This window comes from Benincasa hispida, chromosome 6, assembly GCF_009727055.1.
Source record: "Benincasa hispida cultivar B227 chromosome 6, ASM972705v1, whole genome shotgun sequence".
Taxonomy (NCBI): Eukaryota; Viridiplantae; Streptophyta; class Magnoliopsida; order Cucurbitales; family Cucurbitaceae; genus Benincasa; species Benincasa hispida.
The window spans coordinates 13,248,629-13,320,717 of NC_052354.1; the positions used below are offsets into that span (position 1 = coordinate 13,248,629).

The following is a 72,089-nucleotide window of genomic DNA, read 5'->3' on the forward strand; positions in this document are numbered from 1 at the left end:
TTAAGTTCAAAAATTCTAAAAATGTCCTTAATTAATAAAATTACTGAAATTACATAAATTATAAAAATTGGGGGTGTTACATTCTTCAGAACTTTCGTCCTCGAAAGTTCATTCCTGAAAAAGCTCTGGATACTAGGACCTCATCTCATCCTCTCATTCCCAAGTGGCCTCCTTGAATTGGTGATTCTGCCACGAAATCTTTACAACTGTTATTTCCCTATTGCATAAAATCTTCACCTCTCTGGCTTCATAACTTAAGTTGCCATTCAACCACAATGGCTCAAAGTCAACTACATGGGATGGATCTGTTGCATACTTTCTCAGCATCGAAACATGGAAGACATTATGAACTGAAGAAAGTGATGGAGGAAATGCCAATCGATAAGCTACGAGACCAATTCGCTCCAAGACCTCGAAAGGTCCAATGAATCTCAGGCTCAGCTTTTCTTTCCTTCCATACCTCAAAACACCCTTTATAGGTGTCACCTTTAAGAACACTTTATCACCAATCTTAAATTCTAGGTCCTTACGTCTTACGTTGATGTAGCTTTTCTGTCTACTCTGAGTTGTTTGCATACGAACCTTGATCTTCTGTATTTTCCCATTCATGGCTTGCACTAGCTTAAGTCCTAGCAATTTCCTCACTACTACCTCATCTCAACACACAGGATACCTGCAGCTCTTCCCATAGAGGGCTTCAAATAACGACATGCCAATGGTAGCCGGATAACTGTTATTATGCTAATTCCATCAAATGCAAGTGAGAGACTCAACTCCCTGAAAACTCTAACGCACAAGTGCACAACATATTCTCCAATGTCTGGTTCAAATGTTCTTTCTGACCATCATGGGTGAAAAGTTGTATTACAATCCAATTGAGTGCCCAATGCTAACCCGTGAATTTTATGAGATTTTAGTTATTAATCATGTGTTGTAGACAAATTTACGTATTTTTAATTAAAAAGAAAAAATAAGTTAAAATTTGAGAACCCCCTCCAACCCAAATTTAAAGAGTTGGGTTGTGTTAGAGATTTTATTTGGGTCTTTTGAATTACCAATCCAACCAATTGTCCCAAAAACACCTTAATCCCAATTCAATCCAACCTATGTACACCTCTACCAGACACATTCGATGAATATTTTTGAGAAATAATCCATTTAAGTTGAAATTTCCTGCCAAAATTAAATATCTAAAATAATTATTTTAACTTATCACGATAAAAAGACGATCTTGCCCCTCTTCCACTATAAATTTGTAGCTCCGACCGCCCTAATCTACTTTACTTTAAAATCTACTCCCTAAGTTGAAATGTAACTCTCCTTTCTTTTTGTTCTATATCCAATAATAATAATAGATAGGGATTGACAAAATTCAACTCCCATTCCAATCAACAATGGTATATAAAGTCATGCTTAATAACCTACCTAGTTAGGGACACATATTAATACTAATTCCTATCATCAACAATTTTTTTTTTCTTAAAAAAAAAAATCCCATTTAACATAAACATTAAATTCATATAGTTTTAAACCAGGTTTAAATACTACTTTAGTCCTCATATTTTTTACTTTTGTTCATTTTGATCCTTATACTTTTAAAATATTCATTTTGATTCCTATAAAATGTTCAAATATTTTAAAAGTATAAAAATAAAAATAAACTAAAGTTGAAAGTATATACATTAAAATGAATATTTTAAAAATATAAAAATCAAAATGATAGTTATTTGAAGCTTTCAACAATAATTGAGCATAACCATATTGATATGAACATGAATAATCCAACAAAATTTATTTATACATCAAGAAATGCACGTGAATTTACTTTTGCAAGCAAAATCCCAACCTTCCAGTTGCCAAAATCATTAATGCCCTAATCAGTCTCTCTCTTTCTTTTTAAATGCTCTCTCAACTCTGCTTCCTTCTCAACAAACTTCACAAATCCGCCATGGCGGACCTCGAAACCGCACCGGCAGCCAAATTCCGGTACCGGAGATTGAGCTACAGCGAGGAATTTGAGGAGGCGTTTGGTAGATACAGAGGAGGAGAACGGATTTTGAAGAGATCGAAGCGGTGGTTCAGAATCAGAAAGGCTTCGTCGATTGGAAGGAGATTGAAGAAACTGAGAATCCCTAGCTTGAGAAAGCTTTTGAGGAGGAAATCGCAGCTGGTGAATGCGATGAGAGGGTCGATTTCGAAGATTTTGAAGAGATTTAGAGATGGAGAAGCGTATTTGGGAGATCTTTTTGCTGGAAATTACTTGTTTCTTCAGGTTAATCCAAGCTCCATGAAATGCTTGAAGAATCATCATCGATTTCCTCTTCAAAATTTCCCTCAAACTTATTCCCTCCCAAGCTTTACCTAATTACTCTAATGTTTTTTTCTCTCCTAAATTGTTCTGTTTTATGAGATTTCTCTGCTTTTGAATGCTGATAATCAACAACTGACCACATATCTTCACTGATATTATCTAAAAATTTATAAATATCTTCTTCCTTTTGGCCTTTGATCCTATTGTTTTAGTTTGTTGCCCAAATTATGTGTATAAGCTCAACCTGACTTAAAGAGTTATTTGAGTATTATTTTTTGTCTTTGTATTTTAATTCAAGAAAAAAAAAAAAAAAAAAAGAGTATTCTTATCATTATTTTTCATTTTCATTGTTTCATGTAAAACACGTGACTTGATTTATTTAAACATTTGTTAATGACCAAAATGTCAAAAATCGGAAAATACTTTTTTTTCTTTTAATAAATTTTTTAGGATTAGAGTGATATTTAAGTAAAATGGAAATATTAATGGTAGAAAACATAAAAATTTAAAAGAATCAAATATATTAAAAAATGATTAGGTGTAATTTAGACGACAATTAATTTTATACCTTTCTTTTTTATACATAGTAAAAATAAAAAATAATAATTCTTTTTCCACATGACATTTTTATTGAGTGTCATTAGGACGGTACAAAATATGAGTATATCTCAAATTACACCCATTTTTTTTCCAATATAATCTACTTAAAACATAAACATAAATAAATATAAGAGTTTGGCCATAAATTAGATAGGATTGAAATAGGAGTTCTTTGTTGGGTCCATGGAGTTGGAAAGAAATAAATATGTGTTTTTTTTTTCTTGTAATAAATCTGAATTAATTAGATATTGGTTGATAACTATTCTGTTTTTTGTTTTTTATTTTTGTTTTTAAAAATTAAGTCTATGAATACTATTTTTACCTTCAAATTTCTTATTTGTTATCTACTTTTTCATCAATAATTTAAAACATCAAACCAAATTTCGAAAACTAAAAAAAGTAACTTTCAAACTGTTATTTTTGTTTTAGAATTTGACTAATAATTCAACTATTGTACTTAAAAATATGCAAATTATTATAAGAAATGTAAATAAGTTTAATTTTCAAAAACAAAAATAAAAAACTAAGGCCCCGTTTGTTAACTATTTGGCTTTTTGTTTTTGTTTTTGAAAATTAAGCTTATTTTATTCACATTACAATGATTTGCATTCTTCTTTAGTATAATGGTCGAATTGTTAGTCAAATTTCAAAAACAAAACACAACTTTTGAAAGCTACTGTTTTTAGTTTTCAAAATTTGCCTTGGTTTTTTAAATCATTGGTGAAAAGTAGATAACAAATAAAGAAATTTGAAGGTAAAAGTGATATCAATAGGCTTAATTTTTAAAAATAAAATAATTATCAAACGAGACTTAAATAATTATAAGGTTGATGATGAAGAAGAAATTGGTTTTTGTGAACTCAAATTTCTCATGCATGTGATAATGTTTCAATTTGTGTAGGGCCATTTATATAAAATCAAATCAAATGTAACTTTCAGGTTATATTAATAATCTTTTGACTTTTTCTGAAAAAAGAAAAATCAAAAGTATAATCTTTTAGCGGGTTTTTAAATATAAAAAATATTTAAACTAAATTTTTGGTATAAAATATAAATATTTTTAGAAATTTTCTATTTATAAGAATATTCCTGCCAAGGTTATGTATATGGGGAAAACATTTAATACATGTAAAAGAACTTTGTTTCACAATACAATTTCCATATATTAAAATAGTAACATCTTTTTGCTATAATAATGTATTTTCTTTTATTTATAACTTACAAAAGTGATTTTTTAGAAAAATATTTTGACAGTAAATAATTGTGGGATGAAGTTTTCAATCTCAAGGATAGAATACGTGTCAATATTTCATCAACTAAGTTCACTTTAATTATAAAATTGAGTTTTTTTTTCATTATATAGTATGGTGTATTATTATTATTGAAATTCATCCACGAAAAGATAATTAAAATGTTAAGACCTTATTGATTAAATTCTTTAGTAATCAATTACATGAATGAGAGATTAAACCTCAAATTACCATTAAGTTAACCTTACTTTGACGCCTTATTAATTAAGTTTGAAATATTCTTTGAATTTAATTTAATGAATCAAACTAGTCTAATCAAAATTCTCGGATATACAACATATAAATTCACTAAGGACAGTTCGAAATGACGTAAAAGAAAAAAAAAAAATAACTCCATAGCTTTTCAATTTTATCTTTCTATATCACTAATCAAATGCATCTTTAGGATTTTGATTATATGATTATTATTTTGGAGTTTTAAATGGTAGATTCACATCAAAATTTACGAGTATAAATTGAATTTTTTTTTTTCGAAAAAAGAAAAACTATGGCTATAAGAGAGAGAAAATATTAAAAATAATTGAACAAACATACAGCTTTCTGGTGGAAGTTGTGGACTTTAATTTGTGTTGCCTATGACTCAACCATCCTATTAATGCAAAATAAGACACCCTATTAAATAAAGAGTAGCTTGGTGAATTTATGGCACCCATTTGCTGTCCACAAATAAATTTAGTCCTAAAGTTTGGATTATTATTATTATTATTATTATTATTATTATTATTTTTTTGTCTAATTTGATAATCATTTAATTTTTCATTTTTATTTTTATTTTTGAAAATTAAGTCTATATTATCTATATTTTTTACGATGATTTACATGTTTCTTAAGTATAATGATTGAATTCTTAGTCAAATTCTAATAACAAAAACAATATTTTGAAAGCTATTTTTTTTTTAATTCTAAAAATTTGGCGGAAGTAGTGTCCATAAATTTAATTTTAAAAAATAAAAATAAAAATAAAAAACAAATGGTTACCAAATGGATCTTAGTTTTTTGTTTTTGGTTTTTGGAAATTAAGCATATTTCCTCTCATTTCATATAATGATTTGCATACAATGATTAAATTCTTAGACAATTCCAAAAACAAAAACAAATTTCTAAAAGCTATTTTTTTTCCAAATTTGACTTAGCTTTTTTAAACTATTGGTAAAAAATAGATAATAAAAAAAGAAATTTAGAGATGAAAGTAGTATCGATAGACTTAATTTTCAAAAACAAAAAATCAAATAATTACCAAACGGGGCTTGAGTTTTCAAATTTTCTAAAATTCACCGATTTAAAGTATAAAATTAAAAGTAGAGTTTCATTAGACATTAAATTTAAATCTATATCTAATAGCTTAAATAATTTTCTTTTTTTTTTTAAATTGTAAATTTATTGGGAATCTGTGAGGCGCAAAATTAAAAATCTATGGACTCATTGAACAATGGATTCAAATTCACTGTAATCTTACCTAACTTTTAAAGCAAAATATTTATGTGATTTATATTTTAATTTCGAAGGCTTTTGACACATTTTTTTTAAAAAGAATAGACTTACTTTTTGAAAAGACATTACTGAACTTCCAAGAATCATGAGTGGTATCCACCCACTAAAAGTGAATTGAAACTTTGGTTTGTTCCAAATTCAAAATTATTAAATAAATAAATATTCGAATGAAATATGCTAACATGAACATATCTTAATGGGATGAATTTATCCTATCAATTTCAAAGTCTGAATCTCACAAATAATTAAAAAAGAAAATTAAACTATAAATAACGAGGTAAATCAAAATAATGGATTAATGAAACTCTACTTTAAATAGTTCATATACTTTGTAGGTTATATTAAAATGATGTTGTATTGCACAAATAATAGATGATAGATGGTCTATATTTAGTGATGATTTTATTACTTTTATCCCACCTAAAGCTTTAGGTAGCTTTAATAAAAGTATAGAACCTTATATCATTAGCACATATCAAGAGATGGGAAAGAATCAGTCTACCTAATGCCAGTTTTTGGAATAAAAATGGCAGTAGGGTTATTTGTAAGAATGGATTAAGAAACACTATACATGCAGCATTTAATTTGCATAGGCATCCTAAAGTTTCTATTTTTATTTGTATGCAAGCATTCAATGCATTTTGAAAAAAAAAATTATTGACTACAGTGGAGCTAAACAATTTTTTAGTGGAAAGAGCTAAATATTAGCTTCTAACGTTATAGTTAAGGAATGATAAATTGGTGAGGGAATTTCCAAGTTTTCTTTTGCATCTGTTGATGTTCGGATCTCATCCGCATTCGTTGTCTTTATAATCGACCTTCGACTCACTTCTCTCGATCTGGTTTTGCTTTTTGAGCTAACCTACATAAGAGAACTGAGTCTACCACATTCTGATGTCTAAGTTAGTATAAGAGTGTATAATTCAACTAAGCACACAAGAAGTCAAATCAATACTCTTATTTAGAGATTACTTACTCTTTTCTTTTGGGGTCGTCAAATGGAACTATTTATAGGCTCATTCTCTGATATTTGCTTCTAGTTTAAGTGTAACATCGATGATGTTCGGGTTGTTTCCTACGTTCGAGATTGCAGGGTACCAGAACAGGCCAACTAAGTTATTTCCAGATTGATATATATTTACCTAATCGACTAGTCGGTCCAAATCATAAGGCACTAACTTTTCTCTTTTGGGATATACGTTTCTCTACCCAGCATTCTACGGGCTTAAATATGGGACTTTGAGGCTTGTCTAAACCAACACTCAAAATATTTGATATAAAATTTTAACCTTCTTTGTTTTGAACCTGATTAGAAATATGTCAATGGGCTTTATTCCTCCAAAATGACATAAACAATGACTTCTTTTATCTCGAGGTCTACGTACATATGTACACAAACATACACACATATACATTCATATTTAAACCATAAAGATTGAAACTTATCTAAATTTCTATCTGCTAAGTACTAACCAAAGTTTTGATGTCGACCAAAACATCGATATCTTAATTTTACAAAAATTTTGATGAATCTAAAAAAATTATAAAAACAAAAATTCAAAAAAATAAATTTAAATTAATAAATAAATATTTTATAATTTTTAAACAAGTTCATATGTATATTATTTATATTATATTTATATCAATGGTATTTTGATGATTATTTCTTGTTTCGTGAATTTTTATACGATACAATTTCACCACTAATGTCAATGTCAAATCCCTAGAAATGTAAAAATATCAATAAAAATATCGATATTTCGACAAAAATTTTATACTTTTAATTGACAAACTCTAATTAATTTCTTTAAGATTATTCATTTGGTGTTGAAATTCCAACACCCTTGGTTGTACCTTTGTTAAAATTAATTTAAATACAAGAAAAGATCAAAATTTTCTCTTGCCTCATGATTCATCACTTGGCTATGCTTCCTACCAAAATTATCAAATACAAATATCAAAGCTACAACTATTCCTTCTCCACCTTCTCTGTTGGGTAATGAGATACGTCAAATATTGCTCGGCTCTGCCTACAAAAAACCATGTCTCTAGATAGTAAATCCAGCGGTTGGAAAATAGACGACTAGGAACTTCCAAACACCTGCAGAAAAGGGAATGAAAGGCAAGACCTTGTCATAAAATGTATAAATAATAAGTCATGAGCAATAATCTAATCAGATTCAATGAACAAAGATTTATTGCAGATCGCCAACGTTATCATATAGTGAGTTTGAAATGATGCTTTTAGATAAAATACTTTTGAACAAAGAACTAAATATATAGTCTATGCGAGGAGTACTTGAAAAAATATCTTGGAAACATTAGTAGAAGCGTCTCTCTCTCAAAAAAAAAAAAGAAAAAAAAAAGTTAGAAGTGCTTTGGTCAAATAAGGGAAGTTGGGGACATTGGAGGTAGGAATGGTCTTGGGTATTGTCCAATATGAAATATGAAACTTTGGGAGAGATATAGCCCTCTTGAAAGCTAATTGGTGTCGTAATTTTTGTTGATATTGCAATATAGATCTATCAGTGGTGTTTTCCTGGAAGAATCTGTCAAGCCACCAATACAAAAGGTTTATTCCAGGAGGGAAGAAGGGTATTTCGCCCTAGACAATTGCTAAGGCAGGCAAGCGGTACTGTACAGATGGAAGGGAATGCTGTTATATGTTTTGGTTTAGAGTAGAGGTCGTTGTCTTGGTTTTTGTGTTAGATCTTGTAGGTTCTTTAGGGGAGAGAAGCCAGCCCTCTCGAATGTGCTGGGGACGATCTTGTTCCTTTGTTTCTTATTCTTGTGCTGTTTGGCTAGATTATATTTTGGACTGTTTCGGGTAATCATGAATTCTGAATATCAAGCATAGTAAGGACTATCCTTACCTAATCTCCTAAGGCACTATTTGCTAAAATTTTCAAAATCACACTTTTAACCATCCAAAGCTAAAATTATTTTTTACCGTTTTAAAAATCATACCGAACTCAACCTAAGGATAAACTCTGATAACTTCACTGAGTGAGGGTAAATCATGAGATGAAGTTTGGCGGTAAATGATACGTTATTACTTACCCCAGCCAGAACATTTGTAGACAGTCTCTGCTTGTTTTGTACTGTAGAATCTGCAACTGGTTGTGTTTGTGGGAAGCTGCGTATCAACTTTGGAAGTTTCTGGCTATCAGCAAGTGTAGATTTCATTTCTGAATCTTCTCGCAACTTCTGCTTCTGTAGGCCATATAAAAAAAAGGTAAAATTTGTATTTCCGAAACATGGACAACACATATACAAATACAACACTACAACGAACAAACTCAACCACAGTTAAATTTCCGAATCAAATCCCAATTTGATGAATCCCCAAAACGTCCAAATGCATACTGAGATAGTGAAGTGATGTATTCCAGTAAGGCTTTTTGATGTACCTTCTTTAGCCGTTCTTCAATGGAATTCAATGCACGTGATTTATCAACTTTCGCAAGATAGAAATCCCTTTCCCTCTTGGCAGCAGAAATTTCTAAAGCCAGTTTCTGCTCCCGAATGGCATGCTTGTAAGCTGCAAAATGTTCGATATCAGTAATAGTATTGTAATTTATAAGCAAAAATAGGCAGGACCAAGTTTTTGAGGTGTGTACCAGTTTCTTCAGTGAGATCATCCCACTTGAATTTACTCAAATATTTGATGTTCCAGAGATCATAGTAGAAAGATGACCTCTTCCTTCCTCCTAAACACATGCACAACAGGTAGAGAAACACAACTAATGAGCATAAGAAACTTCAGAATTCCTTAGAGTGGGACAAGATAATTGGTACACCACATAACCCGATGAAATTGATTATGGAGCACATAATGCATGCCACAGAGGAAAATTTTCCTTGTGCTGAATAAGGATTAAAACAACAAAAATACAAAAACACAAGGGGAAAAAAAGGAATACAAGAGCATACAAAAACCAAACACATAAAAAAGGGAGATCGGGACTCCAACTATGCAAAATAGTGCTTATAGAATAATTACAAAAGGTCTTGAAAATCAAAGTCTAGATAGAAACATCCTCACTAGGGTTCCTTTCCACCCCTCTAAACATCCTACTATTCCACTCTCCCCACATAACCCATAAGATCACACACACCCCAACAAGCCATAAAAAGTGACCCTTTTCCTTAAGAGACGGATGGAGGAGGAACTACCCAATCATATCATTAGTGTCCTCGTGCCACGCATGCAAAAAACCAAATGTTTGGATAAAATATTCCCAAATGAAACTTGCAAACTCACAATGCCAGAGAATATGACCCAAATCTTCGTCCGACTTCTAACAAAGAATACATCAAAATGAACCAACGGGTGAGGACGACTTCTTCACAAGCCGATCCATCGTATTAGCGTGGCCACATAAAACTTGCCAAGTAAAAAACCTCATTTTCCTAGAGATCTTAATCCTCCAAAACACTAAAAGGACTGACTCATCCAAGGAGAAGGGTCACTTTGACTACGGAAAAGCAACTTACAAGAGAATCCCACCAAAGTATTGGGACTCCAAACTCTCACATCCTTTCTCCCACACCTAAGGCGGTGGCCCTCGAGTAAAGAAAAAGAAAAGAGGCCACGTCCACTGCTTCCCTATTGGACAAAGAACAATGAAACCCAAAAGACCAGCTCAATGCAAATGACTTCCACCATCCCCAAAGGAGAGAGTAGAAATCATGTATTGAGCCCGGATGTCAGATACAAAACATGTATATTTAAATAAAAGTTTACCTATCTGTTCACCATTCAATATATTAGCCACCTTCTTGGCAACTCTTTTATCAGTAAATTCAACCCATCTGCATAGCACGTATACGGACAATACAGAATCAGTCATTTAAATCAAGTCATTTCACGAGCCAAGCACTGTTATTTTATTATGTTGTTATCATTATTATTATTTGTTACTTGAAGGGTGCAACACGAACTACTGAATTGAAAATAAAAAATAAAAAAGTTAGTCAGGATGTGAGTTTACCCTTCTGAGAAAAACTGTCCTCGAAACCCTCCGGAACGCTTTCGTTGAACTTGACTTGCAGCATCTGAACACGAAAGCATAAATTACCTTGAATAAAAAAACTAGAATAAAATCCATTCTAAACTAAATGACAGCAGCGGAACAAAAGACAAATATGCAATTAAAATTTTGAAGCAACAGGAAAACTAATAAAACAAATAAATATTATGCGTAATTATTCATTACCCTCGGGTGCAAGATAAATTCTTTGTATTTCCCCATACTGTGAGAGGATCTGACGAAGTTTCAAAGGATCCATGTGTGGAGGAACGCGGCTCAAGTAACAAATACCACGCATATCTGCATTTGTTGTTTCCTTTAAGAGCCGTTTCTTCCTCTTAATATTTCTTTGATCTGCTTTTCCATTGTTCGACTCTAGAATCTTCTCTCCAGAGTTTTCTCTGACTATGCTGCTAGACCTTTCATTCTCAGCATCTTCCAATGCAATTTTCCTCTTTTCAAAAAATTTCTCACTTCCACCATTAGAGAAAGTACTACCCTCTTTCATAAAAGTCTCTGCTCTATTTTCATATTCTCCTGCCTCATCCTTGACAGAGCTCTCCTCTACACATTGTTGAGGACTCTTCTTTCTCTTTTTCTTCTTTTTTACTTTGTCACTATCAAAGTTTATGTTGCTTTCCCCCAGCTGAACAGATCCTACTTCTTTCATTTCCATGATATCTGCATCTTCCATCAATAACTGCTTATTTTTGTTTTTTCTTCTTTTTGCTCTTTTCTTACTAGATTTGGGGCTGCAGTCAGTTGTTAAATCAACTTCAAAGCTCTCCTCCTTGGACATTTTACTACAAGATAAAATTTACAACTTCAAATGACAATCAATAATAACAAATAAAAAATGTGGCTAGTGTTTTTAAATACCCAAGGCGCACTAAGGCGCAATGGCCCTCTGGAGCCTAGTTGCAAGGCGCACAAAAAGGCATGGACTTTTTTTTTTGTGAGGCACACTGTATATAAAAATATTACATTACAAGGAGATAGCACAGCTGAAGTGGAAATATGGAGCCAAAAAAAAGACCCCAAACAAAAAGAATTTTGCATTTAGATTTGGTAAACTTGATTCTTTTCGTTAATAAAGAAGAAAAATCCTTAATCGCTACTATTTTTTAAAAATAATGAAAAAGCCCCAAGGCCCAAGATTTTGAGCATTGGGGCTTCACAAAAGGCGTGCGCCTGAGGTGATCGCTGTGAGCAGCAGCAGACTTGCAGCCTGAACCTAGGCACACGCCCAAGAGATATTTTTAAAACACTGAATGCTGCTAAAAGAAAAATAAGACACCAGAGCTCTATTGTTGTAAACATGAATTACGTACACAACACAAACAATATTCATTATATCACTTCTGAATTCTTAATCCAACAAATTCTCTAAGATGATCAGTAAAGAGTCAATTCTATGACCGAATTTGTTTAATGCGCATAAGCCTAGCAAAAGAGGAATAGATAGAGCCTTCGAAACCTAGAGAAAGAGATTCAATCCAATAATTTTGTGAAATCGCAAACTGAAAGCTGGATGTGATGGAACAATATTAAAAAAATATAGTAGCTAAAAAGCTACCTAAAAAATTGTCTACACCCACCCTAAACCACCTAAAACACCCATAAAAATGAGTTCAATATGAGTGTTACGAGTTTGAAACTTGTTGCGAGATAAAAAAACAATAGCTAAAAGACTGCCTAAAATTGTCCATACCACCATAAATCACCTATAAAAATGAGTTCCAATTGGGTATTTTGAGTTTGGAAGTGTTTGCGAGGTGGTGCAAGGTGTTGCGAGATAAAAAAAAAAAAAAAAAACAGTACGTGAAAAGCTAGCCAAAACACAACCACACCCATTCTAATTAACCTAAAATACGAACCTAATTGTGCCACATTGAGTTAAGAGCAGAGGCCAGCGAGATACTCGTAAGATCAAAAACATGTTTTTGCAACATAAACCCAATCAAAAATAGTTTTTGCAAGAAACAAACCAAAATAAACCTAACCAACGACAATTTTCGCAAGTGACATCAATGGAAAATAAACCCAACCAACAACAAATTTCACAAGTGATGTCAATAGAGAATAAACCCAACCAACACCTACAGATCAGAAAACTCAATAAACCCAACCAACCGTTTGAAGCTGCTGCCGCCGCTGAAGTCGCCGCCGTCGATGGTGCCGGGGCCGAAGGATTTTGACGAAAGAATCGCCGTCACGTGCGAACCAACCTTCACTCACCCAAATGTGTCGCCGATCCTCTGAAGCTGCTGCCGCCGCCGAAGGATTTTGCCGGAAGAATCGCCGTCGAAGGTGTTCTCGCGCGAGAGGAGTGGGTAGGGCTGCTCTTTTCAATAATTTTAGGGTTTTAGGCCTTTTTAACTAAAAGGGCAATTTGGAAATTTCATATCAAATTTGTCCTAAAAGTCTTCCATTTTTAAAAGTGATCCCAAAATTCTATAACAACCTCAAATGTCCGGTTGTTTCAAATATAATAAAATGAACAAAAATCTATTAGTGTCTAACATTTATATTATATTGGACTATATTTAAAAATATTTTCAACGTAAAATAATTCCTCTAAGTGTATCTTATTTTTGGTAATTTCTCTATTTTTCAAAAATTTAAGAAAACGCAAATATTTTTTTGTATGAATATTAAATATAAGAAATATAAATATTTTGGAAACTTTAGAAAAATAATAGTTGGAGAAAGATTTATGGAATTTTTTTGAATGGATGGCCTAAATTTCTAATGATATAATATTGTTTGTCCCAATTTTTTTTTAATAACATTCATTATCAGAGTGCACTAACAACACTGTGTTAATAATTCATATCACTTCTTACATCATTAATAAGGGTTTAGAACAATGGCACTGAGAAGGAGGAGAAACGTGACCGCGAGAGAGGGAAGAAGGAAGAGCTCCAATATGTGAGACCACTATTGTACATATAACCTAAATCAGTATGGATAATTAATATACTCTTGTACGTTCTAATAGTGACACATGCTTATACTTCATTATTTCTAAAATTTGACACAGACAACAATACAATCGCAAAATTAAGATCATATATAAAAAAGAAAAGAAAAACCAAAACATGTCCCAAGAAAAAAAGACAACGGAAAGAAAATATGATTTTCTTTCTAAGTAGTTACTCACAATTTCAATTGGAAAAATTACGATGGATGTCAAAACTAATTAGGGGAATTATAAATATAGTTTGAGTTTTTAGATTTGGCAGGAATAGCAAATAATTCAATTTTCATTTTATTTTTTTTCGTATTCCTATTTTACCCTCAAACTTTTTTCCTCTCACGACTCTCTTTACATGCAGGCCCCTTCCCAGCCGTTTCCTCACTCTCAAGTTCCAGTCTCCAAGCCATCAAGCCAACCCAGTCGTCGCTCGTCTGTCGTTCCTCACGCACTTCCTACCGTCGCTCGTCCGTCGATTGCCAACCACGTCGCTCACCGGTGACCGATTGCCGTTGTTGGTAAGCTCTTTTTGTGAAGCTCTCTCTCTCCTTTCTCTTTCTAAACTTTTTTTCAGTTTCTGTTCTAGTTTCAGTTATTGCTTCTGACCACCGTCATTGTCGTTCGTCTTCCATCGATGTATTCCTTCCTATTTCCTTAGTTTTCCTCTTATTTCAGTTTCTTTTTTCAATTTCTATTTCTGTTACAGCTTTAGCCCTAACAAGTTCTTCATATTTTTCTTCTTTAATTTGATTTTGATTTTAAGAAATTAAAAATAGGTTGTAGAAGCCAAATCATATAAGCTCTTCTTCTACCTGTTTTCTTTTTCAATTGGAGTTAGGATCGAAGAAGAGAGCTCGTTGAATTAATTGCTGGAATCGAGAAACATCTTTAGTGGATTTTGAATGCAAGTTTAAGAAGTCATTCTTTTAAAAACCTGGTGATGAGAAAATACAATAGACCATCAAAATTCAACAATTTGCAAAGAAGATTATGAACAATTTTTTCCAAGTTTATTATTAAACTTGCAGAGAAGAAATTATTAAGAAATTTTCAACTTCTATAGATTTGTTCCCGTCCTTTATCTAGGACCAATGACTATTAAAAATTGATGTAACATTGATAAATCAGGTTGTGAGTTAATAGAAATTGAAGTTGAAATTGTACTTAGCTTAGTAGTTTGTGATTTTTATCTGCTACGTAATTTCTATTTGATTACCATAGGAGAAATTGGAGAAAGAGAGCTATAGATAAACGACTCTAGGGATTAACATATTTCTATTTCATACTTGGATTTACCTTTTCATTAATTACTATCATATTGATATTTGATTTCTATTTGATTGTCATGTGATTGATATTTGATTACTATCTGATTGTCATGTGATTTTCATTAGATATTAAGTACTTTATAATTTCTATTTGATTTGTCTTGTGATTGTTATGGTCGGTAAAATTTGTAGTTTTGTACCTTTTAATTTCATAGTTGGTATTATGATCTTCCCTCATAAACTACTTAGTATCAATATGATCGGTGTTAAGTAATACTTAGTAACTGATTACTAATAATACATCCAATATGTTATACAAGGTGTGGAAATTAAAATGGAAATTAGAAGCGCGAGTGGATAATTTAAGCATAGAGAATCAAATATGGCTATATGATTGATATTTGATTTTTGTCTATTTATGTTTGATGGTCATATGATTGTGATTTTCATTAGATATTAAGTACTTTGTGATTTCTATTTGATTAACACGTGATTTTTATTAGTACATTATCATTAAAAATATATATATGTGTTAACATGAAAATCTAATTTAAAGCATACAACAACATTGTTCAATATGTTATCAATCAAAACTATATAATCTAACATCAAAATCTACAAATTTCCAAAAAGAAAAGCATCTCATTTCAGTTATGAAATCTTCAATTCAAAACTAGATGTTTTAATAATATTATATATCTTTCGTGTCATTTTTTGAGATTTGTGTTCTTTTGTCATTTCAAACCCGTAGCTTTAGGTGTGGGTTTCAAATTTTTTTTTTTTTTTTTTTTTTCCGTTTTTCATTCTCCACTTCAGGCTTTTATTCTCAACAACCTAAGAAATAAAGAATGAATTAGAAATAAGTATAAAGTAGTAATCAAATAGCAATCAGATTATAATCATATGGTAATCAAATAGCAATCAAATGACAATATTAGAAACTAAATTAGAAGCTATGATTTATGGGACAAAAAATTAAGATAATTAGGTGTCAATCAAATAATAATATAAGAAACGGCTAAATATGAGAAAAAAAAGAAAGAAAGAAAGAAAGAAAGAAGGTAATTGGATGACAATTAATGAAATATTCACAAACAACAACCACTACATAATCAGAATTAGTTATCTGCTATCCTTCAAGACCATCAATAAAATTGCACCATTTCATAATTGCAAACTTTCAAACTCAAATCAGATTTCAACAAGATCACTAAGCACTAAAATAAATTCTTATACACATTTTAGAAAAAATAAATAAATAAAACAATAGAATAAGTTTTCATCTCAAATGCCAAATGAGAATTTGATAACAATCTAGAACATAAAGGTTGTTATACTTATACAAAACTATTACTCCACTTCGTTATCCACTGTAACTATGTGATATAAAATAGAGGTAATCAAATGAAAAATAGAATATAATCAAATAACAGTCCATAGAAGGTAATAGTAAATTGCATTTTTCAACAAAAAAAAAAAATTAAACAATGGGAAAAAATGAAAAAAAAAATGAAGGACGCATTAGAAAAATGGAGTGAGATGAAAAGGGAAGAAGAGGAAAATGATTTATGCAAAAAATCTCATTTTATTCTTCTCCCCCAATTAAAGCAAAAACAACAATTCTAATGTATATGCGTCGAGATAAGTATTTCAAAAGTTGGGATTTCATTGGGTGGATCGAAATCAGAAGAGGAAGAAATTTCACAAAATGGGTGGGAGAAGTGAAGAGATTGTCACATAATTGAAGAAGTGAGGAGAAATAAAATCCAAAGTTATGCACAAACTAACTCAAATGTGTAGGAGTATTTTCGACTTTTTCTTTTTATTCTATTAGAGAATTTGGGTTGGACTCAAAGATTTTACTATTTTTGCAAAATCAACAAACATGGTCTACAAGCGTAATTTTTTTTTTTTTTTTTAAAAAAACTAACGAGAGAAATGACAAAACTTAAAGATTCATTTGAAAAAATAGCAAAAAAGTTTCAAAATTTTAAATATAACAAATCGAATTTTATAAATAGAAAATACTAATTAATAAAAGACGAACATACCCATAAACTTAAAATACTAATTAATAAAATACGAAATATTTTAATTAATAAAATACGAAAATATTTATGAAACTCAAAATCGAACTAATCTCAAAATATAAGAACAATAATTAAAAAAAAAATGGTTTACCATAAAGCATATTTGATTTAGTTAACAAAAGATTTGAGAATAGGAAAATAATTTTAAAAAACATATTTAGTTCAGCAAATTTAATTTACCTTCCTACCGAATCTACCAAATAAAAAAAAAATCCATTTTACAATTGAACTCATAGCAAATTCACAAAAAGAAATGCATTGTAATTAAGCATATTTGATTTCCTTTTTCCAAAATCTACCAAATCCACAAAAGTAAATACATTGTGATTAAATAGATTTGATTTCCCTTCACACAAAATCTACCAAATGTAAGAACATCATAATTAAACAAATTTATCCCAATTTAATTTATTTTCGTTATGAATCTATCAAATAAGAAAATACATTGTAAGCTTAAAGAAAAGAACGAAAAAAACTTTACTGAAAAATGTCTAACCTGATAAAAAAAGAACTAATAAGAAAAGAACGAGGTATTTAAGGAGTCACCTTGCGATACGGATAATCCTCAATTTTGTTAATTCAAGATAGTAAAACAAAGATTATGAGATAACTTGAATAAAAAACTCTTTTAATGGGGATGTTCTTTGATTATGTTGGAATAAATGGTAGTGCTCATTTGTATAGAGTTGTATGTTTCATAAACCAACATGTGTTTTCGTAATTAATCAACTTGAAGAAGAGATAGATATGACTATTCAAATGACCATGAATAGTCTATAAATATGTTTGTTCTCCAAATTGTATTTAAGAACTTTTCATAACCATTACTTCCCATAAAAACATTTCTCCCTTGTTGTAAATTGGTTTGAGTTTGGTTTATTTCCACAAAGTATAGTTCGTTGGATCTTATGGACGAAGTGTTGTTTTCATAAAAAAAAATTAATCTGTTCTATCATGATAGACAAATACTCAAGAAACTCAAGCACCAGAGTGAATAAAATTATCTTAAGGATACGTGAAGTCGTTGGACTCAGATTCTCTTTGGTATACCAGGTTCTATATATTTTTTTTAAAAAAATTGGTGATATTATTTTTCCTCCTTTTTTTCTTTTAAATGACTACTTTTGCATTTAATGTCGTTTAGAAAGGAGGAAAAATCATTCATACCTCTCTGTTATTCCATAATCCTTTTAAGCAACAAATTACAATTCTGCTGACATGATTGGAATGTGGAAAGAAATAGCGATTAAACAGACTAAAAAGAATAAGAAAAATGGTTCCTCTTCGTGCGGAGTTTGTTAAGGTGGAGAAGTTTTAAAAAGAAAAATTGCGTCAAATACATTTTAAGATACCAAAGTCATCACTTCAACTTTTTTGTAATGGTAGGTGTGACAATCACATAACAATCAGATAACAATCACATAATGATCACCTAGAAATTAGATAACAATCAAATTGCAAAAAAAGCAAAATCTAGGGACACTGTCCAATTTTCAATTTATTTTTTTTTTATTAAAGTTGTAATTACCCCTTTTAAAAACCAGCTTTCATGAAAGTTGAGAGTTTTCAAGGTATAACAATTGGTAGGAATGGTGCCACAATCCTTATAGAATATTATGGATCTAAACTCTTTCCTCAAACTTTGCCTCCATCTTCCCACGCACGCGCACACGCACACACTTGCAAAGTTGTACCGTTGGTTTGTTAAAAATGTTATTGTTCCTAATTTTTGCTATATATCCAAACGAATCCCAATCTTGTTATATTATCCAACTTTTCTTTAGAAAACCCTTAGACATCTTTGCAAGAAAAAAAAAAAGAAAAAAAAAAAGAGAAACAAACCACATAATTATTGATAGTACAAATTTTATATCAATTGAGTTAGGCCATTTTTTATAAACTCCATTTTTTTTTTTCTTAAAATAAAAAGAAAAGTAGAAAGCAAAATAATCATCAATGCTAAATTGCTAATGCATCCACAAATGTAATATTTGATACATTTTTGTTTTATAAGTTTCATGATTGAAGATTTTGGAAATTCACCATTTTAGTTTTGGTGGTCTAACTTTTTAATGGCTAACAATAGTAGAAAATAGTTGGATTGTATGTTAATTGACTTTTAGCATTACTTGATTTTTTCCGTTCAACAAATATAAGAGTTTGATCCAACCATCAACCTTTAGAACATAATTTAGTGTCTTTTACTCTACCCAATTGTATTATGATTGACACTTGATAATATAAACCATAAACGCAACCTTTTTAGTTCAATAATATGAGGTGAAAGATTTAAACTTATGGACTTTTGGTTAAGAATACATACTTTATACTAGTAAAATTATGCTCATGTTAGCCAAATAATACGCTAGATCAGAAATTCAAACTTCTAACATTTTAGTCAAGAGTATATAGTTTACATCAGTTGAATTATGCTCGTGTTAGAAAAATAATATGCAGGGTGAAATATTCGAACTTTTGACCTTTTGGTAAAAAATACATACTCTATATCAGTTGAGCTATGCTCATATTAGTCAGTAAATAATAATTTGACATATATATTTGCGAATATAGTACACCGTACATGGGTCGAAAGTACATACATGCATGCTTTGTGTGTAAGCTAGTGGACATTCATTTTACATAAGCTTAGAACATATGGTAATTTAATTCACAATAAAGTTCCCTTAATTAATCAGTCCTTGGACATATCTTACAACACAAATATTGTTCACTTTAGGAGCTGCAAGGGCTCAATCTCAAGGACCAAGTCTCTTTTAAACTTAACATATGGGTAAGCTAGTGGACATTCATCTTCTCTTGTCTTCCACCTAAAAACTCACAAATATTAAAACCATGCATATTCTATTAATTGAAATCTATTTTCTAAGAGCATTATTTCTTCTTTTTTTTTTTTTTTTTTTTCTCTTCCAAATAAATAAATAAATAATAATTTTGGATGTAGAACTAACCTATAGTTAAGGACAAAATGATGGAGGAAAAAAGCAATCTCTAGTTTGGCAAGCTCAATCCCTGGACAAAGTCTTGGCCCTCCACCAAATGGTGTCACTTTTTTGCTCATGTCTTTATCATCCTAATGTCAAATACAGCACATACAATGACACATTTGATTAGAAAGAAAGGGTATTGTTCAAGAGAATTTGAATTAATAAAAATGTTTAAAATATCATTTTGACTTTCAAAAGTTTGACTCGATTGTAGTCATCACTAAGAGTGAAGTTTTGATTGGAGAACCCAATCAAAACAAAAACTAAAACGTGCTTATATATATATATATATATACTCTTAAAAATAAACTCTAACTATAGGTCCTTTTTAGTATTTTAATTATTATGATTCATGCATATTTGTTATTTGAGGAAAGATCAATTATTATGGTGCATATGTTTGTTATTTAGAACAATATCAAGAAAAAAAAAAAACAAAAAAGGTTTGATTTCAATCTAAAAAGAAATAGACCAGATTCTAATTTAAAAATAATAAAGAGAACTAGTTCAAAACCAAAGCGAAAAAAAATATTAAAAAAATGCAAAAAATCAAGAACTAAATAGATAATAAACTGAGCCGAATAAAAATGAATCAATTGATTTTTTCTTTATTAGACATCTATTTGGATCTCTTCCTTATAAAACGAATAGACTTGTTTTGGTATTTTGTTGACTCCAAAACTGACCAAGCCCGACTTTCACCCCTACTCACCACCCTGATACTTTTAAATCCCCAAATTTAATGTTGTACTTTTAATTAATTTTAAAATTAACTATTTGATGGAGGGGCATTAATTGAGACTTTTTTTTTGAAAAATTAACCAATTGTAGGTACTTCAAGCACTTCAACTAAATTAGAACATTTGAAAGTATATGAACAAAAACACATAAAGTTCTAAACTACAAGGTCTAAAATGCTATTTTAAGCCATAAAAACTTATGGCGTGCAAAAAAAGTATATATATATATATATGAGTTATTTTTAAATATAGAAAAATAAACTAAAATATTTATAAGATATAACAAAATTTTAAAACTATTAAGGATAGACGTTGATAGACACTGATAGACTTGTATCTATGTTTATCAATGTCATTGATAGACACGAATAGTTTACTGGTGTCTATCATTAATAATTCTAAAATTTTGCTATATCGTGTAAATATTTTCAACAGTTTTACTATTTAAAATAATTTTTCTATATATAATTTAAAATGAAAGGTAAGATTGGAGGTAAATTTATACATACAGTCCATCTCCAAGGGTTAAAATGTTGAGGATTTGGATGAATGGTTGGATCAAGATGAATTGCTGAGAAAACTGGATGAACTTTCCATCCACATGGTATGACAATATCTGCCCCACAAATCAAATCCAAATCAAAGCTATCATTTTTTTTTTTTTAAATTTCTAGAGATTATTAGTGATAGAAAAAGGGAACTTAAATTAGGTTATGAACCTTTGAATTTGACATCTGTAAGAGCTTCCCTATGTAAAAACTTCACCACATTCCCACATCTCATGGCTTCAAATATCACCTATTTAAAATATAATAGATATCAATAGATGATGATGTAAATAACCTAATGGAAGAGTCCAAAAACTATTGGGTTGTTTAAGGTTTATTAATGGAGGTTCATTTATTCATTCTTAGAATTAACACAAAGATAATCTAATTCTGACTTCTTGATCGAGAGTATATGTATATATTTTGTGACAGTTGAATTATACTCATGTTACTAAGAATTTATTGATGGATTGGTTTAAAAGAAATATAAACAAATAGATTTTGAGCATGAGATAATATTTTGAGCTGTTTTTAAATATAGAAAAATAAATCAAAATATTTACAAAATATAGCAAAATGTTAGAACTATCAATGATAGACAATGATAGACTTCTATCAATGTCTATAAATGATATTGATAGACACTGATAGAAGTCTATCAGTGTGGATCAGCGTCTATCATTGATAACTCTAAAATTTTGTTATATCTTGTAAATATTTTCAACAGTTTTATCATTTGAAATAATTTTCCTAATATTTATATATTGGAACTTATAAGTTATTATCTAAAAATAACAAGTTTTGTTATCGTGAATATAGTTCAATTGGGTTAAAATACGTGCTCCCAACTATGAAGTTGGAGACTATAAATTTGAATTCCCAACTCTACATGTTATCGAACTTTTAAAAAAATGAAATGAAGAACTGAATTTATTATTTTTAAGATTTTGAAATAATTTATAAAAATATTTTTCCAAAAATCTGCAAATTGTCCTGTGCAAAAATTCTTGAAAAAGTTTCACAAAGAGAAAAAATGCCAAACTATTTACAGAAATAGACTTCTATATCAACCTCTATCAACGATAGACTCGTATCATTTCTATCACTGATGATGTCAATGATAAACTTCTGTCAGTTTCTATCACTAATAGACACTTATAAACTTCTATCAGCTTCTATCAATGATAAACTTCTATCAGTCTCTATCATTAATAGACAAGTGTAGATTTCTATCAACATCTACTTGTGATCGATGTCTATCATAACTATAATTAAATTTTGATATTTGTGTAAATATTTTTCCGTTATTTTTCTATTTTTGAAAATCCTCCCAAATTCTTTTAAATTTTTGTAGTTTTTTAATTTGTTTGTTAGCAATGTTTTTCCTTTTTTATGATCCATACGTTAAAAAATATTTTTCAAAATTCAAGCTCAAATTTTAAAGCTAAAAACAAGATTATTTCAAAGAGTTCCAAATATAGTCTTGTTTTTTACATTGCATGTGAACTCCATTTGCTTATAATCTTCCAAATTGAGACATTCTCCATTCCTTTTTCCAAATCTTATTGCTTGATGTTCTTCCTGCAACAATTTCGAATAAAGTACAACATTCACATTAATTCTGGTAAATATCACATTCAACTCACAAAACTACGTCAAAAACGTTTTAATAAATAGTGTCAATCTATGACGTTTCAATAAATAGAGAAATAATGTCAACCTAGTTGAGATATTCTAGTGTACATATCGTATCTTTCTCTAGAAAAAATAAATAGAGAAATAATGTCAACCTAGTTGAGATATTCTAGTGTACATATCGTATCTTTCTCTAGAAAAAATAAATAGAGAAATAATGTCAACCTAGTTGAGATATTCTAGTGTACATATCGTATCTTTCTCTAGAAAAAATAAATAGAGAAATAATGTCAACCTAGTTGAGATATTCTAGTGTACATATCGTATCTTTCTCTAGAAAAAATAAATAGAGAAGTAATACACCACATGTTACAATACTAAAGGAAGATAAATTAAAAAAACAAAAAAAAAAGAGAGAGAGAGAGGGAGAAATTGGGAGAAACATTAACCATGATTAATAAGCACACATATACATTAAAAAATACCACTAATTACCAATTGAATTTAACATTTCTCTAAAAAAAAAAAAGTAACATTAATTATTATTCACGTGTTAACTAGTTTGGAGGGTTACGAAAGCGAGCATAGTTTAACTGGCATATAAATGTATTAGGTAATCATAAAGTTTGTGGTTTGAATCACTCTACCGCTAATTGCACTTAAAAAAAAAACTAGTTTGGAGTATTATTTTTGACATACCTTTAGTTTTGCAAGAACATTAGGAGGTGAATGTGAGAGAAAATAGATAATCAATCCCATAAGGGTAGCTGTTGTCTCATAACCTCCAAGCAATATGTCCAATACAACACTCACAATTTCTTCATCACTAAGCTTCCAATTTGACATTATCACTTGTAGAAAATCCTCATCATTCCCTTCCAATAATCCCCTCCTTCTCCTCTCTCTCATCATCTCTTTCACAATGTAAGAAAGTCTCTCTCTAGCCTGAATTAACACCATACAAATCCATTCATAATTTAATTTAACTATATAATATTATACTATTACATGTATGAAACAAAAATTAAAGGAAAAATTACCTTTTTAGTCCCTAAATTTTAAAGAATACGTGTGTTTGGTTTTTGAATTTTAAAAATGTGTCTTTTTAGTCCTCATGTTTATAAGAATAGATCCCTTTGGTCCCTGAATTTTCAAAATTTACCTTTTTAGTCCTTAGAAATAAGTTTTAAAGGTCCTTGAAATATTATTTTATTTCTTTTAAATAATTATATGATATTTAAAATTAAAAATAGTTTTAGAGAGGATATGATTTTTAAAAATTATTCCTCTATTTTAAAATATCATATAATTATTTAAAATAATAGTATAAAATTATTTTAAGGACTTTTTAAACCTATTTTTAAAAACTCAAAGACTAAAAAGATACATTTTAAAAACTCAATGACCAAATGAGTTTATTTTTATGAGTCTGATGACTAAAAAGTAGGGGTGTTCATAGGTTGGGTTGAGTTGAAAAACTTTTTAGACCCAACCTAGACCCAACCTAATTGTTCGGGTTGTAAATTTCTTCTACCCAAATAACCCTTATTAAAAAATGAATCTAACCCAACCTGGGTTGGTTTGGGTAAGTCGGGTCATTTATTTAAAATTTTGTTTTGAAAAGAAGCATAACATAAATATGTAAAAATCTAATTTAATTATTTTCATATATTGTATTAAGATTAACCACTCAATTCTGAAGTGCAAAAAAAAACTATTTTAAGAATTGTTAAAGAATAAATTATTAAAAAAATATTGAAATTAAATAAAATTTAAATCAATATATGTATAAATAATTGTGTTAGAAGTAATACAAAAATATATTTTAAAGCTAATAATAAATTCGGGTTGGTTTGGATTATATTAGGTGAACCCATGAACCAACCGAACACATAAAATTTTAATTTATTTGAACTTAACCAAATCCAAATGAGTTGATAACCCAACATAAACCGTACGGATTGAGTTGGGTTGATCGGTTTTTTCAGGTCATCGAATTTTTTGAACACCCCTATTAAAAATGTATAATTTTAAAATTTAGGAACAAAACACATATTTTTCAAAATTTGAGGATTAAAAGAGTAATAATCATAAAATTAAAAAGAAAGAGAAACGACCTTGACAGCCTTGGAGTAGGGAGTTCCCGGGAGTTTTAAAGGCAAAGAAACAAAGCCTTTCATATACGTTTCAAACTCTTTCAATATCTTTGACCCTATCGACTCCTTTGCTTCGATGCCAAATAGTTCCTTCACCATGACGCTTAAAGCAAACTACAAAATATTGTCATATGTGGTCATTTTAATTTTTTTTTAATTATTTTTTATTTTAATTTCAACGCATATTCCAAATATAGTTAAATAAAATATTTCCATGCGTTAATTTTATTTTATTTTTTAAATTATTTTTATTCTAATTTCTTTTTTGTATGGTGAAGTGAGGAGCATATGAGTTAAGTATAACTTAGACTATATCTAATCATTGCTCATTTAATTATATCGTAATATGTCAACACCAACCCCTCAAATAACTTTTCCATGTTTCATCACTTAACTAAAAAATAAAAATAAAATAAATAAAAAGATATAAAAGTATATTATCTTTTTAATTATATGCAAATTGATGATTATATAGTAATACTAAAAGAAAAACGTAATGATTAGATGCAGGCAACATCTATGTTCATGCATCACTCTTTATAGATAGTAAAAAAGAAATAAAAACACTTCTTTAAAAAATTGAATTTGTCACATGACAATTTGTTTTTAGACATTTGAGTGGAGATGAATGCAGTTCGAGATGCAGTCAAATATTTTTTTGTGTGTATATATATATATAGTTGGTAAATTTTGAAAGATCTGTACCAGTTTCACTTGTTTGCAGAAAAGGAGCTGGGTTTGGGATCTCCAAGAGTCCATTAAAGAGATAGAGAGACTGTGGAGGGAGTGAAGGAAAGTGGGTCTGGATTTGCACCAGCTGGTGAAGCTAACGACGACGTTTCTGAGCTTCCGGTGGGTGTGGCCGGCGGCGATAATCAAAGAATTGCTTCCAAGAATGCCATGCATGGCCTTGGGATAACTTACTTTGAAAAGCTTATCGTCGTTCTGAAGAATGAAGATGTTAAGCTCTCGATCACATGACACTATCGCCGGCCAACCAAATAGATGAGATTTGAAAACCTTCCCATACCTGCAAACCTGACTCAACTTTTAAAAGTTTCATTTTAACATCTTTAAAGTTTAATTTTTTCTCGGAAACAACCTTCGAAAACTTCTGTCGTTAAATTTATGGATGAAAAAATTACCGTCCGTTTATTTATTGTATAAGTGAATAAATCTAAACACATACGGAAAGAAAATTTGAAGATTAGGATGAGCAAAAAAATCCGACTCATGGGGTTGAGAAGAGGAATTAAGATATATCAATAGGTGTGAGGTTCATAGAAAACGTCACATGTCTTTATTTTTTCTATGATGTGTTTAAATAGATACAAATTTTTAGACCTGTTTAAGGGTATATTTGAAACTAACTATTAACATGAAGATTTGAACTAGTGAGCTTATTAAAATTTTTGGGGTAATAGAAATATTATGGCTAGATTTGTGGTGAAAGTTTTACCTGGAGCAATGGTGTTGAAGGAAGGTTCCAATTGAGTTAGAATGGTGAGGCTTGAGGAAGCTGAGAGTTTCTCCAACAAAGGGGAAACCCATGCAACCAGGAGGCAAATTAGGGTTTGGTGTTGAAGTAGTAATCACAAAGAGTTTAAGAAGAGAGTGGGAGATGATTAATATTGCAAAGCTCAAAGCTAATACAATAATAATCATAGGGCTAAAACTTCCACTAATAACTTCCATGGCTTTTTACTGTGGTTTAATTTTCTCCCCTTTGTTTCCCTCTTGTTTCCCTCCTTTATATAGAAAAGGAAAATCCCTCCTTTTGTCTTTGAGCTTATGTTCTTTTTCTAACTTTATGTATATTGCTATTATTACTTCTCCTAATAATGTTACAAAAACAAAAAATTGAAGTCTTGTTTGAATTCTACTTTTAAATCTACCATTATTCAAAAAAATCAAGTCCATTTTAAAAATTAAAAAAATTACAGCCATTCGATAATCATTTGATTTTTTATTTTTATTTTTTGAAAATTAAGCCTACAAACACTATTTTTACCTCCAAATTTCTTTATTTATTATCTTCTTTTTACTAATGGTTTAAAAAACCAAATCAAAATTTGAAAACTATACAAAGTAGTTTTTAAAAATTTGTTTTTTTTATAGAATTGAATCCCCAAAGCAGAAGCCTAAAATCACTTTTTTTTTTTTATTTATTTTGGAAGATGAAAATAAATACAGAATTAAATTAGATTAAGCATTAAATTAAGGATAGAAGAATTAATACATTTGAAGATCTTTTCTTCTCCAAGCCTTCTAATCATGAACAAATATGTTGCAATTCGAACTAGACACCTCCAAAATACCTTCCCAAGTATCCCCTGGCAATAACCTCACTTGTGGGATGATTTTATTTGAAAGAGATGGAGGAATATTAGAAAAAATACGGAGTTTTTTTAGTTTTTTTTTTAGTTTTTTTTTTTTTTTTTTTTTGACTTGAGAATACTTTAATAGAGAAGTATATCTATGAGTGAAAAAGTTACCTCTCTGAAAAATGTAAAATTAGGATATAAAATGCTCTCCACTCACCCACTCTCCTAAATAAAAGGGAGTAAGTTAATTAAATAAATAATTTAATTAAAAATTAACCAATTAATTAATTTATTAAATATCTAATATTTAATTATTCAAATGTGCATTCCTCTTATAGTGGATATGAATCTAATTCATATTATTTATGACCTATAGTTATAATATAAATCTTATTTATATTAATTTAATATTTGAATCAAATTCAAATATATTGTTTTTTTTTTTCAATAATATATAGTTATTATTATAAATCATGTTTAAAATTAACTATATATTATAATGTATCATTATACGTTATATTTTATATTAATTATATCATATACAATTAATACATATATTGACCTTTAGTTAATTTGAACAATTCAAATTATTCTTTCAAATTTTGGTCCTTGTTATTTCGTACTGGACTAGTAAGAGATCTAATGGACCTATAGATTATAAACTCCAATGATCCGAGATTAATTAATTAAACTCTTTAATTAAATTAATCACCATTCATTAATTATGGGGCACTCCACTTAAAGACCCATAGTTGCACTCTTATGCACTATAGAATGTATTGTGTCCATGGATATGACCATTACAAGTAAGTTGATTCTTCACAAGTTGTTCGTAATTACAACTGGGTCAAATTACCGTTTTACTCCTGTAATTATCTCTTCCTCCTTAAATACCACTGATCATCTAATGAACAATCTGTTTATGGTCCAACTATAAACAAGTCTCTCTCGAGCCAATGAGTGGGTGAGACCTTATTGTTCAAGTTCTAGAGTCAGCACTTAATAGAACAACTTATCTACTCTCCCTAAAGGCGGGAAGAAGTGAATTCCATTTTATGTAGCTATGTTCCCAGCTCTCCCACTCGGTCTCATCCCCAAAATGGTAGGTATATTGAGTCGGTGTCTCAAGCCACTCTCACCCATACAAATCAAAGGATGAGCCCTCATGGACAAGAGTCCATAACTCACTTAGGATTGAGATCAAATTGCATATATGGTCATCAATTGAAATATTAATTTCTTCAATTTATGATGTTATAAAGAGAGATTATATATTTCGCAGTCCAGTCTTATACGAACTCATTGTATAACATACCTTCACTTCTTGTCTCCACATGAATGGTTTGGATCAAATTATTTGTAACCCTTACAAAGTGGGTCGTAGCTATAGTGTTACCAAGATAAGACACCCAATCTTATCCATATACTATAAATCTTTTAGGTTATTACTTGAACTCGATCCACTTATATGTCAACCACATACTGTTCAAGTTACATTAAATAATCATGAATCTTAGTTTATTGGATTTGAGTTATGTAAATAATAAACATTTTATTTAATGGAAAATAAATAACATTTTATTTATTCAATAGTTTGTTTATAATTTACAGACTACGAGATTTAGGACATAAATTCCCACATTTTTATTTTTGAAAGTTGAATAAGAATTCAACCATTGTACTAAAGAAAGTTGCAAATTATTGTAAGAAATGGAGAGGTAATATACGTAATTTTCGAAAATAAAAAACAAAAAATGATATGGTTAACAAACGGCGCTTAATTACTTATTTCGTTTTTAGATAACAATATAGTCGAATTAGATCCGATCCATCGTCAGTTAAGGTGAATGACTCGAGTGAGAAATAACATTGTAGATCAAATTTGAACAACACTGTTTGAAGAATAAAAATAATTGTTGTTGTTGTTAATTTTGAATTAGGACTTATTTATATTGTATAATTAAATTTTATATAATTTTTTTCTTGTATATTTTAATGCATGTTATCGACTTTTTATATTATATAACTCAATTATATTTAAACTATAAAATGAAAAAAAAAAGTAAGGAAAAAAATTTAAAAAAAACAAAAACAAGAAATACTTATCAAACATATTGATGTTTCTATTTCTTTTTTTTAAAAACATAAAAATAATTATCAAATATATCCATATTTTTAGTTCTTAAGAAAACAGAAAACAAGAAATAGAAAACAAAACGTTGTTAAACAAAACTTTTTTTCAACCTTTCTTATTTTTAATTTTTAAAATAAAATATATATGTTATTATAAAAACAAAATCTACCTAAACTTAATCCAAATAAAAAAGTATCTCCAAATTTGTTTTCATTAACGAACATTTATCCAATCTTTACAGGCCCCCTTTTGAAAGTTCATTAACACTTTGGCTGATTATATTATTCTTTTTGTTTTGATTTCATTTCATTTTATTTTTGTATAAAAAACATGAATTAGAAAAGAAACGGTGAAGTGTTCCCTAAAGAAAGAACACATCCCACTCAAAATTTCATCCACCTTTAGATGCATAGTTCAATTATATATATATATATAGGCTGAAAAGAGGGAACAATATTACAAATTTAGTCCATAATACATTTTCAAGATTCTATTATATATTTAGTCGCTAGTTCTTAAAAAGTATAAATTTAGTTCTTAAACTTTCAAATTTTTTAAGATTTACGGATCTACTAGACAAAAAATTGAAAGTTAAGAATTCTGCTAGATATAAAATTTAAATTCAGTATATAATATAAATCAATTGAAATTTAAGATGTTTAAATTTGGCTAAGACCTAAAGCTAAATTCCCTTCTCAACTCGTATCTTGTTCGTTTTGAAAAAACCTCTTCTTATTCCATCGTTTCCGAATCTTTTTTAATGGAAGAAATGGAAGCTTGAGGTAAAATATACCAAATCATAATCCATTCGTTGAGCCTCGACCTAATTAAAATTGAAATGTAGAAATATAAAGTGTTGGAATGTCTTGAATATATTATCTAGCACTTCGAATGCACAAGTATTGGAGTCTTTACATTATTTATGATTTTGACACTAGAGTTTAGAGAAGTGCGAAAACTATAGAGACACCTCTATTCTATATTATGAATCTCTCTCTAATAAAATCGTTCTCACACTGTCCCATGTATGTAGTTAATACATTGTTAGTGAATCACGGAAATTTATGTGTTGATTCGTATTGTTTACAATTTTTGTTTATATTTTGTTGTGGATTCTTGATTTTTTTAAAAAAAATTTAGGTACTAACCAGATAAAAACTTCACAATCTAGTACTAAACTTGTAATTTAAGAAAAATAATAATAACGGGAAGAAGTTGATTTGTTTTGAAGTTTTTATGATTAATTAGCTTTTTCTCTTGCGCTGTTGGTGATGGGGATGTTTGCATTTGGCAATCCGACATATGAATAATTAAAATCCTCTTCTTTTTAAGACAACAAACGAGAGACATGATGTACACGTGCGATGAACCCTCCCTTTAAGTCTTTGCTAAGCTTTTTTCTTTTTTTTCTTTTCTCCCTATCTTTTCTAATTTATTCATCGAATTTGATCCAATGGTGTTTTTTTTCCCTTCTCAAAGTTGTGATTAGCTGGACATCAGCTGTCATTGCAATGCAATCATGTCTTATGTTTCAAATACCTTTTCTCTTTTCTTGGACTTTATATATGCTTTATTACATATAGTGTTGATATGTTATTTGAACATATACTTCTTGAGGTTTAAATTTGATCCTTTCACATTTTAATATATATTATTTTCATGAATGGATGTTAAAATTTTGATGAATAACATATGCTTATAGACTAAATACAACTTAGAGGATGAATTAGACCACTTAGATTAGGGGTGTTCAAAAAACTTGATAACTCGATCAATCCATACTACCCAACTCAAACCGTAAAGGTTGAGTTGAGTTAGATTTTATATTGGTTTGGTTGGGTTAAAAAGCATTAAAAAATTAAATTCTGGGTCAAGTCTCGGGTTACTCTCGTTTAAGGTCGGGTTGACCCAACCTGAAAAATAAATATAAATATATATTGAAAAAGAAACAAACTTTTGGCTGCCTATCCCTCATGGTCACACTTGCAGCGTAGTGCCATGATCCTTCTCATCTTACGCCTCACGCCTAAACGGCTCACAGTCATGCCTCCAGCCTCACGTTTCCTACCTCACGCATACTCACAATTGCCTCAGGTTTCTGGCCTCACGCCTCGGTCCTCTCGCCTCACGCCTTCGGCCTCACAATCCCTCACGCTTCCACCCTCCCGGTCTCTCACAATCTCCCTTCACGCCTCAGCTTCAAATCTGCCTTAAAAGTCAAATATGTCGTCCTTCACGCTTCTAACTCAGATTTTTCATCCCCATGCCTCCGCCTCCGATCCGATGTCCTTCACGCCATATCTTTGCCATTCGTTTGAGTCTCATGCCAGATCTCTCAATTCATTAATCATCTCTCAGTCCTTCATGTCAGATCTTCACAACATTTACAGTATTGTCTGTGTGTGTTAATCATTGTTAAGTCAATATTATGATGAATTATGAGTGGTTAATCCCTATTCATTACTTAATTTTTTTCCTTACCATATATAACTAATTGAATTAATTTTTGTTCAACCTTGCAGTGTCTCGAGAATAGTTAGACTTTCCAAAGTCATCACGACGGACACGAAATCAGACACGGCCGAATCACCATTTTCTAACTTCATTGTGAGTAAAATGATTTAATTTTTATTGTGTATATGTACTGTTTATGTGTGATTGATCTTTATACATGGGTTGTTTTGAGTTAATTGAGAAGTTAGTATTTTTTTTTTTAATTGTATAGGTAGGTGTAATTAGTTGTTTACTAGTTTGATTTATTTTATAGATGGACAACAGTAGTGGTAATGCAAGTGGAACCAGTTATAATGAAATGTTGCCTCATCCTCCTCCCCTCCCTAATGTTAGCCAAACTCTTAAAAATATACCATCCCTACCTTACAAGTTCAATCGAAAGAGACCTAATAAACCAACTTCGTCTATGTGGGATCATTTCACACAAACGAAAGCGAGTGCTAATGATGGAGCTAGGTGCAAGTGTAACTATTGTGGTAAAGATTGCACATGTGACAGTAATACTTGTGGAACTAGTGCTTTATGGAAGCACTTAAGAAATCAATGTAAAAAGTACCCATATAAAGAAGAAGAAAAAGAACAAACCATTCTAACTCTTGTACCTTCAAATGATGGAAAAAGAGTCAATGCTAGTAATTTTGTGGATTTAACCAACAAGCGTGTAAACTAGTGATAATTCGTAAAAATACGAGTTATTGTAGCCTTTTATTTAGAATTATGAGGGCTGATAAGTAGAAAATACGGTGATAATACTAGGAATTCATGTAAAAATTGAGTTTGCGTCGATCAAGCACCAAAAACCCTAACTAACCCTATATTATACGTTATTCCATGTCAAAACATCTCTTTTTGTAGCTATCGCAGGTATCTAAGGCATGCATTGAGCTGATAAACACAAAGCCAAATGCACGCGTTGAAGCCAGGCGACCGCAGTGACAAACGCATTCGCAAACTATCGCATAGACGATGCATAAGTCCATCGCATGGAAGTTGCAGTGATCGAATGCCTCCATTGCATGGAAATTATGGTGATCAAGCAAATGCGGTAATCACTTGGAGATTGCGGCCACAAAGTGATAACCATAATAGAAGGGCGATCGTAAGATGGGAAGAACGCGTTGACACTTCAGCTGAAAGAAGCTCGAATGCATACCTTGAGAGTGTCAATAAGATGAAAAGCAAAAGATCGTTTTCGTCTGAACCTTCCATTTCTCTTCTCTATCCCTGTATTGTATTGCATTTTGACTTAAGACATTAATTCATTGTGTAATCAATGCATATCTTCATTCCTTCGACGTCATCTTCTTCATCCTCTTTATCTTTATCATCGTTTACTTCCATCATTTAGTTATTAAAGGCAATCGCATACTCAATCATGTAGCCTACAGATAGAACGCATGTAACAATCCATCGAGAGGTGTGCATTATGCGTTGTGTGAGTATAGTGAGTTAGTCCTCTTCGCTTAAGTGTGAGGCTGTAGCAACGCTTGTATATAATCTTCGCTGTTGCGAAGCTTGTCTATGAGCTATTTGGCCGCAACTAGCAGCCTGAGAGAGTGAATAGTGGAATGCACTAAAGCAAAGTATGCATTGTTCCTAGAGATAGGTACAAACTTAAGCTTGACGCATCCGTGCATTATAGAGATATAAGCATGTGACTGGACACCAAGAGGTGCAATGTGTTAGTGTGGAGAGCTGGGATTACTCGAGCGATTAATATCATGAACGCTACTACGCGTTAACAGTTGTTGCATCTCTACCAATTCTCATTTGCATATTTTTCATTATTCAATATGTTTAGTTAAGAGTAGGAGTAGTGTAGAATACATTAACTTCTTCTTTTCACTTTTATTTACCGCCTCAAATGCATTACTTCACAAATATTATTAAGTGACAAGTCCCTGAGTTCGACCTCGGATCACCTGAGAAACTTGCGTTCTCGTTATACTTGGTGGGAGAGTAAGAAAACTTGTGACGGGATAGCATGGTCATTGCATACACTCATAAGCGCTTATTACATGTCCAACGCATGACCCACGACACGTGGGGAATGAATGCATGGCAAACACATGATTTCTCTAACGCAATCTTTCAAAATTTTCCCAACAAGTTTTTGGTGCCATTGCCAGGGACTTGCAGCTAATGTTTTGTTATTTTCGTAAGCACCCCTTTTTATCATGGGAAGTATTGTAGCTTGTGCGACCAGGTTACAAACAATATTTGAATTGTAGGCGATGCACTAAAAGTCAATATTGACCCCAAGATGAAGAGGTCATCCATCACATGAGCTGGAAGCAGTCAGAAGAGTGCATTAACTAACATGCGATCAACAATCGCTGGAAGCTCCAATGGTCAAGGCGTTTCCCTTGGCCTAAGCAGTTGAGATCAATCTTCTGCATGGAAGACTCCTTGCGGTGATTTCACTCCAATTTCTTCAGGGAAGCCTTCTACTCTATCTTTACATTGCTTTCTTAGTTAATTTTAGTTACTTTATTTTAGTTTATATATTTTATTGTCATTTTGGTTATAAGGTTGCTTCGAGAATGCATGTGTGTTAGCTCCGAGTGGTGTGTTAATAAGTCCATTCGGTGCGATGGCTTGGAAGAAGAATTCTCTCCATCATTCAACGCATGGCTATGACCGCATGACTTCTTCAGTATGATCGCAAGTGTATTCGACTCAAAGGTCATTTTCTTGTTATCTTTTATGCGTTATCCTTATGAAATTCCTTTTCTTTTGTTCACTTGTCTACCTTTGCGTTGATAAACTTGCGTCCATGATGACATTTATAATTCACTCCACCCACTAATTAAACACCACATGGCTTGCCTCACTTTAGTAGCCTCTTCAAAGTTTGACAGTCTAAGTTTTTATCATGTGTAAACCTCTGCTCAAACATTTTCCATCGCATTCCTGAATGAGTTTGTCTTCAACTTTTTAGTTTAGATCCCTGCGATTCTTTGAGTTTGGGGGTGGTAGTGATCCGGGCAATTGCATTCACCACAAGGCGATGTCATTCGAAAAAAAAATCATCAACGCATAAAAACTCCATTGTCAGCGAAAAAGGGAAACCCATACTGATAAGAGTTAAGTTGTGAAAGACACTTACCCGTAGTTGGATACTTCGTATGACACCCGTGCAGGTAAGCCAAAACGAAAGTAGGTGACCAGAATCAACGCATAAGAATAACTCCTATGTCCGGTGCTACTCGATCAAGGCATGAGTTGACTTGAATATGGCACGCAACCAAAGTTGGATGCCCGCATGACACCCGTGGGAGCAAGCCAAAATGAAGACCGTAACCAGGTTCAATGCCGCAACCTAATAACGCACCACATAGCTTTATTTTCTTTTAAATGAACGCATGGTAAAAAGTGAACGCAAAGTTACCAGAAATAGGTAAAAGGCTTTTGAGCAGAGGCTTATCAAATTTAAACTTAGAAAATATCTCTTCGAAGAAGTAGCCAAAGCTGAGAAAAGCATTACGGTCAAGGTTAGAGGTATGAGTGAATCATGTTTTGAAAAGTTGATCAATGCAAAGAGAGAGCTAGAGGATAAATTTTGAATTTCCTAAGTATAAGGCATGCTTGAGGACAAGCATGATTCTAAGTTTTGGGGGTGTGATAACTCGTAAAATACGAGTTATTGTAGTCTTTTATTTAGAATTATGAGGCCTGATAAGTAGAAAATACGGTGATAATACTAGAAATTCATGTAAAAATTGAGTTTGCGTCGATCAAGTACCAAAAACCCCCACTAATCCTATATTATGCGTTATTCCATGTCAAATCATCTCTTTTTGTAGCTATCGCAGGTATCTAAGGCATGCGTTGAGCTGATAAATGCAAAGGCAAATGCATGCGTCGAAGCCAGGCGATCGCAGAGACAAACGCATTCACAAACTATCGCATAGACGATGCATGCGTCCATCGCATGGAAGTTACGATGATCGAATGCGTCCATCGCATAGAATTTGCGGTGATCGAATGCGTCCATCGCATGAAAATTGCGGTGATCAAATGAATGCGGTATTCACTTGGAGATTGTGGCCACAAAGTGATAACCATAATAGAAGGGCGATCGTAAGATGGGAAGAACGCGTTGACACTTCAGTTGAAAGAAGCTCGAACGCATACCTTGGGAGTGTCAATAAGATAAGACAATGTGACATTGCTCATACCGCGACAAAGGCAGCAGTGAGACATACCACAATCATAATAGTTGTCGGCGTCCAAGCTCTATAAATAGCCCTTTGGACCTTCATTTCAAGGCATCTGAGGCAGAGGTTTGTGATAACAGATGAGAGCCTGTGCGAGATTTCCTTTAAGGATTCTTCACCTCCACAATCCATTCCGAGTGACGACTAGAGCTTTCGCCAGAGATAGTGCTCGAGAGAGACTTCTTCACCATTCATCCATGGCACCATCAGCAGCCTTGACGCGTCACAGATGAAAAGCAAGAGATTGTTTTCGTCCGAACCTTCCATTTCTCTTCTCTAGCCATGTATTGAATTGCATTTTGACTTAAGACATTAATTTATTGTGTAATCAATGCATATCTTCATTCCTTCGACGTCATCTTCTTCATCCTCTTTATCTTTATCATCGTTCACTTCCATCGTTTAGTTAAAGGCAGTCACATACTCAATCGTGTAGCCTAGAGATAGGACGTACGTAACAACCCATCGAGAGGTGTGCGTTGTGCGAGTATAGTGAGTTAGTCCTCTTCGCTTAAGTATGAGGTTGTAGCAACGCTTGTCTATAAGCTGTTGCGAAGCTTGTCTATGAGCTATTTGGCCGTAACTAGCAGCCTGAGAGGGTGAATAGTGGAACGCACTAAAGCAATATATGCGTTGTTCCTAGAGATAGGCACAAACATAAACTTGGCGCATCCGTGCATTATAGAGATATAAGTATGCGGCTAGACACCGAGAGATGCGATGCGTTAGTGTGGAGAGTTGGGATTACTCGAGCGACTAATATCATGAACATTACTACGCGTTAACAGTTGTTGCATCTCTACCAATTCTCATTGCATATCTTCCATTGCTCAATTTGTTTAGTTAGGAGTAGAAGTAGTGTGGAATACATTAACTTCTTCTTTTCACTTTTATCCACCGCCTCAAACACATTACTTCACAAATATTATTGAGTGATAAGTCCCTGAGTTCGACCTCGGATCACCTGAGAAACTTCCGTTCTTGTTATACTTGAAAAGGGTATAAGAAAACTTGTGTCGGGACGCATGGTCATCGCATACACTCATAAGCGCTTATTACATGTCCAACACATGACCCGCGATGCGTGAGGAATGAATGCATGGCAAACACATGATTTCTCCAACACAATCTTTCAAAATTTTCCCAATAACTAGCATGCGTGAAGATGATAATTATGAACGAGTTGTCGTTCAAATTTGTTGAGATAGAGAGTTTTAAACACTTTTGCAGTGTTTCATGTCCTAAGTTTGATGTTCCATCGAGAATAACAATTGCTAGAGATGTATATCAACTTAATCTTGAGGAGAAAAAAAACTTGAATCATTTCTAGCTAAAAGCTCTCAAAGAGTTTGTCTTACTACTGACACATTGACTTCACTACAAAATGTGAACTACATGGTCATCACTGCACATTTTATTGTTTCTGAATGTGTTTTGCATAAGAAGATTTTGAGTTTTTGTTAAGTTGCTAAACATAAGGGAGAGGCTATTGGAAAGGTGATTGAGAGTTGTTTGTTGGAATGGGAGATTGACCAAAAAAAAAAATTCATCACCGTTGATAATGCAAGTTCTAACGATGTGACTATTTCTCATGTTAATAGAAGACTTAAAAGTTGGAAAGTTATTGTTTTAGATGAAGAACTTAACACATGAGGTATTGTGCCCACATTATTAATCTTATTGTAAATGATGGACTGAAAGATATGTATGATTCTATTGTTAGTATTCGTAATGCTGTGAGATATGTTCGATCATCACCTAGGAGAATGAAAAAATTTAAAGCTTGCGTGAAAAAAGAAAAAATTTAGTGTAAGGCTCTTGTTTATTTAGATGTGGCAATTAGGTGGAATTCTACTTATTTAATGTTTGAAAATGCAATTAAATTTGAGAAACCTTTTAGAACTTTGGTGGAAGAGAAAGTTGACTCATATTTTGTTGATTACTTTGAGGAAGATACCGTGGAAATAAAAGATTGGGGCCCAAGTATATATGATTGGTTGACTGTCTAAGTTTTTAAAAAGGTTTTATGAAACCACCACAATTGGGTCGTTGCGATTACGGGTTGGATGTCTAAAAGATATGTGGATCTTCATATGTGACTTATAATGTTGGTTATAAGTAAATTAATAAATTCAATTCGCTTTAAACAAATGGAGCAACAATACCAACTCTCTACATATATGAAGACAAAGTTTGATAAGTATTGGGGTTTGCTTGAAAAAATGAATAAATTGATGTTTGTGGCTATGGTGATTGATCCTCGATACAAGTTAAAGTACTTAAATTATTTTCTTTCCAATGTTTATGAGAGTGACGTTGTTAAGGATATGATTGAGAGTGTAAAGTTATATTTGTGTCATCTATATGACTTTTACAAATCAACACTTCGACTCAAGGTAGTCATAGTACCAATGATTCTCAACAATCAAAGACTATCACTATAAATGAAGATGATCATGGTGGGATGATGAAATAGATGATCCAAAGATAACTTTAAGAGATTGAGAGATGAAGAAAATTCATTGGAAGTAGAAAATGATTTGACTTCTTATTTGTCTGACAAGGATATAGAAGATAAAATGATTTTGAGATTTTGTACTAGTGGAAAATGAATGGCTACAAATATCTCATTTTATCAAAAATTATTCGAGATGTTTTGGCGATTCCAATATCTATAATGGCATTTGAATCTGCATTTAGTACAGGAGGAGGATTTCTGATTTCTACACAAAATTGGATTCATGGCAACTCAATGTTACTAGATCTTTATCCACAAATTGAAGAGTTTATTCTTTATTTTAAGGAATTGGATTTGAAGCATAATGATGATTTTATTTGTAAATTTCACTATTATAAGATCAAATATTATTATTACTTATAAACGATCCTCTTAGTTTAATGTATTTGTAATTTTTTCAGGCATTGAGAAGTGAAAGACCAAACATGGGGAAGAAAACTCACTCAAGTCACTCATCATGGTGCTTTTTTTTTCTTTTTTTTTTTTCTTTTTTTGTAATATGCTAATAGTTATTATTGAACTTGGAATTTTATATAATAGACTAATAATTATTATTAAACTTGGACTTTTTGTTTCTATTTTGAATATTTTGAGTATAGACTTTGAATTTGAACATTTGAATGATTTGAGTTAGTTTTTTTTTAAGTTTATATTGAATTTATGGTGGTTGTATTTTAAGGTAAATACTAAAACTTTTGCATAGAATACATGTTGTTTGATTATTAAATTTTTAATAATTGATGTAATATATTTAGAATTAGTTTACTTCTGTAAATATGAAGGTTTATTGATCTGTAAAAATCAAATTGTTCAATAGAAAAGGAAGTATGAAAAAAAATTTAAAAAATGGTGACCCAACCCGACCCAACCCGAAAATTTTGGGTTGGGTTGACCCTTCAAAAATAAACCGATAGGGTTCATTTTCAAGCCAATCCAAATTTTCGAGTTGGTCCACAAAATGCCTTCAACCCGGCCCAACCTGACCCATGTACACCCCTAACTTAGATTTCTAACCTTTCGTTCGGTAATTATTTGATTTTTGAAAATTAAGCTTGTAAACCCTCTTTCTACCTCTACATTTTTTTACCTACTACCAATATTTCATAAACCAATAAAAATTTTGAAAACTAAAAAAGTAGTTTTAAAAACTTGGTTTTGTTTTTGAAACACTACATGAAATTTGATATTCAGTGGTGATGTTTTTACCGACGTATGACATACTTGTCAATATAATTTAATTATTAGTGACGTTTATAGTCACAAAAAGAGTAATAATTAGTGACAATGTACTGGTTGATGTCACTAACACTTTTAGTGGCATTATTTAACTTTTATTGGTATTTTTTGCCACTTAAAGTGTAATTTCTTGTAGTGAAATCTGGTTAAGAATTCAACTCGTTTACCTAAGAAAAATGTAAAACATTGTAAGAAATTGAGAGAAAATAGACTTAATTTTTAAAATCCAAATGGGGACCTAAGAAACTAAACAAATTTTCTATATTTTCTCCATAATGTAACCTAATTTTGCATTTAAACTTCTACTAACTTACAAATTCAAGAACTATTTTTAACATCAACCAATAGAAATCATATAATTGGAAAAGTCTACATTTAAGAGACTACAATTGAAAAATCTTTTGACACTTGTGAAGGGTTGCCCAAGGGAAGGCCTAAAGTCCACTGAAAGATCCAAGCTTACATAGTATCAGTAGAGGGTATAGGGGAGTGCCCATCACAAAAGAAACATATTAGTGCCTTTGAGTTTGGACTGACTAGTAGAGTTAGTGAATGCATACCAATCAGAAAATAATTGAGTTGGGTCCAGACTGGCACTCTACAACTTCGAGCATCAGAAATATTCCTGACATCACTGCTGTCACACATAACCATGGACATGTGTTAAAGGATTGATTTATAAATAAATCCATTTGACCACCCTAAAAGGGAAAGTAAGTAATCGTCAAAGGAGAGACCCGATCTTACTTCTTTTGTGCTTAACTAAATTAGTCACTTCTTGTACTAACTTAAGCATCGGAGTGTAGTAGACTCGTTGTTGAGATTGATGTCCTAAATCTCTTGTATTCTCGTAGTTTGTAAATATTGTATAAACAAATTGTGTTTAATAAAATAATTGTTGTTTTATGAGCATACACTCAATCTAATAAACTAAGATCCGGTTATTTTATGTAATTTAAACAAGTATGTAGAGATATACAAGTGGATCTTGTTTAAATAATAACCTAAATGGTCTGGTAGTAAATGGATAAGGCTGGATACCTTATCCTGGTGACACTACGGATACGACCCACTTTGTAGAAAGTTACAAGTGTTGTGAGTACTACAAATGATCTGATCCTGATCATTTATGTGGAGACATGTGAGCAGGGGTATCCTATACAAAGAGTTTGTATAAAATCGGACCACGAAATGATTAGTTTCATTATATAACACCGTTAATAATAGAGACTTACATTTCACAAGGATGACCATAGGTGACATGACATGAATCCTGAGTGAGTTGTGAACTCTTGCCTATGAAGGCAGTCATTTGATTTGTATGGGTGAGAGTGGCTAGATTGCCAACTCAATAAGCCTATCCTTTTGGGGATTCTTCTAAGGGGAGCTGGGAACATAACTACATAAGACAGAATTTAAGGGCTGATTCCGGGGCCTGAACAATGTGGTCATACTCTCTCTTGGCCTGAGAGGGACTTTGTCATAGTTGGTGACTTATTGTTCATTAGAGGAATCAGTGGTACTTAAGGAGTTAGATGTAACTATAGATGCAAAACGGTAATTTTGGCCTAGTTGAACTTACGAGTAATTTGTGGAGGGTCATCGCATTGTTGACTGGTTATATCCAATGGACACAAAAATATATCTGTAGTACGAAGAGTGTAGCTATCGATCCAGCTATCGATCTTTAGTAGAGTGACTGACAGTTAATGGATGTTGGGTAATTTAATTAAAGAGTTTAATTAATTATTCAAATACCATTGCAGCTTCAATCTACAGGTACAAAAGGTCGCTCAATAGGGATTAAATTGAGAATTATTTTTGGATTAATTTGAATTGTTCAAATTAATTATATATGATATAATTATTTTAATTAATTAATTATATGTGATATGTGATATAATTAATATAATGTATTTGATACTATATTATAATATAAAGTATTTTGTGATTCAAATTTTAGTTATATGAATGAGATTCATATAATTAAATTTGATATAAATATGATTCATGTTAAATACCATAAATAGTTGAGAGGAATTAAAATATTTGAAGATGATTCGAATATTAATTATATGGATAAGATTCATATAATTGAATTTAATATAATTATGATTTATATTAAATGTCATGCATTGTTGAGAGAAAATAAAATATAGGTTATATTGTATTTGATACAATATAAAGCTATAGATTATGTGTTATATTTGATATAACATACATACATACATACATACATACATACATACATACATACATATATATTATATATATATATTATTAAATTTAATTTAATTTAATTAAAATTTTTAATTTAATTAAAGGGTGAGAGTTGATTTCTCTTAGGAAAACGTGCAGTGGGTAGGGAACGGTTGAACGACTCTCAAACTTTTTTTCCCTTTCCAAGAATTCAAGGAAAGCTCACAACTCTTCTTGAATTCAATCCCAAGAGAATACAGAGGGTTCTCAAGTGGTCGTACCCAAATGAATTTTCAAATTGAAGATTTAAGAGAAGAAGATCCAGGTCGAGGGAATACGTGAAGAATTGATTGGCTTCAAGGGTAAGTGTCATCTTCTTCCCTAATTCTCCCTCAAAAGCATGCGGTAGATTTTTGTTTATTAATGCATAATCTCTATTTTGATTTTGTAATATTTATTTATGTGAAAACTAAAAATGGGAACGATCCCCGCTTCCATTGAGAAACCTTCAATGGTTTTCCTTCACTCACTACCATACCAATGTGAGAATATCAACGCCAAACCAAGGAGAAGGGAGCCGAAGATCAAGGCCACCAGACACCTACAGCAAAATCCAACGCGGACGAGATCCGAGCGCTAACAAGACTAAAATGAATAAAAAAAAATAAACATTTTGGATTATTACAGGATAGAGTAAAGATGCACAAAGCGGAAGCTAACAGAATCATTAAGCACTCTAATTACACTTATTTTGAGAACAAAACATGCTGAAAAACTAAATTTTAACAAAAAAAAATAGGGTTTCATCAAGTATACCTTTGAAGATTCACTTAATCCTTGCTATATCCACGAAATTGGATCTCCAAATCTCTAGTAGACCACCAAGAGGATCTTCTCTACTATTGACCTTGGATTGAGTGGTAGAAACTCAATATTTAAAGGGATTGAGAGGGTTTGAGAGAGCTTGAGAGGCAAAAACTGTTTTTGCTCAGAAATTTTCAAAATTCAGAATACGTGCTCTTTAGTATCAGATAATTGAAGCTTATATTAAGCTTTATCATGCAAGCACTCAACATTCAGCAATTTGACACTTCAAATTGCACTTAATGAGTGACCTAGATGTTGAATTGTGGAAAACTCCCCTTAAAAAATTGAAATCTTGGAAAATCCACTAATTTCAATTTTAAATTTAATGTAATTCAATTTTTCAAATTAACTAAATTAAATTAAATTAAAAATCAATTTTTTTAAATTAAAAAAAACTAATTTTGAAATTGATTTGATTTAAATAATTAATTAATTAATATTTTAATATCAAATATTAAATTAATAAAACACCTAATTTAAACACGAATCCTATGCATGTAAACAATATTTAAATCAATGTTTAAATATTTTAAACTCTCCATTACGTTTAATTTCGATAAGTTTAAACGTTAATTATATCAAATATAATTATTCAAATTCTAAATTGAATTTGAACATTTCAAATTCTAAATTGAATTTGAACATTTCAAATTCTAAATTGAATTTGAACATTTCAAATTCAAACCATAAATTGAATTTTGAACACTTCAGTTTCACTCAATTTTCTAATCCAAGATTTAATCTTTTACGAGCTATTAAAGGGACATATGGACCTACAAATCATGAATTCCAACGATTTGAGATTAATCGATTAAACTATTTAACCCGAATTAATCAATATTCGTTAACCACAAAGACATCACTATAGCTCGATGGTTGCACTCTCCTCATTGTAGATATATTTCTGTCCACTTAATTTAACCATGATCAATAAGTTGATCCTTCATAGGTCTCATATTTACAGTTAGGTCAAAATTACCGTTTTACCCTTGTAAATACATCTTGCTCCTTAAGTCACCATTGATCCTCTATTGAACAATTGGTTTGTAATCTAACTAATAAACCATGTCCTTCTCAGCCATGAGAGGACATGGCCCCTTCGTTCAAGACCAAGAATTAGTACTTAAGGGAGCAATTTATCTGCTAATCTTAAAATGGGTAAGAGCGAATTCCATATTGCAGAACTATGTCTCCAGCTATCTATCCAGTCTTATCCCCCAAAATGGGAGGCTTGTTGAGCAGTGTTACTGAACTACTCTCACCTATGCAGATCAAATGATAATCCAAAATAAACAGGAGTTCATAGTTAGCTCAGGATTAAGATCTAGTTACCCTAGATCATCGAATTGTCAGTTTTAACAGTAAACGATCATTATAAAGAAAAGTAACTATTTTGTGGTCTGGTCTTATGCAAACATCTTTTGCATAGGATGCCTTCACTCGCATGTCTCTACATAAACGATTTTGAGATCACATCATTTGTATCAGTATACAAAGTAGGCCACATCCATAGTGTCCTCAGGATGAAGTACTCAATCTCATCTATATATTTATCGACCTTTGTAGTTATATATTATAACTTGATTATCTTTTATGTCTCTACAAAGCTAAAGTATTCATACTCTAGTCATATATTCGTTTATTGGATTTTATAATATAATGCAATTTCAATAATATTTTTATCGAAAATTTTTTTAACAATACTTTTATTGATAAATAGATTATGTTTCTATATTACGAACGGCGAGTTTTAGGACATTCCCAACATTACATATATTTTTATTAGTAGGATTAAATAATGTATACATTTAGTTTGTATTGAGGGTCAAGTTTGTTTGGTACTTGAACTTTGCATCATATTTCTATTTGAAATCTATTCGACACTATTAATTAACATGGACATACATTATCTTTTTACTAAATTTACATGATGTGCATATTGTTGGATGGATTAATAATAGGTATATCATATCAATCACATTTGCATCTTATTAGTATCAAAGGGTATTTGAGATTAAAATAAATATTGGTTAAATTTTATTTTGGGCCTTAAAATTTTAAGTTTATCCTATTTTAGTATGTGAACTTTTAGAATATCTAAAATATACTTTCATATTTGTTTCATTTTGATTACCAAAACTTTTAAAATGTATATTTAGTTGTTGAACTTTAAAATATAACTCCTGTGGTCATATTGTTATGATTTAAATATTACTTTTGTTTCTACACCTTTCATCTGGGTTCATTTTGATTCTACTTTCAAAATGTTCATTTTCGTTTCTATACTTTCAAGTTTAGTCCATTTTGGTCTCTTTACTTTCAAAATGTTCATTTTCGTCATTGTACCTTTAATTTTGGTTTATTTTGATTTTTGTATGGTAAAAAGGTGACCATTTTGGTCCCTTCATTTTCTTTTTTATTTCCTTTTCTAAGAGATCAACATGGTCAATGTTTGAAAGTTCAAAAACCAGAATAACAAAAGTTAAAAGTACAATGACCAAATTATGAACATCCTAAAAGTACAAGGATTAAGATGAACTAAAACTAAAAGTATAAGAAATAAAGTAGTATTTAAACCTACTTTTATTTTATTTTTAACAAAGAGTTTAGAGTATGTGTACTAGTACGTTAATACAAGCATAACGTAAAGCCAAATAAGTCAAAGAGAAACACTAAATAAAGTGGATTTAAGCTGGAAAGTAACACACTAATGACTAAACGATCGTTCCTAACTTCGAAATTAATCATATAACCCTAAGTCTTCGAATCTAATACCAAATTGTCTTCCTAAGGCATTGATGTGTCCCCTACTAGGGCAATCCATAGATGAGAAAAAAAGACCCTAAAGTTGACAAAGATCATATTATATATATCTCTATATGATTATTATTTAAGGGTATCACTTTTTATTTTTGAAATGTGTGACAGCGTTTCTTGATGTTTTTGTTAATCATGATTCATATTGCACGTATGGGAGAAGAATCATGATTGCTCTTGTCTCTTCTTTTAGTTTATAATCATGCCATGCCTTAAACATTTTTCTTTTCTCTTTTTTTTTTTCTTTTTTTTTTTTAAGTTGGGGCCATAGATTCTTTATAATTTTCTTTACGTTGATGGTTGATTTGTCCATGTTTATAAGGGGCCTATATAATAATTATAATAATGTATGATCACCAATATTCTCTTTTTTCTTTTCTTGAATAGGGGATTAAAACTCCTTATTTCAAATGTGGATAAAATTATTGTGTTTTTCTTTTTTATCACCTTGATGCGTGGTAGGGGTGTTCAAAAAACCTGATGATCCGAAAAAATCAATCAACTCAATCCAATCCATGTGGTTTATATTGGGTTGGATTCAAATAAATGAAAATTTTATGGGTTGGGTTGGTTCATGGGTTCACCTCATATAACCCAAACCAACCTGAACCAACCTAAATTTATTATTAATTTTAAAATATTTTATTTTTGTTACTTATAGCACAATTATTTATACATATATTGATTTTAATTTTATTTAATTCCAATATTTTTGGAATAATTTATTCTTTAACAACTCTTAAAAGTAGTTTCTTTGCACTTTAGAAAGAAAATTTTCACTATATAAATTGAAATTGAGTAGTTAATCTTAATTCAATATATGAAAATAATTAAAATTAGATTTTTACATTTTTACATTTGACTTCTTTTTAGAACAAAATTCTAAATAAATGACCTGATTAACCCAAACCAACCCAACTCAAATATTTTATGGTTGGGTTGGGTTCATTTTTTAACAAGGGTTATTTGGATTGAAGAAATTTACAATTCGAACAATTGAGTTGGATCTAAAAAAGCTTTCAACACAACCCAACCCAATCCAACCCATGAACACCTCTAATGCGTGGTGGGAACAAAAAAAAAAAGAAATATTTTTTAAAAATAAAAAAATAAGAAATACTATTTATACAAAATAACAAAATTTTAATATTTTTTTTTTATAGAAACGGATAGAAACTGACCGAACTCTATCATTGTCTATTAATTATTATTTTTTTACCATTTATTTAAATAATTTGACATTTTTTCTATATATAAAAATTTCTATGGTTTCAATTTAAATTTAATCATATTTCTATTTTAGTTATTAAAGTTAAAAGAAAATGATAATAAATAATAAATTTTAGATTAGATACCGTAGATTTTTTTGCCAAAAAAGTGACAAATACTGACAAACGTGTAGAATTATGAATGCTCAAAATGTAATAAGATATTTAATTAAGATTTAAAAATTTCCTTTTAACATGTAAATAAATCTCCCTCTTACATGCAAGATGCTGAGATTTACATTTAAATTTTATTAAAATGGGAATTGGAGCCATGCTTTTACTATTAAATAGTAAGTTTTCGCCAACATTTTGAACTTTCAACCTTATCTAAAATATGGGTGCAACTAATAAAATGTGTTTATTTTGACTACGTAATTGATGTTATTGGTTATTTCAAACCAGACCCAAAATTCATGGTGGTCCTAAACTCGAGATTGAATGAGAAAAAGTACATTTCAAAAGGAAAAAAAGTCAAACCTTCAACTTCTAGATCAATTAGTCGAGCCAGAAGAATTATACTAATCGAAAAGTAATCGAGTCGAGCAAGGTAATTACCCTGACATCATCGACATTACATGTAATTACAGACGAGTGTCAAAGGAATGACACTTTAAATAATCTCATTCGACAATCCTCAAATGGAAGGAGCAAGTGAATTTTAAAGGAGAATTCTAACATTACTCTCTATGTTTAGCTGAACTATACACTCCTTGTATTAATTTAAATATCAAAATGTGGTCGGTTTGACACTATATTAGTACGAGTACCTACAAGCATATAACTTCAAAGAACGAAATCAGACCAGAGAAGTAAGATAATAAATAACCCACGAGGGGACTGCAACGACGACGCGTAAATCATGGTTTAGACCTACTATTTAAGACATCTGATTTTAAAAGATAGATGAAGGTGTAAAAGAGAAGACTAATCAGTAATACATTTAGTTAGAAAATATAGATAAAATTAATTAGAAAAGAATAAGAGTTGGAAAATTTTTGGGCCACATTTTATAACGATTATTTGACTTAAATTTTAAAACGATTAAAGATGGTATCTTGGGGTGCGATTATCTATTTGTTTGAAATTTTGAGTGCAATCGTAATTAGGTTACGCTATAAAAGGAATGGGTTGAAATATAATGGGAATGAAATTTGAATAATTATCAAAATACCCTTTATATTTTTTTTTTGTTTAATTTTATGATGCCCTATGATAGCAATTATTTTAAAATTTGTTAATCTAGTTCAAATTTTAATGAATAATATATTCTTTTTTGTTTTTAAAAAAACAATAATCTCACTCTACAATCTTAAACCGAAGCGAAAAATACATGGCCTATTGGTTTTGGCCATAGAACAAGAGTTGAAGTGAGAGCAAGATCAAGCATGAGGGAGAATGGGAGAAGAATTGATAGATGAAATCAAGTATCAACTGGAACTCGAATCCAAGATTGGAAGCCCAAAAAATTAACGATAATCTTGCTCTGCAATCTCAAACTAGAGTGAGAAGTACCTGTTGAGATTGATGTCTTAAATCTCTTTGTCTTGTAGTTTGTAGACTTGTATAAACAAATTGTTAATCAATAAAATAAAAGTTATTTTATTTGTGCATTAACTCAATCCAATAAACTAAGATCCAAGGTTATTTTATGTAACTTAAACATGTATGCAGTTGAGATACAAGTAGATCATGTTTAAGTAGGAACCTAAATGGTTTGTAGTATAAGAATAAAATTGGGTGTTTTATCCTAGTGACACTACGGATATGATCCACTTTATAATTGTTACATTTGTTGTAAAGTATTACAAACGATTTGATCTTAATCTTTCATGTGGAGACATATGAGTGGGGGTATCCTGTACAAAGAGTTTGTATAAGACCGGATTGCAAAATAATTAGTCTCTCTTTATAACATCGTTACTTGAATAGATTAACATTTTAATAGGATGACCATAGGTGACTCCATCTTAATTTTGAGTGAGTTGTAGACTTCTGTTTATGAGGGCAATCCTTTGATCTATATATGTGAGAGTGACCAGTTTCACCAACTAAATATACCTACCACTTTAGGGATTTGTTTAAATAGAGAGTTGGAAACATAGTTACACAAGATGGAATTCACTCATTCCCGGTTCTAAGGTAGTAAATGAATTTCTCCCTTCAGGACTGATTTCGAGTCTTGAATAATGAGAACCCTGATGGAATCAAATTCCTAGTGCAAAAGTGAATGATCGTCTTTGTGTTAGTAAATTCATTTTTGGAACAAGTTAAAATAGAGAAGGTAGAACGATAAACATAAATACTAAGCTTACTGTCAAAATATACAGAGAGGAAAAGAAAGATCGGGAAAATTACAACTATGTATCATATATCACTTTTTACACTACCTCTATGATTCTATATATGAGAAAGATGAGGGGAGTTATTTTCATAACCCCCTTTATGATGTAAAATAACTCCTAAGGGAATTATTTTACATTTAATTATATTAAAATAATATAATTAAAACAAACCTTATATTATATCTCATATAATATAATCTAACTTTACCTTCTCTCATATAACCTATAATTTTAGTATTTATCATATTCATATTAATTTTAACTTATAGTTTTTATATGAATCTCATTCATATAATTAATATTTGAATCATATTCAAATATTTATCTCTCTCATTAAACTTTATATTATATTGTATCCATATACATTACATTAGTTGCATCTCATACAATTAATTTTCTTTAATTAATTTGAACGATTCAAGTTAATCCAAAATTAATTGATTCTCATCTAAACCTTATTGAGCTAGCAAAACGACCTTATGAAACTACAAATTAGAAGCTCCAATGATACGAGATTAATTAATTAAACTCTTTAATTAAATTAATTAACATTCATTAACTGTAAATCATTCCACTAAAGATCGAAAACTGTACTCTTCGCATTCTGTGTCCATTGGATATAATCAATCAACAGTAAGTTGACCTTTCACAAATTGCTCGTAACTGCAGCTGGGTCAAAATTACCGTTTTACCACTATAGTTACATGTAACTCCTTAAGTACCACTAATCCATCTAATGAACAATTAGTTATAGCCCAATTATAAATAGACCCCTCTCTGGCCAGTGAGAGGGTGAAACGCCTCATTGTTCAGGACTTGGAAGCAATCCTTAAGGGAGAAATTCATCTACTTACCATAGCAATGGGAATGAACGAATTTCATCTTGTGTAGCTATGTTCCCAACTTCCCACTTGAACAAATCCCCAAAGTAGTAGGCATATTGAGTTAGGAAAACAAGCCACTCTCGCCCCTGCAGATTAAATGATCGCCCTCATAGGCAAGAGTTCACAACTCACTCAGGATTAAGGTCAAGTTACATATGGTCATTCCTAGTAAAATGTAAGTCTCTTCAAATAACGGTGTGATAAAGTGAAACTAATCATTTTGTGATCGCCCTCATAGGCACGTCTGCTTATCGTGTAGCACCATCGTCTAGCGTCTGCATCTATCGCGGAACGCCCATCGTCTAGCGCTCACACTCATTGTGTAGTGCCATCGTCTAGCGCTTACGTCTATCACCCAACACTTGCGCCTAACACATCATCTAACGTCTACACTTATCATCTAGTGCCCAAGCTCATCGTTTAGCGCTATCACCTAGTGTTATAGCTTAATGCTTATAATGATCATGTAGTGCTATTGTCTATCGTGTAGTGCTATCATCTAGTGCCACCTGTAGCTACACGATTGTCCCGCGACCTGACTCTACCGCATGCATGTAACCTCCAACACTTGGTTGTTGCATGCCTTGCCCAATGCCTCACATCTTCACTCGGCCACACTTGGCTTTTAGGGCTTAATAACTTCTACAACGTTAGCCTCATTAGATGCCTCATGCATTAATGTTTCCTAACACCAAATGCATGGTTTTCTTTTGTCTCCACACTTAGCCAAATTTCACTAATTACGGCTCAACTCAAAGTTACTCAACAAACTTATTCAAACACTTAGAATTTTTCCATTTCTTCAACTTAGGATTTCACTTACACTTAGTTAATTCCCTTAATTACCCGCTTAAGTAGGGAAATTGAAATTCGGGTTTCACAATTACCAACTTGTCACACCCCCTCCTAAGTTTCACCTCTTACCCAAAAGGAGGCGTGAAGACAACATATATTGCTCTTTCATGACATTCATTTCCCACTTATACTAGTATCCTTTAAAAAAATTTATTTCGCAGTGGAAAACTTAATGAAATAATGAAATTGCAACTTTGTTTAGGAAACCAGTTTACATGTTTTAAACTATGTTTTACAACAGTTGTCCCATCCCAACTACAAACTTTACTCTAGTAATTATTCTATCTTGTGGCAGACCTTGACCACTCCCTGCAACCCGGACTCTTTTGCTACCTTCAAGGAAAACATGAAAAATAAAGCATGAGCTTTGAAGCACAGTGAGTGGAACCATAATTCTATAAGTCTATTTCAACTTATCAACATCATAACATGAGGTTACTATGCAAACCTCCATCCTGAATGAAGCTTTTCACAAACCTACCTACACATACGGTAGATAGTTAACAATTCACATTTATAACATCCATAAACTTATGTGCACATAATTCTCCCTCTCGTGGGCTCAGAAGCTAGACCCGTCGGTCCTCTGACCATCCTATGCAAGATTCCTCCCACAGGCTCAAGAACTAGACTTCTCAGTCCTTTGACCATCCTGTGAGATTCTATCTCGGGCTCAGGAGCTAGGTTCGTTGACACCCTGACTATCCTAATCCCATGCTCTCCTTATGGTAACAAGCATTCATTCATAACAATAGCATATTAATTTAGAATATGCTTAAAGACTAAAATAAGAAACCACTCACAGTGATCTGTTGGGATTGCTCTTCCTTTCTAATTCACCTGGTATCCCTTGGCCTCCTTGAAGGAACTCTTATTCAAGAGTACCTACGAGCGGAAGCGGATCTTTCCAATTTATTGTGATAGAATTACCACATATACATTCAAAACATACTAATATGCATTCATAATGCTAAAGAGATCAAGAGATCATACCAGATGAAGATTTCTTCTTCACAGCGAATCTAAAACCCAACCATCTACCTCAAACAATCAACACTCGGATAGAAGGAAATGGAGATGACCCCACCACTTAAAGCCTTCAGTATTCTTGGAGTGAGAATCCAAAGTGTGGGCTTTGTTCGGATTTGGTAGAGGGAAGGAGGAAGAGAGACCATACACAATGATCAAGCAAGTGGGAGATGAAGTCGTTTATCACATAGACAAGATGCTTGATCGTTTAGGTGAAGTATATGATCGTGTAGGAAAAATTAAGCAATCATCTAAACGATCATGTAGGAAAGGGTAAGCGATCGTATAAACGATCGTGTAGGAAAAGGGTGAGTGTAATCTTAAATTTGTATTTATCTTTATCTTAGCGCTGCTTATGAATGAATATGAATGTGATGATGCTCTATGCGCTCAAGTACTTTGCAATAAAGATATTGTTGTGATACTACGTTCTAAGTGTATACATTAATGGTAATATGCTTCATAGTATGCAATGATGTAGTACGTGTCATAAGTTTTCTTACGCTAAAACCAAGTATAATTCTAACGCAAGTTTCTCAGAATGACCTGAGGTCGAACACGGGGATTGTTGTTGTTTAGATGCGATAATAGTGTGGTAAATGCGACCGGTTTATCATAAAGAATAAAGAATTTGGTTTTCATAGAAAATGTAAATTGCAATGAAAATAAATCACGTTAAAGTAAATTGCGATGATAAAATAAATGACTAAACTACTAATGTTACAGGGTGAGGACTGGCTGTGAAGTTATATAAAAGAATCTAATGAATGTGGTGGTAAGTCTTATGAATGAATCAGAAAAAGAATGAGTTGAAGGAGAGGACATCGCAAGTTCGTCAATCCTGTTAAGGACGCAATTGAGGTTCCGCTTTCCCTTGGCTTACACCTTTCAGTGATCAGTCGTGTTCCCATACGTCTATGGTGCAACAGAGATGAACGTAATGAACGCAAGGTTGTTTCCATCTCTGGAAATACTTCTCGTTTTAGTTAACGCATTCTTCCAACCTTCTCTCGATAGATGGAATAACATCTTTACTGCTACTCTCATAGGTGAAGATGTCGTCGAACATGCTTTAGCTAAACTTAGCCGATTACCTTAACAAGGATTAACTCACTCGCTTAATCCTTCCCCTTTACCCAGGGGATTAAGGACACAAGATGGAGAAAATGGATGATAAATGTATGGAAAGGAACAGAGAGATCTAACTTGAGGGAAGCTCAGGGCAAGAGACAAACAATTGATAATGATGACGATAATGATATTTAAATCTAAAGATCAGCGTTTGATACATGATTTGTGAATGAAAGATTAAAGAAGATGAACATAGTAGATGAATGAAAGAATAGAAATAAATACAGAAAGAGTGTCAATGTTTTTGACACAAATCCTGATCGGAGACGTTGTGCTTGCTGGCGTGTAGATGAGATGGAGTGAAAAGCTTCCCTTTCATGCTTGCTTTCCTGGTAGAAGTGACTCCTGCACAGAGCTTCTGCTTCGGGAATGGGAAGAATTTCTTGCTCAGAGACTCACCTTTCATCCTTGTCTCGTCATTCTCCCGGATTTTCTCTGTAAAGTCTTTTCAGATCAACCTCCTCTGCAATGAATTCAAGGAAGCTATTTATAGACAAGACCTTGGCTCTTTATATTAATGGTCCCACTGTGTAAATTCTGATAATTTCTGTTATGGTGTAGTGGAAATGTCCGCTCTGCTCCACGATCAATCTGTCAGAATTATACAACTGAAAAGTTGTACACTTGTCATAATCGCCCACAAATGCATTGCTCTTCACATCTTCAATTGATCACCGTATGCGGTGTAGTTATTTTGATTACCGCATGCGGTGGAAATACATTGATCGCTTAAATCCATGATCGATCATCGCATGCGCTGCATTTGCGTTGATCATTTTTCGTTCTAGATTGATTGGCGCATGCTGTGTAGATGCATTGTACATTTTGTCCTTGAGCAATTAACGCATGCGGTGACCTATTTCCTACAAAACAAAGACTTGGACATTCCATTTCGCCATCACAATGGGGTTAGTGAGTGTGTTCACGACACTTTATAATTTTCGTATTTCTCAACCAATTCTTATACTATCGACGGAACTTTTCCTTCTTTTTGCCACATAATCTAAATAAAATAGCACAAATAGCTTGTATTTCTACAAGTTATCACACCCCCAAATTTAGATATATGTTTGTTCTCAAGCATATCTTCAACTAAGGCAATTCTGCTCAACTCTCATCCTAACTTTGCGTCGATCAGCTACTTCAAATGCTCCACCTCTACAAAATTACTTGAAAACGCAAGTTCCTTCTATCCTTTAACATTTCATCAACATGTTCTACTTTATTCTTATCTAAAATAAACCTCTACCCAAAGTTCTCTTCTAGTTTTGAGAAGAATGTTTTACCTCTTTTTGCAAAAACAACGAAGTGTATCTTTATGCGGTGGCCTGGTTTGCGTCATCTTATTAGAGACTACTGATCATAGTTACACCCTTCATTTTGGCTTGCTCCCACGGGTGTCATGCGAGCATCTAACTTCGGTCGTGTACCAATCTCAATTTCAACTCTTGATTTTCAGCCAAGTTTTACTTTTGCTGGTCAGAGGAGTTGCCTCTTTTATTCTTATTTTCTCTCTTTTTTTTTTTCTTCATATTTCGTCGATCCAGGAAACCTACCTTCGTTTTGACTTACTCCCATAGGTGTCATGTGAATATCCAACTACGAGTAGGTTTCTTTCATGACTTAACTCTTATCAGGTTGGGATTTTTGGGATTTTTCCTTACGCTGACAGCGAAGTTTTTATGATTTTTTTTTTTTATAATAATGATGAACGCATTTGCCTGATATTACCGCATCCGCTTGATCGCGTCTGCTCAGACCTTCCCCACCCCCAAATTTAGAGATGTGCAAGGTCCTTATTGCGTTATTTGGACAGAACAGACAAAACACTTAGTCAAAATTTTGAAAAGAAGGTTTAAGCAGAGTCTTGGAATAGAGAAGGTAAAGCAGAGCTATTGTGATGAATTGTCTAAGTGTTAGTCAGAAAGTGCAATGTATAAGAAATATTGCTAAGGGTATGCATACTATTCATCATGGCAGCGCAATTAACAACGCAAAATAAAAGACAAGAATTACCGCAATAATTGATAAAGGATGATAAGTAAAGAGGCTAACACATATGGAAATAATAATTACTCAGTTGTATAAAATTTGACTAAGTATACAAAGAATTACAAACATCGCAACACAAACTTTTAGCATGTATAAAAGAATTCAAGGTGTAGCTTCTATATATAAAAAAATAATGAAAGAATGGCCGCAAAGAAAAATTTAGCAAAATTGCGGAGAAGGTGGCACATCCCCAAATTTAGAGTTGCAGCGGGGATCTTAAGGAGGATGTTGCGGAGGAGCTCGTTGAGACGCATCTTGAAACTGCAGAGGTTGTTGTAGATGGGGAGGCACCATGGGACCATGTAAGTAAGCTGTTAAAAAGTTGAAGTATTCATGGTTGCGCTCTACCATCTATCTCTGGTTCAGGCGGATGGTATGGATATTGCGTTGAATATTAATCATCGCCTGCCGCACCATTGTATTACTGCGTTGCAACTCTGCGTTGCTCTCCTGCAACTCCGTTATTGCCTGGCAGAAGAAGTTTTGTTGTTGAGAGAAGAGAGATCGCATTTCTGCTAAGTCACCAGCGAGGGTTACGATGGTGGGTTGCGCCTGCGATGTCTCACCAGCAATGGTTTGAAGTTGAGCGGAAGGGCCTGCTCCCAAACCGTGTGGATCGTCAACATGCGGTGGTGGAGGTGAAAAGTGAGATGGAGATGGATGGTGAGGAGACGTTGCTGGGGATGCGGTGTTTGAATCAAGGGCAAGAAGAAGATTGGTGAAGTGTTCAAGAAGAGGGGAAAGGGGCTCAAATGGAGGGCTAGACGGACAAATGATTAAAGGTAAGGGGTCCAAGGGTATTTGGTTTTGCTCTTGCGGTGATTGATCTTGGACTTTTTCCTTTCCTTTATCATTTTTGCGTTGCTTCTTTGGCTTTGGTTGTTGCGGTGCATTCAGATCTATTAGGGGCCGTTTGGGTGGAAGCTCGGGGCAATGAGGGGAATCCTTGAGAAGCATTCTTAGGATCTTCGTATAAATGAGGCCGTGGACTTCAAGCATGGGCTCTTCGTCAATGCCTACGCCCACAGAGAGGCACAAACTCAAAATCGTCCACGGAAAGAAGTATTGGCCTCTCATATGGCCAACAAAGCCTCGAATCTACTTCGTAATCAACTGGCCTAAATCGTCTTATCATGCGTTGTTGGGATGAATCGCCGTTTCACCAAGTATACTCAACACCTCTGGGAGCAGCTTGTTGGAAGCAAGGGTCTTAATGCCTGTCAATGATACCGACCACTAAGTGCTCGGTTGCATTAATTCTTTCAGCGCATCCTCCATGTGTACTTCTTTAACGTCATCAATGATCTTGTTAGCCGGTACTTCCGGGATGTTCTTCATCTTGTATAGTTCATTGATGTCCTTTGCGCTGAATGACACTACCCTTCCTTCTATGACCACCGCATCTACGGTGTCAAAGAGCTAGCCATGATAAAAGGCCCTCACTACCGTAGGAATAATGATGGATGGACATTGGCAGAAATTCTTGCACTCATGCTTCAACACAACACTTGTAATCAAATCTGGTAGTGGCATCGACGCAGGGAAGAAACCCATCTCCATCATCAGATCATCGTTTTCTTTCTTTGTTGATGGGCGCCTCTTAGTCGACGTAAGCTCGCTGTTCTCAATTTTGGCTTTGCCCTTATCTTGAGCGGACACAAAGTGGGATTGTTGTCTTTGTTTGCGTTCCCTTGCCTTGCGTTGCTTTTCTTATTCCCTTTTCCATTCCGCAACTTCTTTTCTCTTGTTTTCTCTGACGCATTGCACATTTGCTTTGCGTCGTTTTTCCTTCTCCTCATTCTTCTTCTTTTCTTCTTCTTCTTCTTCTCTCATCCCTTTCTCAAACTGCTCCGAGGCAAGAATATGCGTCGCTCATCCTCGAGCCTTCTTCTTTCTTCTTTTTCCTTTCCCCTTTCGTTGTCACGGTGCACGTCCTCATCGTGCAGTTTCCTGGCCAAATCGCCTGTTGTGATGATTTGGCGCGCACGTGACATTTTTTCTTATTTCTCATTTTCTTCTCTTTTCCTTCTCTCATTTTCTTCTGCTATGCGTTGCAAAAATAATGGGTCATTTGTTGACCCTTACGGCACATTCTCTGACACCGCATTAGAGGGATAATGTTTGGATCTTCTCTATTCTCAGTTGCAACCATTCTTATATGCGTTGATGACACTTGAGTTTACGCTGATGCGTGGGCTTGCAATGACACCCCCTCTTCCACCCTTGCAGTGGTTGATTCTCCATCAAAATCTGGGCTTTTCGCCCTCTTCCTCTTTTCTTCCTTCTTCAGGTGTTTCTCTTCTCGCCTACACTGTCTCTTCTCACTCATTCTTTCTTTCTTCTCCTTCTTTGGTCGGGCAACTTAATCTCCTTCTACTTGTTTTTTTTTTTTTTTCTTTTCTTCTTCCTTTCAGCCGTCTCTGGCTGCTTCTTCATTCCTACCTCCTCCAAAACGACCCTGATGGGTCCCTCATTAGAGTATGTTGGAATAGTCCCTTAGGAAACGCAACGGTCAGGGCCCTTCTCCACGAAGCTTCTGCTATTTCCTCCTCTTAAGGCAAGGGATGATTTGCAACTCCAGCTTCAGGTAGCCCCCCTCTCTCCATGTTACTTAAAATGCTCCAAATACCCCTTTGTCATCTCTTCTTTCAGTTCACTTTCTGATAAGGTACTGGGAGCACCACCTCAGGTCTGGTGGCAGGGGCACTTTCCGTGCTCGGCCCCTTTCAGATGGATGGTTTTGGCTACATAGGGTTTTCGCCGAGGCTTCCCAACGATTCGTTGGGTTGGCTTGGGCTGGACGATGAGCACGGCTAGCATCGAGGAATGCCGCCTCCCGTGAGGTAACGGGGGCTTGGGAAGGTGATTGATGGTAGGAAGATGAGTGTGAAGATTGGTCGGCCATGGTTTCAGTTGAGTGAAAGAGTTAGGAAAATTTTGGTCTTAGGAAGGGAATCAGAAGGTTTGGATATACAAGAGGAAATCTATTTTTTTGGGGTTTCCTGTTCTGCGAGAGACTCAAATAAGCGTTTCTTAGTGAAGAAGTAAGATTTATTAGGTTAGGCCTTGTTTGGGCCCTAACGCAACTCTCTGCGTGCAGGCTTTCGAGAGTCTCAAAAAGCTCTACCACTCACTCCCCAATTTATGAATAGCAGAAAGGCACGTCTTTCGTCTGCTAAGTCATAATTCCCCGATCGAAAGCTAAACGATTAGACTACCTCTCTCAAACGAAATTTTATCTTTTTGTGTTTTATCGGAACGCGAGCGCTATATGGGCAATGTTAAAGATTAAAGTCAATGCATCTTGTTTACCGCAAATGCATGTGTCGCAAAGGACGGGACAACGTATGATTAGCGCAACACAACCCCCATATGCAAACTGCAGTTTCTGGAGGATGGGCACACTGTATTTCTACCAGTGAAACACTACCTCTAAATAGTGCACTTTTGCTGGAGATCGAAGCGCACACGCACGCAAAACTCATCCTATCAACGCAATTCATTCGTGGAAGACGGCGCAAGGTTAATCGATCAATACAAGATATCACCCGTCATCATTCATGCATACCAGATATTTATTAAAGTTATATATAGTATATATATATATATATAATATATATATATATATTACTGAACTGAGCATGGTCGATAAGACTTTGCCAGTGTTCATTTTTCTTTTTATTAATCATTCATTAGCAATTAAGACAACGCAATGCTAAATACAGGAATCGTAAATAAATTTGAACTGAGGCATGAAATTAACGCAACTTGAATTAAGAGTAAGATATAATTCAGAAAGCAGTAAAGACTAATTTAGAAAGCAAGTAATAACGTAAATGAAGGAAAGTGGTTTAGAGAAAAGCCTGTAAAAAGAAAACATTAAACGAAAGCGATAAAGATAATGTAGCGATGCTAATTAAAGACAAGTTCTTCAAGATTTACCGTATATCCACATCCCTGCAGCGCGTCAGACTGTCCTGCCACAAAGTTCACTATTGACATTCGCTCCTTCCTCATGAGATCCTAGGTCTGTCTGAATTACTTGCCAGTGTTCCGGTATTCTATTTGCGAAGCCTCAGCTGCCTAGTTGCCCTACTTGGTCCTCCAAACTCCTTATGGAAGACGCCTGCGACTACATTGACTACATCATTTTTTTCTCAATGTATTGCTTGCAGCAAGGCTTCCAAGGATGATGGAATTGTCAGAAGGTGTTTGATGTGGAAGGTGGTGTGTGATGTCGTTGGTGGACTCTGATTTAAACCCTGGTGAAAGAAGCTCGGAGGATTTCCTGATTCTCGGAGTTGTTTAGTGAATTCCTTAGGCTTCCTTAGTCATGTTACTCCCCAACTAAATTGGGTGATTCCGCAACCAGATATATGTGTTGCTTGAAGGGTTATTCTGAAGGCATACACTGATGCGGGTTCGAGGGGCACATTTTTGCAAAATATGACCCACTTCCAACATTGTGCACAGTCTGATTGGCTGCCACTTGTGCCAGCGCAATTGGAATCCCTGCCACCTAAGAGAGGGTCCTTGATTTTTGCCATCATCTGGAGCGAGAGAGTCACTGCGCCATTTTGTGGGCCAATGTTGTCATTTGTATCTCTTGGTTACAATGGCATTTTTGTTCTTCTTCTCTCGGGGCCGTTCCCCCATACCCGCGTTCTATCCAGTCCATCACGTGTTTGCGCGAAATTGCGATCCAGGATTGCCTTGCTCAGCTTGTAGTTCTTTGTGCTATAAATCCTCCCGCGCGAGGCATCAACAACAGCTTGTGGTTGAATCGATCAAACCATTAATTAGAAGTCCCAATCAGAACGCAGATCGCGAATCCTATATATGGCGGACAGTTCTTTTACTAGTCGTCTGAATCGCACCCAGGTGGTGCTTAGAGTCTCGTTTTTTCTTTTGCTCGAAATTTCAACACATCCTTTCTCGTCTTCTCTTGCGTTGACGGCTTGTGTGGGAAAGAAATTTCTTCGAATGAACCGCTCTACCAAACTGTCCAATGAAGTTATTTATTCGGCTCCAAAGAATGAGCCCACATTTTTTTGCCTCATCCCTCAGTGTGTCAAGAAGAGGTAACAAGTTCTACTTTCCTCAGAGTAATGCCAGGAATGGAGAAAATATTGCACATCTCCACGAGAGGCTTGGTCCGATGGCGGCGAGTCTTCACCTTGCATCCCTCCAAATTTGCCCACATTTTGGATCATCCTGAAGCATGACCAGCTTGATTTCGAAGCGTGCATTCTTCCTCAACCATTGATCTTAAAAATTTCGGCGATAAGTGTTGGGAAATTTAATGGACGCGTTTTGTTTTTTTTTTTTTATTTTTTTTTTAAGGACGGAATGGGTCGACACATGAATCATGCTTAGACGATAACTAATGCGTTTGCCTCCCATCGCGTCTGGTATGGCGTCGGAATGAGATGGTTAATCTTATTGCATGTCAAAAACCAACCGTTCCTATCACAAGTTTTTCGTTACGCTTGCCGCCAAGTATAACACAAACGCAAGTTTCTCGGAATAACCAAGGCGAAGCATGGGAACTTTGTCACTCAAAAAATATTTGTGAAATGATGCGTTTGAGGCAAAGAATAAAAATAAAAGTGAAGAAGAATGTTAAAATGACTTATACACTCTACTCCTCTTCCCAACTAAAACAGGATTGAGCAATCAGGCGGTTACAATTGCAAAAGTAGAAACACACAACAACTCAATAACGCATAGTGATGTTTACTATCTTAAATCGCCCGAGTAATCACCCAGCCTTTTGCACTAAACGGCTCACACCTCTTGGTGCGTCAGCCGCATGACTATATCTCTATAGTGCATGGTCGTCGAGCTTAAGAATTGCCTATCTCTAGAAACAATAGGAACTTTACTTAAATGCGTTCCACTCTCTTACCTCTCACGTAGTAGATGCAATCTATTTAAATTAATAGACAAGCAATGCATCACCCATTAGACAGGGCCGTTGCCTACAGCCTTTCACCAAGCAAAGAGGATTAACTCACTTATCTTGCACAATGCACACCTCTCGGTCGGGGTTTCTACATACGTCCTATCTCTAGGCTACACGATTAAGCATGCGATTGACTTTGATAAATAAAACTTGAAGAAAAACTATGATAAAAGAGTGAAATGATGAGAAAGACAGTAATGAAGGCAATTAAAATATTCAATTGATCACAAAATTATCTTATAATCCAAGCTAAAATGTAATACAATCAAAGATTTAAAAAGGGAGATAAGGACTATGCGTCAACGCGTGCCAGTGGTTGCCATAGTTTGAATGCGTAGAGATGTCTCTCTCGAGCTCTATCTCCGGCGGATGCCCCATCTCGTCATTCGCGTCTAGGGTGTGGAGATGAAGAATTCTCACTGGAAATCTCTTTCAAGCTCTCATTTGTGATCACAAACTTCTTCTTTGAGGCAGAAGCTCGGATGTGTCAAAATGAAGGTCTCAAGGGCTATTTATAGAATTTGGACGCCGACAGTTGTAATGATGGAAATATGGCTCACTGCTGCTTTTGTCGCTGTATGGGCATTGTCACAGCGCCTTATCTTGTTGATACTCCCAAGGTATGCATCTGAGCTGAATTTAGCTGAAGTTATCAACGCGTTTTACCCATCTTGCGATCTTCTATTATGGATATTAATCCGTGACCGCAATCTCTATGTGTTCACCGCATTCTCCATGTGTTGGATGTATGCGATTACTGCATCTTCCATGCGTTGGACGCATGGGGTTGCCGTTTGCGTTCATCTTTTGTAGTCGCCTGGCTTCAGTTCATGCATTTGTTTGTTCGATTCACCCCTTGATTCTCTTCGGGCCTCTCATTGTTGCCATGTTTTCTCTTCTTCGCCTAATTCGGTTCTGGCGTGCTCTTGCGCAAAAAGTATGCTCGATCTCTAGGTTGGCTTTAAATTCTGGATAAGTCCCAGTACTCATAAACCGTTAGCCTGCTCTTTGCGATAAACAGATAATACAACAGAGATCTGTCCTGCAAAATACCACAAAAATATTCAACACTAACCGTTACCAATCCCTGGCAATGGCGCCATAAACTTGTAATCTTAAATTTGTATTTATCTTTATCTTATGCGCTGCTTATGAATGAATATGAATGTGATGATGCTCTATGCACTCAAGTACTTTGCGATAAAGATATTGTTATTATACTACATTCTAAGTGTATGCGTTGATGGTAATATGCTTTGTAGTATGCGATGATGTAGTGCATGTCACAAGTTTTCTTACGCTAGAACCAAGTATAATTCCAACGCAAGTTTCTCAGAATGACCTGAGGTCGAACACAGGGATTGTTGTTGTTTAGATGCGATACTAGTATGGTAAATGCGACCGGTTTATCATAAAGAATAAAGAATTTGGTTTGTGCAAAAAATGTAAATTGCGATGATAAAATAAATGACTAAACTACTAATGTTACAGGGTGCGGACTGGCTGTGAAGTTGTACAAAAGAATCTAATGAATGCGGTGGCAAGTCTTATGAATGAATCAAAAAAAGAATGAGTTGAAGGAGAGGACATCGCAAGTTCGTCAATCCCGTTAAGGGCGCAACTGAGGTTCTGCTTTCCCTTGGCTTACACCTTTCAGTGATTGGTCGCGTTCCCATGCGTCTATGGTGAAATAGGGATGAACGTAATGAACGCAAGGTTGTTACCAGGATAAGATTTCCCTTTTATATCCATATACTACAGACTATTTTTGTTGTCACTTAAGACATGATCCACTTGTATGTCACTACATACATGCTCACTACTGCTTTTGTCGCGATATGGGCATTGTCACATCGCCTTATCTTGTTGATACTCTTAAGGTATGCGTCCGAGCTGAATTTAGCTGAAGTTATCAATGCGTTCTACCCATCTTGCGATCTTCTATTATGGCTGTCAATCCGTGACCGCAGTCTCTATTTGTTCATCGCATTCTCCATGCGTTGGACGCATGCAATTACTGCATCTTCCATGCGTTGGACGCATGGGGTTGCCGTCTGCGTTCGTCTTTTACAGTCGTCTGGCTTCAGCGCATGCGTTTGTCTGTGATTGCTTATTACAAACGCATGTGTTTGATTCCTGTGATAGCTACAAAAATAGACACTTTGGCACGGAATAATGCATAATATTGGGTCAGTGAGGTTTTAGGTGCTTATCGACGCAAAACTCAATTTTTCACAAATTCTAAGTATTATCATTGCGTTTTCTACCTGTTAGCCCTCATAATTCTAAATAAAAGACTTATAATAACTAACATTTCTGCCAGTTATTCGGTGTCGCATAGTTCCTCATCGGGATGTTGCGGTCAGCTGCAAGAAAAACAGGATCTTGCACTGGCCGATTCGCCCCTTGATTCTCTTCGAGCCTCTCATTATTAGCCATGTTTGCTCTTCTTCGCCTAATTCGGTTCTGGCGTGCTCTTGNGCCTCTCATTATTAGCCATGTTTGCTCTTCTTCGCCTAATTCGGTTCTGGCGTGCTCTTGCACAAAAAGTAGGCTCGATCTCTGGGTCGGCTTGAAATTTTGGATCAGTCCTAGTACTCATAAACCGTCAGCTTGCTCTTTGCGATAAACAGATAATACAATAGAGATCTGTCCTACAAAATACCTCAAAAATATTCAACACTAACCGTTACCAATCCCCGGCAAGGCGCCATAAACTTGTAATCTTAAATTTGTATTTATCTTTATCTTATGCGCTACTTATGAATGAATATGAATGTGATGATGCTTTATGCGCTCAAGTACTTTGCGATAAAGATATTGTTACGATACTGCATTCTAAGTGTATGCGTTGATGGTAATATGCTTTGTAGTTTGCGATGATATAGTGCGTGTCACAAGATTTCTTACTCTGGAACCAAGTATAATTCCAACGCAAGTTTCTCAGAATGACCAGAGGTCGAACACAAGGATTGTTGTTATTTAGATGCGATACTAGTGTGGTAAATGCTACCGATTTATCATAAAGAATAAAGAATTTGGTTTGCGTAGAAAATGTAAATTGTGATGAAAATAAATTGCGTTAAAGTAAATTGCGATGTTAAAATAAATGACTAAACTACTAATGTTACAGGGTGCGGACTAGCTGTGAAGTTGTACAAAAGAATCTAATGAATGTGGTGGCAAGTCTTATGAATGAATCAGAAAAAGAATGAGTTGAAGGAGAGGACATCGCAAGTTTGTCAATCCCGTTAAGGGCGCAACTGAGGTTCCGCTTTCCCTTGGCTTACACCTTTCAGTGATCGGTCGTGTTCCCATACGTCTATGGTGAAACAGGGATGAACGTAATGAACGCAAGGTTGTTACAAGGGTAAGATTTCCCTCATATATCCATATACTACAGACTATTTTTGTTGTCACTTAAGACATGATCCACTTGTATGTCACTACATACATGCTTAAGTTACATAAAGACAACCAGAGATATTAAGTTTATTGGTTTGTGGTAAAATAGAAAAAATCTAAATGTGTAAAGTCAAGTAGTGAAGTAAATATCATTTATATTATACATCACAAGTGTTCGTACAAAGTTGTTTACAAACTACAGGACACGAGACTTTAGGACACAAACCCCAACACTCCTATTGAATCCTATTTCAGGTTCAACTTCAAGCTTAGATTAGTCATCATTCTGAACCATATCTCAAAATATTTCCTTCTACAAACATGTTTAGAAATGTCTTAACTTGCTTACCTTAAAGTTTGGCCTTAAGATTCCCTCTCGAGAGTTTGGAGTCTCAAGTTTTCTCTACTTGGCCCAGTTGTCTCTTTACTAGTGAGCTTAGAATTTTCTCATAGCAGCTCTCATACTAAAACTACATTCAATTTAAAAGCTTTTGGTTCAAGAATCATTTGATTTGCACGGGTAGTTTGGAAGAACACCTCGATTGAACTTAGCACTCTTCCTTCATTCAAGGCAAGGTTTTCTCTTAATCACTCTCAATTACTCCTCTTAGGAGATCTCTCGAAATGGAAATGCTTTTTGTGAACTGAAGTGAAGCCTTTTACCCTATTTATAGGCATTCATCCTTCACCTTGTCTTAACACCTCCAGCTTGCAGCATGCCCAGGCGTAACGCCCAATCTTGCCACCACCAGCTTGAAGTGTCTACCTATTCTCCCTCTTGCCATATGTTTGGTTAGTTCTTTTTCAGCCCACAGCTCTCAGATATCTTTGGCTCATAGTACATCGTATTAGCTTTGGCGTTACCGCATGACTTATTGTTTAGTAAACTCTCGCTGCCGCTCATTATCCAACAATCTCACTGTCACGCATCATGTAACGCTATGCCTAGTGCTATCGTTTAATGCTTATACTGATCGTGTAGTGCCTGACTTATCTTTACTCGGCCACACTTGGCCTCATTAGATGTCTCATGCGTTAAATGCATTTTAGAAGTGAAAGTTTTCCCCACAAACCAACACGAGTCCTTTCAGCATGCTTTGTCCTCACTCACATGCATCCTAGGAAAACTCCCAGGAGATCACCTAACATAGGATTTCTCCAAGCTAAGCATGCTTAACTTTGGAGTTCTTATGATTGAGCCATCGAAAAGGAAGGTGCACCTTGTTGGTATAGCTAGTAACTTTCAATTTTTTTAAGCCTTTCTTAACCATACTTTCATGTCCTCAGGATCCATCTCATTCGGATGTGATATCGGTTCATTCATGTACCCCTCTTGAACTCGGGTCGTTACAATTAGCATGCTGTAAATTTAGTTTATTGCATAATTCAGGATCTGTAAAATTTTTCCAATTCTGTGTAAGATTGAAAATTGGGACGATCCCCGCATTTTCGCTCAGGACCTTCACAATTTCCTTCACTATGGTCATCTTAGTGAAATGTAAGTATCTTCAAGTAATGGTGTTACAAAGAGAGACTAATCATTTCGTGGTCTGATCTTATATAAACTTATTGTATAGAATACCTCCACTCACATGTCTCCATATGAATGATCAGGATCAAATCACTTGTATAGTTACAAAGTGGGTTGTATCTGTAGTGTTACTAGGATAAGGTATGTAGTCTTGTTCATATACTTGGTCGGCATCTGGATTCACCATCGCCTGTAAACCCGTGCCTATGCAAATAATATTTATAAATTACCGAACGAACTATTTATACTAACTGGTAGTACAAGCGGGAAGTCCGGGGTCGAACCTTAGGGAAGTGCGGAAGATTAGTTCATCGAAGCTCGTTTCCAGTTAAAGAGATAAAATGGGGGGGGGGGGGGGAAGGTTTGGTGTAGATTGATAATTGAAAGTGCATGAAAATAAAATGCGAGAAAAGTAAAGATAGAAGCACAATTAATCGAGATGTCTTAGCTTAGAGTAATGGATTCACCAAATGTAATTTAGATCATTTAACCAATTTATGATTTAAACTTCTTGTTTATGCTTAGCTCAATCGATTAGAATCCCAACTAATGGTCCTAATTATCTAATTAATCAAAATGCATAGAAAACGAATCCACTCCATACAAATTAACGAATCGCTAAGATGAGTGTTTAACTTTCAACGTCTAATTAAACAAACAATGCAGTTTTTCTCTAGATTGCTAGGAGCAGTCCTTTTTGCCTAACTAACCTATTGCTTCCAATGAGATTAACCTATAAATATGTATAAGATATTACGAGGTAATCACGAAGCGTTAGAATCACACAACAAAACTATTGGGCGTCAATCAACAATTCAAATCATGCAATTCATAAATATAAATTCAGATCAAAACCCATAAACAAGTTCATCATTAAATTGAAATCTCACAAAATTACATCGAGTTCCTCTGAATTCCTAAACTAAGAAACCAAAATCTTACCTTCCCATGGAGGATGAAAAGCTACAATCCAGCATCTACTCGATAAATTGCTAAAGAAATGCCCAAATAACAAGTGGAAGAGGGAAGAGAGGGAAAAAATCGGCTAGAGGTTGAAGGTGGGTGGATTTTTTTGACCTAAAGGGAAGAAACCTATATATAGGGCAGGGTCTCAGTGTTGCAACGTTACCTTGCGTGCACATTAGTCATGATGTTTGCAGCGTTGCAACACTGCCCTGTTCTGTCCAATATAGATAGCTACTGTCTTATAGCGTTGCAACGCTCCGTCTAGGGGTGTTTTCGTCCGTAAAACATTCCTTTGAAGTCTGGTTGCTCAAATTAGCTCCTAATTTCTCCAAATTAACCCCAAATAGCTCTTAACGACTGATTCTACCTCCAAGATGCTCAATACCTACAAAATCATCAAACAAACACATTAAACATAGTAACGACCTAGAATTAAGAAGAGGAAAATAGCACATTTTCGGTGCTACCAATACTACTGACCATTCAGGTTATTACTTAAACATGATCTACTTGTATGTCACCACATACATGTTTAAACTACATTAAATAACCTAGGATCTTAGTTTATTGGATTTTGGTTAATGCAAACTAAATGAAAAATAAAATAACACTTTATTTTATCAAATAAATAATTCATGTACAAAAAATTTACAAACTACAAAACCCACGAAATTTAGGGCATCAACTCCAACGGGTCTTCACCCTCTCATTAGCTAGAGAGAAATTTAGTTTATAGTTAGACTATAACTAATTTTTCATTAGATGGATCAGTGGTACTTGAGAAGTTAGATGTAACTATAGTGGTAAAACAGTACTTTGACCCAACTGTAGTTACAAGCAATTTGTGAAGGATCGACTTACTATTGATTAGTTATATTTGTGGACACATAAATATATCTATAGTGCGAAGAACACAGTTTTTCGATCTTTAGTGAAGTGACCAATAGTTAATAAATGTTGGTTAATTAATTCAATAGCTTAATTAATTAATCTTGTATCATTGAAATTTTTAATATGTAAGTCTACAAGGTCCCTTTGCTAGCTCATTAAGGATAAAACAAGGGACAATTTTTTTTTGGAATAATTTGAATTGTTCAAATTATTTGAAGGAATTAAAGGTGTTAATTAAATTAATATGATTAATATAAAGTATAATGTATGTTGGTACATTATAATATACAATTAATTACAAATATGAGTTATAATTAATACTATATAACATGTGAGAGATAAGTATTTGAATAAGATTAAAAATTTATTTATATGTAGATTCATATACATACTATAGGTTAAAATTAATGTGAATGTGATTCATATTAAAACTATATGGCATAAGAAAGAATTGCATTTTAATATGATTAAGATGCCTAATATATAGTTAATTAATTAAGTATTAGTTATATATGTATATATGTATATATATTATGCTATATTATTTGAATACAATATTAATACTTCTCACTTTAGAGAAGTTAATTTGTTTTTTTCACACGAGGGAGTTATGTAACTCCTTCCAACCTCTTCTTCAACATGGTATTAGGAATATAGATAACATAGAAGGAAAAGATACGTTAAAAACTTTTGTTCCAAATTTTCTCAAGATCTTTCACTCACTTTAAAACCCTCCGCCTTTCCCTTCTCCTAAAAACACTAAAGGAGACCACACTCTCATCTCTTGCCGGAGAATTGTAAGGAAGTCCTGTTGGTGATGTCACTATACGTGAAAAGTGTTCTAAAGATTTGTGAAAAGATTTGTTGTACATTGAGATTGTGCAGAAAAGTTAGAGACTGTTCAAGGCTTGAGAGGAAATTCCGAGAAGAGAGTCTCCAAGGGTAAGTTTCCTCATGTTCTCTTTTTTTCTCCTTCTCAAAACATGCTTGTATCAATGTTTATTTAGTTATTTCTTCTCTGTATTTTATGTTTTCAAAATTGAACTCCAAATGCACGGTGTTCACAAGCGTTCGTGAGGAATTCAATTCCTTCAGTATCTATCATGTTTGGTTATGGCCATAAAGTAAGAGTTGGAGCAAGAACGAGATCAAGCATGAGTAAAAGAGAGATCAAGCATGAACAAGAGCGAGATCAAACATGAGAGAGAAGGGGACGGAGAGCGAGAAAGGGATTAATCGATGAAATCAAGGATCAACTAGAACTCGAATTTGAGATTGGAAGCCCAAACTTCACAAATTTTGATGGGTTTGTTGATGGTATTCAGAAGAGAAGGAAGAAGGAGGAATTTAATATAGGATTTGAAAAGAAAAAAAAGTAAGATATAACGAAGAAAGAAAGAAGGAACAAAGTAAAATATGACTGAGGATACGTGAGTACATACTTGTGCTTAACGTGTGCACTTTTGATTAGGAGTTAGAGCGTGAACTGTAGATGACGAAGTAGATGCCAAACTGTTGATGGCCAAGTGGAGAGGATAAAGGCAAAGAAGCTTAAACCGAGGTGGAGAAGACCGAGGGAAGGGCAAAGTACGTAAAAAAATCTGAGTGGGTCCCACGTAATTCATCAATCATAATCGGATTTCCACCTCAGGTGGTAACAATGGAATGGTAAGATTAGGGGTAATAAAAAACGTGGGCCCCATCAATCATTTCCATTTACAGAATTGGGTAAACAACCATAAAGTAATCATGTGGACCCTGCTTGCCTAAATTGCATTGCATTCATTGCGATTACAAGTTGGGTATACAAGGCTTTGGGTGATATTCATTCATTGCGACCCACGAGACGTAATATTCAGTCGAGGAGCAACCCAACTTGCAAAAGTGGTAATCAACCCTAGTTGTAAATCAAGTCAAATAACTAATTCTCAGTGTTGACACAGACAAACCTCGATATGGACGCTAGGGTAGTGTCAAGTATCAATAAAGGGGCACCCAAACCACAAGAGATGCAATATCCTCTACTTAATTTGACATCAATCTCTTTTAGTACTAATTTAAGCATTGGAGTATGTTGGGTCAAACACCACCTAATCACATTGAGATTATGTCTTATAGGTCCATGTGACCCTCATGACCAAATCAAGAATAATTTTTGCTAATATGACAAACCTCTTGCCAAAGTTATCCATGAGAACGAGTGTGGATACGAGCGAGAGAGAGAATGATTGAGGGAGGAATAGTCCGAACATGCAAAGCATTTTGTATTGAATTAGTTGAATAACGAGGGCTCAGCGGAAGCAAAAGTTACACCTGTTTATCTTCAAAATTTAGGTTAAACGTCAAATTGTGGAATTTGGGAGATTCATACAAAAATCTATCCTCCAATGTATTATTCAAAACCAATTTTACAAATTGGGTTCCCTGCATCTGAAGCGGAGGATGATTTAAGGTCGGATTATTGGGGGATGATTTGGGCTGACACTGTGAAGAAGAAGACGAACATCGCAAGTATAAGAAGCTGAATGGCTGAGGAAGGAGCTTTGAAGACAGACTTAGATGCTTTATTCGGTGAGATTTTAAAGTTTTGATGAATATGCTACACAATTGATTTTTAAGGTTCGCCTTACCAATAAATTTGTGTAATTGCACTGAGTTTTTTAAATTCATTCATTTTCCATTCTAGTTTGCTTTGGTGATAGGTTTATTACATGCGGATGTGACTGAAATGTGATAGGTTTTTGTTAGTTTGTATCTGCAAACTTTTTTCTTTTAATCGGTGATTTTCAATCTGAGTAGATATTTCTGTTTGAGGCTTAAGGTTTAGATTTTGATCATGCCTCTTAATATATTTTCATTCAATAAATGTTGTGGGGATGTTTTTGGTAGCCCATTGTAGCAAGCCATGGAATTGGAAACTCACCAGTTTCCTAGCAATTTCATTAAAGGCATAGTTCAACTGTACCCTCTGATTGCAATTCTGAAGATTCTTTGAGATTTTTCCATTAATCAAGCCTAAACTTGTTTCTTGTTCTAGCTCATAGTTTAAAGGAAGTGTTATAACCAATTCTATATATGCGCTTTATAATTGAATAACAGGGGCATCTCATACTAAGAACTTGATCATATTCTTTAGAGGTGTCCATTTGCCAAGAAGACTTGGTGGAGGTTTTTGCAGATATTTAGTACTTGTTGGTCCCAAGTTGTGTGTCTTGTTGCACTAACTACATTAGAAGAAGCTATTTTTCTTCTGAAACAATGGGAAGCTTCTATTCTTCCTTTGGGCCTCTGTGTCCTAACTGTTTTGTGATGTTCTTTTGTTTCTTACTTTTAAAAGTTGAAATTTCCTCTTTGTAATTTCTATATGGAGGTCCTCTTGTGGGCTTCAGCCTCTGTTTTTCTGTATGGCTTGGTCTTGTATTCTTTTGCACTTCTTTATTTCTTGTTTGAAGAACTTATATTGGGAGTTATGTCCTAAAAGTTCCTGATAAGATAATCCTAGTAAATTGAATTAAGAATCCTTTGGATATGTGAACTCCTAATTTTCAAATATTAAAACCCCCAAATCAATTTGATTTCATTCCTAAGAATTGGATTAGACATGGAATGCCTTAAGATCAAAGCTCTTGAGGCAACGAACAAATTGTTTGGCCCAAGTTTTGAATGGATAGGATGATCAAATCCCACTTGAATGTTCTTTGGCATGCAACTTAACTGATGATTGCAAAATTTAAGTTTTCCGAGCTAAACTTGAAAGAAGCAAAGGCCAAAATTGAT

The 72,089-nt window shown here is 33.4% G+C and overlaps 4 protein-coding genes and 1 long non-coding RNA gene across 5 annotated transcripts; 2 read left to right on the top strand and 3 right to left on the bottom strand.

The window, feature by feature from the left end:
• Nucleotides 1-153: 153 nt before the first annotated feature.
• LOC120079104 lies at nt 154-609 on the bottom strand. Its single transcript, XM_039033289.1, has one exon. It carries the CDS (start codon nt 607-609, stop codon nt 154-156), a length of 456 nt encoding a protein of 151 aa, XP_038889217.1.
• A 1,339-nt stretch (nt 610-1,948) lies between these two features.
• Nucleotides 1,949-2,365, top strand: LOC120079105. The gene has a single exon (XM_039033290.1). The coding sequence runs from the start codon at nt 1,949-1,951 to the stop codon at nt 2,363-2,365; it is 417 nt and encodes a 138-aa protein (XP_038889218.1).
• A 5,130-nt stretch (nt 2,366-7,495) lies between these two features.
• Nucleotides 7,496-13,103, bottom strand: LOC120080530 (pre-rRNA-processing protein ESF2). The gene is made up of 8 exons (XM_039035214.1): nt 12,879-13,103; nt 10,932-11,548; nt 10,707-10,770; nt 10,460-10,527; nt 9,333-9,422; nt 9,123-9,253; nt 8,773-8,925; nt 7,496-7,813 (listed from the first exon to the last, which is right to left on the bottom strand). The coding sequence occupies exons 2-8, from the start codon at nt 11,542-11,544 to the stop codon at nt 7,796-7,798; spliced, it is 1,137 nt and encodes a 378-aa protein (XP_038891142.1). The 5' UTR covers nt 11,545-11,548; nt 12,879-13,103; the 3' UTR covers nt 7,496-7,795.
• Nucleotides 13,104-14,002: 899 nt separating this feature from the next.
• On the top strand, nt 14,003-14,885 carry LOC120079554. The gene is made up of 2 exons (XR_005482260.1): nt 14,003-14,240; nt 14,561-14,885. It is a non-coding gene; the product is annotated as an uncharacterized LOC120079554 (long non-coding RNA).
• A 4,722-nt stretch (nt 14,886-19,607) lies between these two features.
• Nucleotides 19,608-26,899, bottom strand: LOC120079590 (cytochrome P450 724B1). Its single transcript, XM_039033819.1, has 9 exons — nt 26,624-26,899; nt 25,870-26,194; nt 25,126-25,278; nt 23,708-23,953; nt 22,868-22,954; nt 21,545-21,623; nt 21,335-21,441; nt 20,050-20,171; nt 19,608-19,908 (listed from the first exon to the last, which is right to left on the bottom strand). The coding sequence occupies exons 1-9, from the start codon at nt 26,857-26,859 to the stop codon at nt 19,809-19,811; spliced, it is 1,455 nt and encodes a 484-aa protein (XP_038889747.1). The 5' UTR covers nt 26,860-26,899; the 3' UTR covers nt 19,608-19,808.
• Between the last annotated feature and the right edge of the window lie 45,190 nt (nt 26,900-72,089).

What these genes read in the sequence shown, in the direction of transcription:
- LOC120079104 (XM_039033289.1), bottom strand. Translation starts at nt 609, where the DNA reads ATGAATGGGAAAATACAGAAGATCAAGGTTCGTATGCAAACAACTCAG.
- LOC120080530 (XM_039035214.1), bottom strand. Translation starts at nt 11,544, where the DNA reads ATGTCCAAGGAGGAGAGCTTTGAAGTTGATTTAACAACTGACTGCAGC. An exon ending in AATTTATCTTGCACCCGAGG is followed by an intron (nt 10,771 to 10,931) that starts GTAATGAATAAT and finishes TTTCGTGTTCAG; the next exon opens with ATGCTGCAAGTCAAGTTCAA. An exon ending in ATTGAATGGTGAACAGATAG is followed by an intron (nt 9,423 to 10,459) that starts GTAAACTTTTAT and finishes GCATGTGTTTAG; the next exon opens with GAGGAAGGAAGAGGTCATCT.
- LOC120079590 (XM_039033819.1), bottom strand. Translation starts at nt 26,859, where the DNA reads ATGGAAGTTATTAGTGGAAGTTTTAGCCCTATGATTATTATTGTATTA. An exon ending in CCTACTCCAAGGCTGTCAAG is followed by an intron (nt 23,954 to 25,125) that starts GTCGTTTCTCTT and finishes GTGTTAATTCAG; the next exon opens with GCTAGAGAGAGACTTTCTTA. An exon ending in AAATGGAGTTCACATGCAAT is followed by an intron (nt 21,624 to 22,867) that starts GTAAAAAACAAG and finishes TATTTTAAATAG; the next exon opens with GTGATATTTGAAGCCATGAG.
- LOC120079105 (XM_039033290.1), top strand. Translation starts at nt 1,949, where the DNA reads ATGGCGGACCTCGAAACCGCACCGGCAGCCAAATTCCGGTACCGGAGA.